Source organism: Rhinolophus hipposideros (genome assembly GCF_964194185.1).
Source record: "Rhinolophus hipposideros genome assembly, chromosome: 11".
Taxonomy (NCBI): domain Eukaryota; kingdom Metazoa; phylum Chordata; class Mammalia; order Chiroptera; family Rhinolophidae; genus Rhinolophus; species Rhinolophus hipposideros.
The window spans coordinates 3,239,368-3,311,456 of record NC_138057.1 but is presented as its reverse complement, the minus strand read 5'-3'; the positions used below and the strand labels follow the sequence as shown (position 1 = coordinate 3,311,456).

At 42.2% G+C, this 72,089-nt stretch overlaps 2 protein-coding genes across 3 annotated transcripts; one reads left to right on the top strand and one right to left on the bottom strand.

Annotated features, from left to right (window-relative positions):
* Positions 1-25,210: 25,210 nt before the first annotated feature.
* On the bottom strand, positions 25,211-49,840 carry DIRAS2 (DIRAS family GTPase 2). 2 transcript variants are annotated; one of them, XM_081067461.1, is made up of 2 exons: positions 49,716-49,840; positions 25,211-29,160 (listed from the first exon to the last, which is right to left on the bottom strand). In XM_081067461.1, the coding sequence occupies exon 2, from the start codon at positions 29,122-29,124 to the stop codon at positions 28,525-28,527; it is 600 nt and encodes a 199-aa protein (XP_080923587.1). In that variant the 5' UTR covers positions 29,125-29,160; positions 49,716-49,840; the 3' UTR covers positions 25,211-28,524. The 2 variants fall into 2 exon arrangements, with proteins under 2 accessions (XP_080923587.1, XP_080923586.1); XM_081067460.1 differs by lacking the exon at positions 49,716-49,840 and adding an exon at positions 49,404-49,549.
* LOC308505368 (uncharacterized protein) lies at positions 48,809-49,595 on the top strand (the record flags this gene model as incomplete). The annotated part of the gene is made up of 2 exons (XM_081067462.1): positions 48,809-48,891; positions 49,300-49,595. The coding sequence occupies exons 1-2, from the start codon at positions 48,834-48,836 to the stop codon at positions 49,593-49,595; spliced, it is 354 nt and encodes a 117-aa protein (XP_080923588.1). The 5' UTR covers positions 48,809-48,833.
* Positions 49,841-72,089: the final 22,249 nt, after the last annotated feature.

Sequence of the window (72,089 nt, the reverse complement as noted above, 5' to 3'; positions counted from 1 at the left end):
TGGGTCTTGTAGACAAAAACTGTGTACAAGCACCACGTATCACCAATATAATTCTCTTTTTTGAATCAAAATTTCTGTTTCTCTGTAGTTTATATCTGATCAGTTTCAAGTTTCAGTTCTTTCTTTTGGTTGTGGGGGGTGGAAGAGGAGGAAATACAATTATTATCTGATTTTGCCAGGGTTGCCATGACTGCCAACGATATTCATGTTTTCCTCTTGATAGTACATGATAAAGCAGGCATCATGTAAACAATTTCAAATGCCATCTAAAATTATGTTTCCCTGCAGAATTAGACAACTGGGAAGCTAAATATGTTTCTTTTCCTTCATATGATGTAGAATCCCTCTTCTTAAAAATGATCCTACCTCCAACTAAGTGTCATGGCAACAATGTCCAATATCTGGAATGTACTCTCAACTAGTAGTAAGAGTCCTTGGGTGCTGCTCCAGCATTGGCTGTTTCCTTGTGCCTCATTTAAAAACTACCTACTTCACCTTTCCCACCTTATCTGGTGTTTTTATGAACAGGGAATTAAAATTCCTTTCCTCTGTCTACCTCATAGGGGTATTCCTGCCTCCAAAACCTTGCTCAACACGACCACCTTCAGTGAGCTGCTCTGATGAGACTGTGACCCTCTGCCTTTGTCTAAATCCATAGCCATGTGGATGTTGCACAAAACTGAAAATAACTTGAACAAAATTAGCCGTCAATGTGTACCAAAATGGTAGGTGAGATCGGCTAGGCACACACCACCTTCCCGATGTGGAACATGGCCTCATTTACCACCGTCAGCAGACAGGTTTTTGCATCCTCTTTTGTAAGAGCTTATTCTCAGTAAAAGCTGTGACTCTACCAACAGAAGGGACGATTCCAGTCCCCTGTGTCATTTAACTGCATTTTGGTGGGAACCCTCAACCCAGCTAGAATACAGGATTGGTGGGCAGTCACTAGGGCTGTTTGCCAGCTCTTTTCTTCCTTCCTGGCTGCTTCCTAGGGAAATAGAAGAACTATATTTCCTGGCTCCCTTAAGTTTGGGTGGAAACTGGCTAATTCTGGCCAGTGAATTGTGGGCCGAAATAATGTGTGTCACTTTTATTCCAGTGCACCTAATTGCCCATCTCAAATCCTCCAGAGCTCTCTTTCCCTTGGTCACAGAACTCACAGCATTTCAGCTATGGCTACATTCACATCCTAGATCCTATCAGAAAGATGCCCAAGCTCGGGGACAGAGAACATGCAGTAGGTTGTAAAATGAACCTTGTTGTTTTAAGGCACTGAATTTCTGGGACTATCTGTTATCACCACGTAACATAGTCAGGAAATACAGTTTTTCAAAACTCAGTCATACTTATTTCCAGAACTATTTGCTGACACTAAGCAAAGAGTTGATTTAGTTCAGAGGAAGCCAGAAGAGGAAATGTATTCAAGTCACAGTCAATGGTGAGGAGAACTCTAAATCGTGGGTGAATGAGGTGGACTAGTCAGTGTCTGGAACAAAAATGCCTTGTGGCCTCGGGGCACTTGTGGGTCTAGTGATCCTCAGCTGGGGGCCCATTTCTTTCCTGGAAGGTGGAGTGGTGGAAGGGAATATCCTATCAGGATCAGAGATGGAATGATGCAGCCCGGGGCGGGGTGGGGGAGGGCGGGAGTTACAGGTGACTCCGCAATGCCACGCTGATCTCCCCCATTGCTTTTTTTCCCCATTTTTTAAAACTTTTAATTGTATTAAGTAAAGTAAGATTTATCTACATGACCCCAGAGAGATTAACGTCATCTTCTTTTCTTTAACCCGATTACCGTCATCCTCTTCTCCTTAATATTCATTCCTTTAAGTCTTTTTTTTTAAATCTCAGGAGAACTGACTCTGGGTGGTGAACACACAATGGGATTTATAGTTGATGTAATACAGAATTGTACACCTGAAATTATGTAATTTCATTAACAATTGTCACCCCAATAAATAAATTTAAACTAAAAAAAAATCTCCATGTAAAATTTGTTCCTTAGCCAATTAATTATATATTACAGTTCTTATAAAACTTTTTATTTGTTTATTTATTTATTTATTTATTTATTTATTTATTTATTTATTTATTTATTATTAGTTTCAGGTGCACAGAACAAAGTAATAGTTAGACGTTTATCATTTATATCCCTCACACAGGTGAAAATCCCCCTCCCCCCACACACTACCCCTCTGACATCACACACAGCCATTATATTTCCACTGTCTCTATTCCTAATGCTGTACTCCACTTCTTGTAAGTATAGACATACATCTATATATAAACTTGTAGTTGACATTCATTGTTGTTCAGCTTCAGTTTCAGGTGTACAGTGCAGTGATCAGGCATCTACATCATCCCTGAGGTGGTCTCCCTAATGGGACACGTGTCCATCGGATACCCTACAAAATCTTTACAACATTATTGATTACATTCTCCAACTTAACATTTGTAATCCCGTGGCAATCTTGTGGTTACTGACTGCTTTCTAATCCCCTCTTCTTCCCCTTTATCCCCACCCCGCCTCCCATCTAGCAACCCTCAGTTTTTCCTCTATGTCTCTGAAACTGTTTCTGATTAGTTCATTCACTTATTCTTTTCTTTAGATTCCACATATAAGTGAGATCATATAGTATTTGTCTTTCTCTGTCTGACTTATTTCACTTAACATAATGTTCTCTAGGTCCATCCATGTTGTTGCAAATGGTAAGATTTCTTTGCTTTTTACAGCTGTGTAATACTCCATTGTATAAATGTACCACGGTTTCTTAATCTAGTCATCTGCCGATGGGCATTTCAGTTGTTTCCATGACTTGTTTCCATGACTTGGCTATTGTGTATAGTACTGCAATAAACATAAGAGTGCATAAAGTTTTTTGAATTAAAGTTTTGGATTTCTCTGGATAGATACCTAGGAGTGGAATTGCTGGATCATAAGGTAGTTCTATTTTCAGATTTTTGAGATACTTCCATACTGTTTTCCATAGTGGCTGCACCAATCTGCAATCCCACCAACAGTGCACAAGCGTTCCCTTTTCTCCACATCCTCACCAGCACTTGTTGTTTGTTGATTTATTGATGATAGCCCTTTTGACTGGGGTGAGGTGGTACCTCGTTGTGGTTTTTATTTGCATTTCTCTGATGGTTAGTGAGGTTGAGCATTTTTTCATATGTCTGTTTGCCACCTATAGGTCCTTTTTAGAAAAATGTCTCTTCATGTCCTCTGCCCATTTTTTAATTGGGTTGTTTTTTTGGAGTTGAGTTGAGTGAGTTTTTTTTATAAATTTTTGATATTAACCCCATATAGGATATATCATTGGCAAATATCTTTTCCCATTCAGTAGGATCCCTTTTTGTTTTATTATTTCCTTTGCTGTGAAAAATCTTTTTATTTTGATGTAATCCCACATGTTTATTTTTTCTCTTATTTCCCTTGCGTGAGGGGATATATCAGTAAAAATCTTACTCTGGGTAATGTCTGTAAAGTTTCTTCCTATATTTTCTTCTAGGAATTTTATAGTTTCAGATCTCACATTTAAGTCTTTAAGCCTTTTTAAATTTGTTTTTGAATATGGTGTAAGGAGGTGGTCCAGCTTCATTTTTTTTATTTGTCTGCCCAGGTTTCCCAGCACCATTTATTGAATAGACTGTCTTTACCCCACCGTACATTCTTGTTTCCATTGTCATAGATTAAATGGCCATATAGTCATGGAATTATTCTGGGCTCTCTATTCTGTTCCATTGATCTATGTGTCGGTTTTCATGCCAGTACCATGCTATTTTGATTACTGTAGCCTTGTAGTATAATTTGATGTCAGGTATTGTTATACCTCCCACTTTGTTCATATTTCTCAAGATTGCTGAGGCTATCCGGGGTCTTTTATGGTTTCATATACATTTTAGGATTATATGTTCTATTTCTGTGAAAAACGTCATTGGTCGTTTGATAGGAATTGGGTTGAATATGTATATTGCCTTAGGCAGTATGGACATTTTAACTATGTTAATTCTTCCTACCTATGAACATGGTATGTGTTACCATTTATTTGTTTCTTCTTTCATTTCCTTCTTCAGTGTCTTATAATTTCCTGAGTACAGATCTTTTACTTCTTTGGTTAAATTTATTCCCAGGTTGTTATAGTCTTTGAAGCAATTGTAAATGGGATTGTTTTATTTAATTTCTCCTTCTGATGTTTTATTATTGGTATATACAAATGCAATTGATTTCTGAATATTAATTTTGTATCCTGATTCTTTACTAAATTCATCTGTCAGCTCTAATAGTTTCTTGGTGGAGTCTTTAGGGTTCTCTATATATAGTATCATGTCATCTGCATATAATGACAATTTTACTTCCTCCTTACCGATTTGGATGCATTTTTTTTTCTTTTTCTTGTCTAATTGCTGTGGCTAGAACTTCCAGCACTATGTTGAATAGAAGTGGAGAAAGTGGGCAACCTTGCCTTGTTCCTGATCTTAAGAGGAATGGTTTTAGCTTTTCCCCATTGAGTATGACGTTAGCTGTGGATTTATCATATATGGCCTTTATTATGTTGAGATGTGATCCCTCTATTCCCACTTTCTGAAGGGTTTTTATCATAAATGGCTGCTGGATTTTGTCAAATGCTTTTTCTGCTTCTATTGATAAAATCATGTGATTTTTATTTTTCATTTTGTTAATGTGGTGTATCATACTAATTGATTTGCGGATGTTGAACCACCCTTGAATACCAGGGATGAATCCCACTTGATCTTGGTGTATGCTCTTTTTAATTTATTGCTGAATTCTGTTTGCTAATATTTTGTTGAGGATTTTTGCATCTATGTTCATTAGAGATATCGGCCTGTAGTTTTCTTTTTTTGTGGTGTCTTTGTCTGATTTGGGGATCAGGGTGATAGTGGCCTCGTAAAAAGTGTTTGGGCGGCTTCCCTTCTTCTGGATTTTTTGGAAGAGCTTGAGGAGAATAGGTGATAATTCTTTTTTGAATGTTTTGTAAAATTCACCTGTAAAGCTATCTGGTCCAGGGCTTTTGTTTGTTGGGAGATTCTTGATTATTGATTCAATTCCCTCAGTGGTAATAAGTCTATTCAGGTTTTCTGTTTCTTCTTGAGTTAGCCTTGGAAGGTTGTATGCTCCTAGAAAATTGTCCATTTCTTCCAGATTGTCAAATTTGTTGGCATATAGTTGCTCATAGTAACTTCTTAATTTTTTTTGTATTTCTGTGGTGTCTGTTGTCACTTCTCCTCTTTCATTTCTGATTTTATTAATTTGGATCCTCTCTCTCTGTTTTTTTAATGAGTCTGGCTAAAGGTTTGTCAATTTTGTTTATCTTCTCTAAGAACCGACTCTTGGATTCATTCATCTTTTGTATTGTTTTTCTGGTTTCTATTTCATTTATTTCTGCTCTGATCTTTATTATCTCCTTCTTTGTACTCCCTTTGGGCTTATTTTGATGTTCTTTTTCCAGATCCCTTAAGTGTGAAGATAAACTGTTCATTAGTGATTTTTGTTGTTTTTTTAGGTTGGCCTGCAATGCTATAAATTTCCCTCTTAGGACTGCTTTTGCTGCATCCCATAGATTTTGAATCATCATGTTTTAATTTTCATTTCTCTAGAGATGTCTTTTGATTTCTTCCTTGATCATGGTTGACCCATGCAGTATTTAGTAACATGTTATTCAGCCTCCATGAATTGGTGTGTCTTCCAGTTTTTATGTTTTTTTTGTTTGTTTTTGTTGTTGTTGTTGTTGTTGTTGTTGTTGTAGTTCATTTCTAATTTCGTAGCACTGTAGTCAGAGAATACAATTGGTATGATTTCAATTTTCTTAAATTTATCAAGACTTGTTTTGCAGCCTAACATGTAGTCTGTCTTGGAAAATGTTCCATGTGAGCTTGAGAAGAACATGTAGTCTGCAGCTTTGGGGTGAAATGCTCTGAAAATATCAATTAAATCCAAGTGGTCCAATGTGTCATTTAAGGCCATTGTTTCCATATTGATTTTCTGACTGGAAGACGTGTCCCTTGTTGTCAGAGGTGTGTTGAAGTCCCCTACTATGATAGCGTTATTGTTTATCTTTGTCTTTATGTCAGTCAATATCTGTTTTCTATATTTATGTGCTCCTATGTTGGGTGCATAGATGTTTACTAGGGTTATATCCTCTTGTCAGATCGATCCCTGTATTATTATATAGTGCCCATCTTTGTCTTTTAATATATTCTTCATTTTAAAGTCTATTTTGTCAGATATAAGTATTGCAACTCCAGCTTTTTTCTCATTTCCATTTTCATGAAGTATCTTACTCCAACTCTTCACTTTCAGCCTGCATCTTTTGATCTGAGGTGAGTCTCTTGTATACAGCACATACAAGGGTGTTGCTTTCTTGTCCACTCAGGCCACCCTATGTCTTTTGATTGGACCATTTAATCTGTTTACATTTAAAGTGATTATTGATAGGTACATAGTTATTGCCATTTTTTAAATTTGTAGTTAGGTTGTTTTCATCTTTGTTCTGTTTACAGAAGTCCTTTTAATATTTCCTGCAAAGCTGGCTTGGTGGTAATAAATTCCTTTAGCTTATTTTTTCTGGGAAGCTCTTTATCTCTCCTTCAATTTTAAATGATAGCCTTGCTGGATAAAGCAATCTAGATTTAGGCCTTTCTTTTCCATCACTTTGAGCATCTCTTTCCATTCCCTACTTGCCTGCAATGTTTCTATATGAAAGTTATTTCATAGTCTTATAGGAGTTCCCTTGTATGTAATCCTCTGTCTTTCTCTTGCTGCTTTTAGGATTCTCTCTGTCTTTAAGCTTTGCCATTTTAACTATAATGTGTCTTGGTGTGGGCCTGTTTGGGTTTATCCTGGTTGGAACTCTGAATTTCCTGGGCTTGTATGTTGGTTTCCTTCATCAGGTAGGGAAGTTTTCAGACATTATTACCTCAAATATGTTCTCAATCCCTTGCTTCCTCTCTTTACCGTCTGGTACTCCTATGATGAGCAGGTTGTTGTGCTTGATGTTATCCCAGAGCTCTCTTAAACCATCTTCATTGTTTTTTTTTTTTTCTTTCTGTTGTTCTGTTTGGGTGATCTCTGCTAACTTGTCTTCTAAGTTGCTGATTTGATCCTCTGCTTCATCTAACCTGCTGTTAATTCCTTCTAGTGAATTCTTTATTTCAGTAAGTGTGTTCTTTGGTTCTAACTGGTTGTTCATTATGATTTCTCTATCCTTCTTTATGTCATCACTAAGCTCCTTAAACATTCTTATCATCAGTGTTCTGAACTCTGTTTCTAATAGGTTGGTTACCTCTATTTCATTTGGTTCCAATTCTGGAGGTTTCTTCTGTTCTTTTATTTGGGACATGTTTCTTTGTTTCCCCATTCTGGCTGACACTCTGTGTTTGCTTCAATGTATTAGGTAGATCCCCTAGGGTTCTTAGTTCTTGCTGGGTTATCTTATGTAGCATGTGTCCTTTATATTTGACTTCCACCACTTCCTTCTTCTCCTCTGTGTGTGCTCCAAAGGTGACTCTTGTGTTGTGTATATTGTCCTGTTAAAGTTGATCTTTAATTGATTTTAGCTTGTGAATAGGTGGGGTTGACTCCTAGGCTGTCTAGTTGTGATACTTGGCTCTGCCCACAGCAGGATGTTCTGCTGCGTGAGGGTTGACTACTTAAACTAGGTTTGGCCTCTATGGGCTCTTGTGCCTGCAGAGAATTCCTTCTGGGTGTATCACTTGTAGGTCAAACCCAGCAGTACTCTGGTTTGGTCTGGAGTTGGCCTCTAGATGTGTTGAATCTTGTGCCTCTTAAGCTGGGCCCTGGTAGGGCAATTTCAGAACAAAGCAAATCACCAAGCACAACAACAACAAAGAAAAAAAAAACAAATATATTCACATGTAAAAACAACCGATAACCCACACTCAACACAGGCAAAGATATCAAAGATATCAAAACAAAGCAAAACAAGAAAAGCAGCACCAGTCTTGGTTTAAGCCCACCAAGTAATCTCCAGGTTGTCTTCTGCTGTACCAAAGTGTCCTCTGTGTATTGTGCAGGCAGAGCAGGTCACCTGGTGCCCAGAGTGACTTTGCAACTCCAGATTTAGATGAGTGGGGCTAAAGAGTCTGGATTGTAGTTTCTATAAAGTCAGTGCAGTTTCTGCCCTTGCCTGAACATATGCACACTGAGAGTAGCACCACCAGCCCTGTGCCCAGTTCTCCTGAGTCTTAGGGCACTTCTTGCGTGTGAGTGTGTGTGTGTGTGTGTGTGTGTGTGTGTGTGTATGGTGTGTGTATATGTAGTGGGCGGGAGATTTCTGAACTGCTAAAAGCCCAGAGCTGTGTCTGCCACCTACTGCTGATCCCTGGATGTGTCTCCGTAGTTGTAATTGACCTGCCCTAGGCCGGCCAGAAATGGTCGGGGCTGGAGGTGGAGGAGTCTCTTCTCTCCCAGCCCAGCAAAAGTCACACTCTTCCCAGCCTCTTCCCTCGGTGAGAGCTGCATGCTGATCTTCCCAGAACCTGAGCACTAGGGCTCCTCTGTAATCTGACACTACTCATCAGTTCAGTTGAAGTCTCTGGAAAGGCTGAATAGGATTGGAAGAGAGGGGAGGGGCCCAGGTATGGAGTTTGTGTCCTTTGTCGGACGTAGGGCCCAGCTGGAGGTCTCAGCTGAAGTTACTGCCTCAAATGCTGGATATGCTGCCCCCTCGGCGGGAGAGATCAGCTATGGGACACAGGGAAAGAGCCCATCTCCTGGTTTTTGTGTTCTCTGTTCCATACTGGGATCCCCTTTGTCTCTGCAGACGTGGATGCCGGTGGCATCTCCAAAGCCGGCAATGCGGCTGTATCTCCACTCCGCTCCCTTCACTCTTCCCCTGCTCACCCAATTTGCCCACCTTCAAATAATCCTTGCACGAGTCTCTTAGCTGTTCTGCGTGATGAGCAGAGAGTCCTTTGATGGGTTATCGATATCCCGTTTGTGATAAGATCCGGAGGAGATCTCAAAAAGAGCGCCTCGCTGCCACCATTCCTATGATGTCACCTCCTCCCCCACTGTTTTTTTTGTGGAGACCCTCAATTCAGGTAGAATGAAAGACGGTATGTGGTCATTAGTTTCTCAAGGAATTGAATAAAAATATTCTAATGTTAAATTATATAGCAAAATCATAAATTATATAATAAAATCAGTTATCACCAAGGGACTGGTAAACTTTTCTCTCTGTCTTACATAGGCTGGGTTTTCCAATGTGCTAAACTCACCTCAGACTTTGCTTTAGATGAGAGAACATTTTCCTTTCTCCATCCCACTTACTGCAATGCTCTGCACATACTCAGTGTGGTGACAGATTAAAACCCAAGGCCAGAAGCACTGAACCACCCTTCTTACACTATGCTATTATTGTAAAAACATGAAAGACATTTCTATGCCACTGAAAGAACCTACCGTCCCCTTCACTGACTATGCCCCCCTTTTTGGTAGTTAATAGAACTTCCTGAGATTCTAATCAAAACCTTACAAGCAAAAGTTTTGCTTTTCCAAGTTTTCATGCTCTTAGTGAGACAGGTTAGTTAGCATGTTGCTAGATGGACTGCGGGTGGGGGTGGGGGGTCCCTGGTAGAATAAACAAAAAACAGCCATATCCTAAAACTCCACATTCTGGAATGTCTCCTTCACTCCAGGACAAAGACATGAGAATACGCCTTAAGGTTAATAAATTATCTCAGGTCCCTTCTGGCCGGACAAAGAGCAGATCTGATAGATAGGAATGGGTTAGTTCATTAATCCCTTCAGGATGGGCAAACAGGACAAATCTGATAGATGAATCCAATTAGAAGGCTCCAGCCCCCTTCCCCAAGCAGGCAAGGGAAGGTATAAAAATAAGAGTTTTTGCCTCAGTCACTGAGCACCTCCATTTGGGACCACCTCCTACTTGGGATCTCTGACCTTTTGCTTTCAAAAAACTATCTTTCGTTACTCTGCCTTTCCTGGGTCCATGTTTCCATTCTTTGGCTTCACGGAACATGATTCCGGCCCACACCCAGAAATTGTCGACAGATCCAACATAATTTATATCATTTGGGGACTCACAGAAAAATATTTCTACTTCATTAGAACGTTTCTCATTTCAGGTAGCATCCACGAGTCAAACTGTGATGGGGAGGTGGAGAGGGAAAATGGGAGGTAATTGTTGGCATAGCCGGCAGCCATTGCAGGATTACCTCATATGACATCAGGCCTTGAAATATCACTCGCCTCTATGATACCCTCAGTACCAAGGAAATTAATTTTATTGATCATTAGTGGGAAAGGGATGAAGGCCAAATGGCATCTGGTATGCTATGAAATAATGATTTTTGCAATGACTTGAACAGAAAAATGTGATGGAAGACCTGAACCACCACAGAGCAGTCTGCGGTAGGCACTTCATAATTACAGAACCAGGCAGTGGTGCTGCATTGTACTTAGAGCAGCCATTGAGAAAAAAAGAAATCTATTTTCTATTAAATTGATTATGCTAATTTGATTTTAATGATTGCATAGTTTTACTTTAAAATGTTGTGAAATTTGTTTTTGTTTTAAAGATGCATAAAAACCATAAGCTTAAGAAATTCAACTGAGTTCTGTATTATTACATTTTAAGTAACATTAAAATACAAATAGTGTAGATCAGCACCCAGAGGCTCACAAATGAATTTATTATTCATGTTAGGTAAGTGCTGCTTTAGAAGGAATAATTGAGACCTGGGGTAACTGCTAAGGGTAAGAGCATCATGGGATGAAGTTCAGAGGCAAGCTCCCTGCTGGGGTGGGGAGGGGTCCTGAATGGTTGGTAGAGACCTTCTGACAATGATGGTAAGAGAGCCAGGCTAGGAATGAGGACATTTTGTATGATGCAATCCCTTTTAGTTGCCCCAACTGTTCAGGATGTCTGAGAGACAAATACAGGTGCTCAGGGTAACCAGGTAGATAATAAAGGAAAAATGTGGGTGTGCTCCTTCTCCTCTCCTTCCAGGACACCAGTGTCACTGTGGGTGTCAGTGTATCTAGCTCCACCAGGAGCACTCTCATTTCCCTTGTGGCATGCTGGCTGTACAAGACAGAGCTGACAATGAAATATAAGTGCTGGTTATAAGGTGGGGCTTCCAGAAAACTCTTGTAGAGGGAGTTGACTCAGCATGCTGACTTTCCCCCTTGCCTTTCCTCCCGTTGGCTGCCTGGAATATGGTACAGTTATTGGTGCTGTAGCAGCCATCTTGTGAGTAACCAAGATAGAGACACCTAGAGAAACCCAAGGACCCCTAGGCTGCTTCCCTTCAAGATTCCTGATTACCTAAGAGAAAGATTCTGTTTAAACCATTGTCACTGGGGGCTTCTCTTATAAGCCCTTATAAGAGGACAGCCGGCCCATCATAGCCCTCTGCTGATGCTGTGTGAAGAGGGCAGGAACGTATCATGTAGACCCTGACCCACAGCAAGGTGGCCACTGGTCCCTTTCTGGACAGCCTGGCAGCTGGAGAAGGAGGCCTGGGAACATCAGGAGAGGCCACTGGGATCTACATCAAGAAAAGGGAGCAGTAAATTCCTCCCCCTCCCCCATCAAACCCTCTTCTCCAAAAACTCAAAGGGAAAAGGAAGGATAAAACTGGCTGTTTCAGATTACCTATATTTAGCACTTCCTGAAAGCAGCTATTTTGAGTTGTGTGTGAATGAAAGCAACAGCGAATTTTAAAAGAGGAGAGACTATGGAAGGAAGCAGTGCAAATTTAACCTAGAAGAAAAGAATTGTAGCAAAGTATATTCATATTACCATACCTTTTGTCTCAATTCTAGTTGATTAGTAGAAAGCATGGCCTTACAATTAGAAAAAGAACAAGAAAGACAGAGAAGTGCTACTCAGGATTGAAATCAAAGGAGTGAGATATCATCTCACACACCTGCTTTGGAACAGCTCTCACTGACTCAATCATCGCTGTGACATTCTGAGTATTTTCTATGTGACACTGTGCCACATGGCACTGTGCCAAGTCTTTTAACTCTTTGGTCTCAGTTAATCCTAAAAGATATCGTAAAAGATACCAGATATCGTTCCCAGTTACAGGTGAGGACCGTGGGGTGCCCATGTGCCCCCAATCACAAAACAGGGAGCAGCTACCCCTGTGTCTACACCAACTACAGCAGAAACAGCCCAACTCTAAAGACTCTACAAAGCTTGTTATAAATGTGATTGTAAAAATCTGAATTAAGAGAGTCTTCAATTAAGCAAGTGATCAGGTAATTTAATTTCCTTAGTACCAACCAAAAATATATTTCCATTAAAACATGCTTTCCCGAAGTATATAAGACACACTTTCTTGACTTAGTGAACTTGATTTAAATTTCTTTTGATAATTAAGTCACTGACAGTGCCTTGGCTGACTGTTCTGAAAATCACTTCTTACCATCTAATAGCACAAACATTTTAATTTTTTTTCAATCTTCTACTAATTAAGACTGGAAAGAATATCTCTGGGCATACAATTTTTTCTTTATATTTCAAATTAATTTCAGACATGAAAAAGTGGAATGTTAGGTCAACTGGGTTTAACATATTTTATAGTTCTTTTAATGCTTCCAAAATTGTTTCCAAAATACCACACCAGTTCTTACCATACTGTTTACAGCACTCAGCATTATAATTTTTTTTAATTTGTAAAATGTAATTGCTTATGATGAATTTAACAATAAATTGGTAACTGATGAGCTGGGAGACCAGTGAAGAAGGTTGTGGGTAAAAGGAGAGTAAAGATGGATAACTATTAACCAGGAGAGGAAGGAAGCACTCAAAGCAGACAAGAAATAAAATACTTCATCCATTGAAAGCAATGGATTGCTGGTAAATGCTTGACAGCCAGCTCTCCGAAAAAGAAAAAAAACAAAAGTCCTCATTTGCCATGTTTGCCAAGTGTGCATGTTCCTGCCATGGCCGACCTCAACTCACTGAACTTGGGGTTGGAAAAAATTGGCCCACTTGGCTCTTGTGATGCAGTAGGAGCTGGCCCCAGCACACCGCTAACTGTAAGGGAGCAAGAGGACCATCAGAAGAGGTAGCGAGGATGAGGCACCTTGTGTGTGCAGGCACCACCACCATCTTCCACAATGTGCTGTGTAAGGCCTGCCACCCACTGGTTCTGGACAATTATAGGGTCCCCTAAACCGAGTATGGGGTACCTGGGTGCCCTGCAGAGTCAAGAGATACATACGCCCCTTGACCATGGCACCAGTGAACAGACCCCATAGGGAAATTCCATCTGCACTGGGGAAACAATGTCCCCTATGATCCACCAGTGTCTTAACCTTTTCACAAGGCCTTGTTCAATCTGAGCAGATAAACGATGCCTTGAACCGTGCGTCGGATTTCTTATTGGTCATCTATTGCTGCCAAATAGGAAAATCCTAACTCAACATAATAATAGCTCATTATGGGTAATAGGAAGTAATCGATTATTCTGGCAAACAGTTCTAAGTACTAAGGTTGAAAATGGACCCAAAAATGAGGCGATATTTCTCAGTGGACCCTGTTTTCAGTGCTTTATCTGATTTTGGCTAACGAGCACATAATACTTAAAAGCCAAAGGTTAACAGTTTCAATGGGGAGATCACAGCAAATGGATTCTTAATATAGTCGCTTATTTCATTTGGCTTTAGAAAGTGTTTCTTCATGTTCTTTTTTCAGCATTTGGATATGGTTTTAAATTATTCATAGTATGACATTGCTTTATTTCTCTAACAAATTTAGAAAAACATGAAACATTGGGAAGGTGCTGATGATGGAGCCATTTTATCTTCTCATGAAATATTGATATTCTATCCATGAAAGAGATTGCCAGTGTATTAACCACATTTTCTACTTTCTATCTTTCTGATTATTTGACATCTGGGAACTTGCTGACTCTGGAGGGACTGTTCCTCCCAGAGCTAGATAATTAGTAGAGATAGTAAGCAACTCACCTAAGAGCATGCCTTTCATATGCAAACCAACCAATGCAGTTCCCAACCACCTCCTCTCTGGGGCCATCACACTCGGCACAGTATCCCGCCCTCCCCCCCAGTCACCCCATGGCTGGGTAAGTACCAGGCAAACTGGGACAGCCCCAGTGCCCCAGAGCCCACTGAAATTCCTCAAACTGGATAAACCTGAGCCTGCTTATCCTGCCTCACACTCATTCTTTCACACAGAAAACAAAATAAAGGTACCTGCTCACAGTTCCCCCCTCTCCCTCCATCTCTTGGTACTTCGCCGTGTGCCCCCATTTCCATGGCATGGCATGGCATGGCATGGCACACACCTCCTCTTAGAATCTACAAGTATAAAAAGCTATCTTTTCAATGGCAGTCATCTCCTGATCTCTTACCTGAACAATAATAAAACTTACATCTTAAAACAGTCAGTTGCGTTTCAATACTCATTGCCGCCCCCACCTTCCCAATAACAGAACACCAATTTCTAGATAAGTACATTGCCTCCCAGATAAAAAGAGTCTTTTCTGAGTCTCTTTGGTCACTAGCAGTGGCTATGAGAATCAGTTCTCAGTGAGGGGTCCACAGAAGAGCTGTGGAGTATGCAACATCCAATAATAAATAAAGAAATTTTAACCAAAAAACAACTGTGCTTTCTCTCTGAGAATATCTGTAATAAGCCTTGAAGTCTGGCCTTACAGGCCTCTGTGATGGTATGACTTCTGTCTCTTTCTGCTACAAAAAAACTACAAGCTGTGGTTTGTTCATTTTCTTTAACAACGTTTCATTAATTTCTTACTTAAAACCATTATTTTGCATTTGTCCTGTTAAGAAAAAAAAGGAGCTCTTGATTGGTTTACTAATGATGGTGAAAGTTGGATGAATTGATAAAGTCTCTGAAAGAACGATTCATTCACATGAGAAGTCCAAACCTTCGATGTCAAATCATCAGATATTTTTATCTTATTTCCCAAACACCTGTTTGTTTTGTTTTTGGTTTGAGGAGAGATTCTTGTCTTTGAAAATTATCATCTCACAGATTGACAGATTCCCGGTATGCAAAGAGATTCACAGTACTTTACAGCATTAAGTATAGTATTTTGCTACTATTTCATCTGAGTTAGACATACAAAGGGGCGGGAGGAGATGCAACTTAACAAACACCGGAAAGTTTGTACCACAAACATGAAAATGTGCAAGCCAAGATGAAAAGCTCCGTGTTAATAGAATACCAGCCTGGATGACACAACAGAAGTCCCAGTGGCTCTAGAACAGCTGCTGAGAAGTTGAGAACACAACTACTATATTCTCAATAGGACTCCTGTGAAAGGTAATTAGTTTCATAATTCACGTCTGTAAAATGTATAGGATTTTTTTTTAAAAAAAAGTATTTCTCTGTCTTTTTCTTGGAAACTATGAAACCCACCTACAAGCTACTCAGCTGACCACATCTTGAACCATACTGACTGACAAGGCAAAGGCAAGATGTCTGGAGTGCCTGAGGGTTGTCAGCCAGTTAGCCAACTTTCTTGTCTGATTTCTGTTGTCCGACTCATTTTTAGTTGGCACTCCTCAGCCTAAATTTGAGATTTCTTTTTTTAATAACCTGTTAAGTAGAGTGTTTGCAAGTCTGATTCTGGCATGTTCTTAAGAATTGCATCCTTGCTAGCACTGTATTTATTTGCATTGTGTATATATTTCGTTCATTTGTTATTTTAAGAGGAAAATGTTGACAAGAAGGAAATGCTAATCTTGGAGATTACAAACCAGGGATAATGTATTAGTCAAAATAAGGTAGATTATGTTGCCGTAACAAACAACCCCAAAAATCTCAATGGCTTAAAACAGCAAAGGTTTATTTCTCCCTCTGGCTATATATCCAGTGCAGCAGATCAGAGGAACTTCTGCTCCCATCTCACCTTTCCCCCATCTGAGATGCAGGTTGATGGAGCAACCACTGCCTGGAACATTGCTGTTTCCGTGGGAGAAGGGAAGGAACACTGGAGGGCTTCTTATGGTCAATGAAATGCTCTCTTCACTCACAACTCCTCTGTCCGAAATGGTCCAATTTCCCCCACAGCAAAGGTGACAGGAAGCACGACCTTACTCTGTGCCCACAGGGGACAGAATGCTCATGCTTGGAGCACTACACAGAATCCCACCATGAGTGTTTAGGTGGGGTATGCTGCTAATTCTAATGTGTTTACAGGGTACTTACTGGTCCAAAGTACAGTTCAGGTTGCCAAGAGTGTTCAACAATGAGTTCAGGTTAAATAGGATGGAACAAAATCAGGACACAGGCAAAACCATGCCAGCGTAATGAGACATGTTAGAGGCGTCATAAAGGACAGGAGAACAGGAATTCTTTTCATTTAAATGACCGGGGAGAAGTTGATTAGATGGCAACTCTTAGTTCATTAGTATAGGAAACTATTTTAATATGCAGGGATAGGATAGGAAGACAGAAAGAAAGGATTTCTGAGCAGAGGAAACAGCATGGCCAAAATCGTGCATTTTGACACACCAGCTTTATATCTGTATGTTGCCAGTTTTACAGTGACAATATCTTAGCCTGTTTCCTCATCCTCTGAGTTCCTATTATTTACCAATGGTTATCATATTGGGTGTTGGACATAATTTTATAGTATCTAATTCTGAGGGCTGTTTTATTATTATGGTTGAGTGAGTGTGTATGTGTGTGTGTGTGTACACTGAGTGCTAATGACCACTTGGTACTTTCAAGAGATAATTCCTGAAAGTAAAACTGTCCTTGTTATTAGACAGACAGCAAGAATATAATCTTGACATTTGATAGGAAGGCAATAAATCATTCATATCTACTTAATTTGCCTTTGTTGCCCCTAATTAAAAAATAAAGAAACTGCAGAGCTTTTATCTTACATTTATTATGATTGGACCTATCTCCACTTAGATATTTTATGCCCTTACAGAAGTTCAGAGGGAAGTTGTGGTTTCCTTGTTTTCTTACCCCAGGCTAAACCCCTCCACGTTGTTTGAGGAAGACGGAACTTAAGGAATTAAAAGAGTGAACTAATAAAAACAACAGTAATGATAATGATGGAGAAACTGACTTAAAATTGTGGCCTGAACGGAGAGAGAAGTCCCCAGCCTAAGCCCCAGCCCACTTCCTCATAACCCCCTCCAAGCCACACCCCGATTCAATCACCAGACAACACCTACCCCTAACTACCCCAACTCCAGGAAGTCCCCAACCTATAAAAACCTGCTTAAAACCTTGCTAGGCGCTCAGTATTTGGGAAAGATCCTGCTGAACCCGCCGGGGTAATGAAGTTGATCTTCCTAACTTTCTGAGTGCCGCTTGGGTTCTTTCTGGTCCTGGTATCCGTAACATTCTTGGTTCCCTGACCGGTGGCCCCTTGAACCACTGGTTTGGGCGAGAGCAGGTCTAGTGTGGCAGAAGAGCATAGACGGGGTAGGCACACCCTGCTAATTTCGGCAGGCCAGGGACCTGCGACCTCCTGCCTGCTCTGGCCAGTGACTCCCTGCTGGACACCCAGTAGAGAGAAAGGATGGACAGTCAACCAGGACATAAGACACGTAAGACCCCGGGGCCCGGACCTAGTTAGACCTGCCTAAGGGCAGAAGGGAAACCTGATCACCTCCTGCTGAGTCCCACTTCGGATTCCAGTTAGGGCCACTTTGGGGGAGGGTGTCTTTCCTTCCTGAATGAATGTGTGCGTGCTTGGTCCCGAACGGGATTCTGTGTGGATCCATGGCCTCTCGGCTACGGAGCCCGAGTGAGCCCCAACCTGCGTTTCATGGTAGCGTCTAACGGCATAATGGTGATTCACACTCTCTGAATGCGACCTGGCCCGGGGCTTATACAGGCACACCTTAGCCAAGACATATCCAAAGTTCCCACAAGGGACACGGCCAGGCGGACACCTAATTGAGACCCTTCCCTTGTCTACGCGACACCAAACATCATGGGAGGGAGTCACAGGAAGCTCACAGTTCTAGACTGCATGCTAAAGAATTTCAGGAAGGGTTTCGGAGGCGACCATGGGGTCAAAATGACACCCAGATGTCTCCACAATTTATGTGAACTGCAGTGGCCAAGTTTTGACGTGGGATGGCCCAGAAGGCACTCTTGACCTCCCCATGATTCGCCGAGTCTACATAGTTGTCATCGGGACCCCAGGACATCCAGACCAGTTCCCTTACATTGACTAGTGGTTGGAAATAGCCCGAACCTTTCCTCCTTGGGTACGGTTCTGCTCCAATAGTAAGGGACAGTCCAGGGACCTCGTTGCACAGAACCCACGAGGCTGCGCCCAGAAAGACATGGCTAAGGCCATTACCAGGGGGACCCCGACAAAGAGCCGCCACCACCTCCCTACACACCATGGCCAACAGCTGGTGCGGCCCCGCCGTTTCCAGACACTCCGCTTCCAGCCTCGGCCTCCCCGTGGTCCTAACCCAACCAGCTCGGAACCCAACTTCATAGGATTAGCGGGAATGAAGTCAGACTGAAGAGGACCGGGTTCATTCGAACTCAGCCCCCACGAGCCTACAGTTGACTTAGATGTAGGGGGCCAAACAGTAATTTTTATGGTAGATACCAGAGCAGAACACTCAGTAGTCACCACACTGGTGGCACCGCTCGAGGACCGCAGAGTCACCATAATGGGAGCCATCTCGGATCAAGCTAAGAACCAACCTTTCTGCCAGGCTCAGACTTGTAAATTAGGACACACCGTGTCGCACAAGTTCCTCTACTTATCAGACTGTCCACAACCGCTCCTGGGACGTGACCTTCTTACCAAGTTTGGGGCGCAAATCTCCTTCAAACCATCAGGCCAAGCCACCATGTCACTGCAGCCCCCATCAGAGGGACTTATTCTGTCTATCACCACCCCGAGGGAAGAAGAATGGAAGCTCTATAGGACCGGCAGTGTAGAACAGAACCCAGAAGCCTACAGGGCCAAATTCCTGGAGGTTTGGTCTGAAGATAACCCACCTGGCTAGCAAAACATAAGGCCCGAGTTTGGGTGGAACTGAGACCCAGAGCTCAACCCCAATAGCTGCACCAATACCCCATCTCCAGGGAAGCTTGGGCAGGGATTCAAAAGCACCTCGCCTGTCTCAGAGCAGCAAGGATACTCATATAGTGCCCGTTGCCATGAAATACACCCCTCCTGCAGGTAAGGAAGCCCAAAGGAGAATACCAGCCAGTACAAGATTTGAGAGTGGTAAACCAAGCCACAGTCTCCCTACAACCCGTGGTCCCAAATCCATATACTCTCCTCAGCCAGCTGCCCCGGGAGGCCGGATGGTTCACCTGCCTGGACCTGAGAGATGCATTCTTCTGCATTCGGTTGGTGCCCCAGAGCCAATCACTATTTGCCTTCAAATGGACTAAACCTGATACCGGCCAGCAGCTCCAGCTGACATAGACCTGGCTCCCACAGGGCTTCAAAAACTCCCCAATCCTCTTTGGGGAAGCACTAGCCTCAGATTTGGCCACCTTCCCTCGAGAAGGATACTGCTGCACTCTATTGCAATATGTGGATCATCTGCTCTTAGCCTGTGCCACCGAGACCCAGTGCCAAACTGCGACACGGGCACTCCTGTCCCACTTAGCCGAGACAGGGTATAGAGTCTCCTGGAAGAAAGCCCAGCTCTGCAGAGAACAAGTACAATACTTGGGCTTTGTCATCTCCAAAGGACAGCGGACCCTCAGCACTGAGTGGAAGAAAGTCATCACTTCCCTCCCTCGGCCCAGCAACTGGAGAGTGCTCCGTGAGTTCCTCGGGGCCGCTGGCTTCTGCCAGATCTGGATTCCTGGCTTTTCGGCAATAGCCCAGCACTTACATGAGGCTCTAACTGGTCAAGAAAAGGACCCCATGCTATGGACAGAACATTAAGAACACTCCTTCCAGCAGCTCAAGAACTCATTTGGACAGGCCCCAGCCCTCAGGTTAGCTGATACTGAGAGGTCATTCCACTTATTCATCCATGAAGGAGACAAAATAGCCTTAGGACTGCTGGCCCAAACAGTTGGACTATGGTTCCGTCCCATCACCTACCTCTCAAAGAAACTAGACCCGGTAGCAGTGGGTTGGCCATCATGCCTGCGGGCCCTAGCAACCACTGTGATCCTCATCAAAGAGACAGATAAACTCACCTTAGGCCAGAGTCTCTTGGTTAAAGTACCCCACTCGGTCACCACCTTAATGAACAGTCAAGGACCCCGATCGCTGTCGAATGCACAGCTGACTCAGTATCAGGGGCTACTCCTAGAAAACCCTCAGATCTCGTTAGAAACTGTGCACACCCTGAACCCAGCCACTTTCCTGCCAACCGAGGAAGGGGATCCAGAACATGACTATATAGAAGTTATCAACGAGGTCTATGCCACCAGACCCGACCTCCGGGAAGGCCCACATCCTAACCCGGACATTACTCTGTATACTGACGGCAGCAGCTTCCTGAGGGACAGAAAACGTCACACAGGGTATGCAGTAACTACCACAGATGAGGTACTTGAGGCAGGGGCACTTCCATCCGGATGGTCAGCCCAACGGGCAGAACTATGGGCACTAATAAGAGCCTTTACTCTACCTGAGGGCTGAAAAGTCAACATCTACACCAACTCTCGGTATGCCTTTGTAACTGTTCATATCCATGGGGCTATGTACAAGGAAAGAGGCCTTCTGACCGCAGAGGGAAAAACTGTTAAAAATAAACAAGAAATCCTTAAGCTCCTACAAGCCATTTGGCTTCCCCAGCAGGTTGCAGTTATCCATTGTCAGGGCCACCAGAGAGGCAGCGAGCCCTCAGCAGTGGGAACAGGCTCAACGACACCATGGCCAAATCAATGGCGATGGGAAAGCCCTAGTGAATTACTCTTAGTAGCTAACACTACCACCACGTCCCTCCCGCAGTACACAAAAGAAGAACTCATAAGGGCAACGTCAGAAGGGGCACCAGATTGCCACAAGGGTAGTGGCAACTGCCTGACAAAAGACTCTTCATTTCAGCCCTGCTAGGTCCTCAAGTAACCGCTGAATATCACGTTAACCCACTTAGGAAAAACTACTCTCAAGGGCCTCCTAGCCAAAAACTTCTACGTTAGCCGCTGTCAGCTCTTTGCAAGCACATTGGAGAACGCTGCCTCGCTTGTGCAAAGAACAATCTCAAGTCTGGCCCCAGCCCCATCCCTAGGATTCAGAGAAGCGGTGCCAGACCTTTTGAAGACCTCGAAGTCGACTTCACTGACATGGCAAACTGCTGTGGTACTAAGTACTTGCTGGTCCTGGTCTGTACCTTCTCGGGGGGGCGGGGGGCGAGTAGAAGCCTTCCCCACTCAGACTGAGAAGAGCTGTGAAGTAGCCAAGGTCCTCCTTAGGGAGATTATCCCCCGCTACGGGATTCCACTTGCTATCCACAGTGACAATGGGCCAGCTTTCATAGCGGAACTCCTCCAGATGGTGACCAGAGCCATGGGCATCAACTGGAGACTCCATACAGCATACCAACCACAAAGCTCAGGGAAAGTTGAACACATGAACCGTACCTTCAAGGAGACATTAGCTAAACTCCACCAGGAGACCTCTCTAGGGTGGGTGGACCTTCTACCACTAGCCATCCTTCAGGCGCTCTGTACCCCTGGCAAATCTGGATTCTCTCCCTTCGAAATTATGTTTGGGAGGCCCCCTCCCATACTAACCAGCCTCCTTGGTGACATTCACCAGCTGGGGTTCTCCAGCCTCCAAAACCAGATTGCCAAGTTAGGCAAGATTCTCACAGTACGTGCTTACATTCTGGAAAGGGCCCCCATTTCTCTCGGGGCCCTGGTACACCCCTTTACCTGGGGAGATCAAGTCTGGGTCAAAGATTGGAAGCACGAGCCCCTCCGACCCCGGTGGACAGGCCCTCACACTGTCATACTTCTTACTCCCTCGGCTCTTAAAGTTTCAGGCATTGCTCCGTGGATCCATCACACTCGAGTTAAAAGAGCCCAGCCGGAGGATGACACCTGGATTGCCCAACCTGAGCTGGCCCGTCCACTCCGTCTGACCCTCAAGAAACAACCCAGATGAGCCTCGCCGTCGTCTGCCCGGCCTCCGTCTTCGCTGTCATTGAACTCCTACTATTTCTAGCCTTTGCTGGTCCTCTTGGCTCCTACCCCTGGCCAGCCCACTCCTCATGATCCTCCTCCTTGCTACCATTAGGCCATGCATAGTTAACGCTGTATTACGTTTCATAGAGACCTCCGTCACCCGTCAGGCTACAGCCCAGATCCTTGCTCTACAGGGTTATCGTCCTCTTAGCCAATATGATGATCTCTAAGTTGTTACCACTTACGATCATCAACAGGGGGGACATGATGGGGGAATTGACCTAGAATGGTTCCCTGCTACGTGGAACTGGCCTAAAATGGTGGCTCTAGCAGAGAGAGAAGTCCCCAGCCTAAGCCCCAGCCCATTTCCTCATAACCCCCTCCAAGCCACACCCCAAGCCAATCACCAGACGACACCTACCCTTTCCCCAATTCAAGGAAGTCCCCAACCCGTAAAAACCTGCTCAAAATCTTGCTAGGGACTCAGTCTTTTGGGAAGGATCCTGCTGAACCCGCCAGCATAATAAAGCTGACCTTCCCAACTCTCTGCGTGCAGCTTGGGTTCTTTCCGGTCTTGGTATCCGTAACAATAACTATTACCATTATGATGGTAAATGTTATATTAAAATCTTGGAGACAGATGCCTGCCTCTCTGGGTCCACCAATGACTTGTGTTATGCTGCGGTGGGCAGAGGCCTATTTTAGCTGAAAAGAAGTAACGGAATTGGAAGGTGATTGAGAGCAATCCGGAATGAAAACAGGAAGGCATGAGAGGTCGTGGCGTGTTCTGGAGCAGCGCAGAGCAGTTGGCTTGGGTCATACGAATGCTGCAGGCACAGCCCTGGCTGCAGCCTGAGTGCTGCATGTGAGTCGGGCCATAGCAAGTCACAGAGCCAAGGACAGCATGTGCGCTGGGCCAAGATTGGGCCACGTAAGGATGGAACACTCCAAACAGGTTGGGGCTCAGGCTCAAGACTAGTGAGGTCATCCCACACTTTAGCTGGAGGAATCCCTCTGGGTGGTGCAGTGGGCAGAGCTCTATTGCTGGATTACACTTTTCTCTCCACACCTGTCTTGGGAGATATAATACATAGAGGAGGCCAAGACCTCACACCAATTTGACTGCCTGGAAAACACTCATTAAAGGGGAACTCCATTTAATAAGCAGTCCCTATCCCCAGAAGATTTAGGGCACTGGCAGGCATTCCGAATTAAACTTGGTTAACAGCACTGGTTGTCAAACTTTAGTCCACATTTCAGTTACCTGGGAAAGTTTAAACACCCTGAAGCCAAAGCCACATCCCAGACCTACTAAATCACAGTTTCTGGGGTGGGGCCTGGGTATCAATAGTTTTCAAAAGTCCTCTGGGTGATTCCAATGTGCAGCAAAACTGGAGTACAAATAGAGTATAGCCTTGTTACTCAAAGTGTGGTCCAAAGACCAGTCTCATTAGCATCACCTGGGAGCCCACTAGAAATGCAGATTTCCAGGCCCCATCCAGCCCTGACCTCTCAGGCTCTGCTGTATCACAAGGTCCCTCAAGTGCTTTATTTGCACATTAAAGCTTGATGAGTAGGGGACAGGATGCCCTTTAATGGGGCCTAATGGAGCGTGGTGATTGTAATTATCTCCATCAATGGAGAAACCCCTGAATAATGTAACAATAATGATCTGGGGGTGGGGACTCAGGCTGAGAGCAAGACCTGGAAAGCTGTTAAAGAAACTGAAATAAACTGAGTCCCTTGTTGTCCTGTATAGAATAATTTCCGCACTGCCAGACTTTCCAGAGTCCTGCATCATAGTCAGAGGTCTGTTTCCATTGAAAGTAGTTTAATCTGTGACAAGACAGCTCTGCTTTGTGCCTGTAGTTAACCCTCAGGCCCACCCAGGCCCGCAGACGTTAACAATCCTCATTGTGCAAAAGCACAGTGAGCTTTGGAAACTGCCCTCAGTCACCTAGCCTCAGGGGCCCAAGAAGGATTTTCCTTTGTTTATAGTTGGTTTTCCTGTGTGTGGACTTAAAAGTGGCCACATACTAAACCTGACAAGTTCAGGGGATGTCTGCATGGCAGGCCCTATAATCTCAGAGACTGAAATTAACCACAAAGGATGGTGTGAACATAAAAATTCCTAACTAAAAGCAGATTATAGCTGGAAGTCATCCTTGGCCTGTAGCTTCCTTGACAAAGGTCCATCTTTACCGTAAGTGAGCCTGTCTATTGTCTTTTTGCACCTAAGGTAACATGCCCTTGGAAAGTCAGTCATCACCTTTTCTGGACCCCTCAGGGCACAACCCACCACACCAGAGCAGGAAAGTACAGAATCCCTCATTGTTGTTCTTGTCCCAATTACCATCTCTATGTACTCACCAATGTAAAAGAAGTATCTGTCTTTCCATTCTCCCTTTCATCCAAACCCAGAGATTTCTCAGCTTTGCTTCCTCTCACCCCCTTAATCTACCACCAATGGATTTCATGTAACACTCCTTATGTCTCCTCCTCTTTTTCTAATGTATAAATAAGCTGCAAAACTGCCATTCTCCAGAGCATTTTCTCAATCCATTGAGATTTTGCTTCCCAGCAATTGTAGTCAGTTTGGCTCAAATAAACTCATAAAAATTTTCTACAGGTTTGGATGTTTATGTCGATATGTTACCAAGTCAGCTTATATTATAATTAGCATTGAGAAGGAGGGGTAAAGACCAAGGTTGTCAAGTAGAAACTACCCTCAGAAACGTGCTGGGGATTTTTCTAGGTCAATCCCTCTTAACAGCCTGGCCCTAGGCGGGGAGGCCAGGAAGAGAGGACAGTATTTAAAAAGGAGCTTTTCTTCATTCCTATTTTGAGCCAAGGAGTGCCCTGCCCCTGCTGCTTCCCTTGGCTGGAGCATCACGTCATCACAGTGACAGGGACCCGCTGGCAGAACCTTCCGGGAACACCTCCAGGCAGCTGCTGTTGCCAATCCCAGACCTGCACAAAGCCTCACAGTCTCCTCTCTGGTCCATAAGCACAGAGAAGCAGCTGCAGGAGAACTAGGTCAAGACCATCACAGACCGGCTGCACCCTGGAGAGTAAGAAACATCACCACCTTCCAGCCAGGGTGTCAGAACTGAAGATTTATTTTAATGTTTCATTATTTTCAGAACATCATTGGCAACTAGAAATCTGTATGCAAGGATGATTTTTATAACTGTAAATAATAGATAATTAAACTATAACAATACACCTTAAATATAAATATGCACATTGCGATCCCACATAGAAAAGTCATGCTCTATAAATACTCTGTCCATATATTGTCTTTGTGGGGTACTGAATTCCAGGATGGAGCTTTGAAGATTTCCATGTGTCCTATTAGTTACGGATATTTCCAGAGAGCTTATGTAGGAGCAACATACAAATTGGGGGGGAAAAGTGATCACAGAGCAACTTTTTAAAATATTTTAATAGTGTTTTTTCTCTGTTCTACAAAGAATGAGCATTTTGAATACTACAAATGGTGAACCAAATATACTAGCTTACAGATATGTACAATCTACTACTTTATACTTCAAAAATGCAGGAAGTTAAAATATATAACATATAATTTTGATCTGATGAACAAGTCAATATTGCTCTTGTGTTGGTCTCACTGTATTGCATGCATGCTCAGGGCATGCCCATGGCTTGTCACTGGATGGAGGAGGGCCTGGTGGGGACAGAAGGGAACTCATGGAGCCCCACGCTTATTCCCAGAGTGCCATCTTTAAAGCAATAGTTTGAGTTTTGTAACTTACTGTGCTGGGTCAAAACCTTCTGTGCCCATATGCAGTGTAGGACTCGTTCTCAAGAACCACAGTACATATTCAAGATGGGGCCATCCTGAATAATAAATGCTAAAATCATCTGATTCGGTGGAACTAACTCCTCAGCCCTGAGTCAATGGGGGAACTCCTGAAAGACTATTTCGAGATAATCATCAATACCATCAGTTCAGTTCACACAAAAATGACCTTAGAACAAAGACCCATGATTGAGGCATCAATACCCTTCCTGTGAACTCATAGGCAAAATACAGCAGAACGTGAGTCCTGCAGGAGATCAGATTTTCAATAATTACAAGTTTCTCATACTAATGAAGCTCTGAACACTTATAAATGTAGACACCGACTTGAGAGGGCAAAAAGCAACTCGGACTTGTATCAGTAGGAATGGGACGGTTGGCAGGGACAGCTCAGTCTTGGACCCTCATGGATATTACCGCATGTGGCATATATGACATTGTACTGTTAGCAAAGCACGCGTCCAAGATGTCTAAATCCCATTTTGGTCACGAAGTCCTGTTTCTTCTTCCACTTAACCCATAGCCAAATTAGAAATTGATAGCATCTCTCTGAGAATAGGAATAGAAAAAAGGTAGAGACAAGTTGAAAGACAAAAGTTCTAGAAAACCCACCAAGTAGATGTCACTGTGAAGGCTGTAGAGGAGCCATTTGGAACAGGATGAACCCACTGGAGGGTACATGCGTTAGGACTTGAGGGGACCTGGCGCCCAGGCCACTTCCACACCGTCCCTGCTCAGGTTTTGTTCTAAGAGGCCACGGTGGTGCAAAGCCCATGGACCAAATGATCCTCAAAGCACCTCCCACACACTACAGTCACCCCACGGGTGACTTATTAGACAAGCAGAGAGGATGAGACAAAACCAAGGAAATTTAACCAGTACGGGTTCATTTGGAATTTGTTGAGAGCATGGAGCTGCCCAGAGGCTGCTGCCTCAGCCCTGCTCAGGAGGAATAGGAAAGACACAGCAGAATGCAGGAGAGAAGACCCAGAGGGGGGTGTGCAAACATCCCACACTTCATACCTCTACCTGGGCTGGGGCTGCTGCCCACAGCCACAAGCTCCCTGCACAAGCCCGGGGGCTGCCAGCACTTAGCTTCCTCGCCTGCCAGGCGGGCAACAGGAAGAACTGAGAGAAGGAAGATCCTGGAATCGGGGCCAGCAAGCGCTGTGATGACTGGAACAAACAGGAGACGCACAGACTCTGTTAGTGGGAATTTTCGGGAAGCAGAGCCCAAGCAGACTGGAGGATGGCAGAGCAATTAAGCTGAGCGGGCTCTGCCCTGCCTGTCGCCACCACCACCCCATCTCCACCAGCAGGCAGGAACCAAGAATGGCTGTCATTTGGTCTGAAGGATTAAGGATACACACATGGTCATTAGGAGAAAAAGATAATTGTTTCCAGAGTGAACAGTGCATTGAACACCACTTAGGGTACATTTATAATGGATATTATAACATGCAAGATACTCTACTATTACTTGAACACATATTCCAGGAATATACTGTTATAGATAGGTCATCAAAACACAGTGAACAACTTCTGTTTCAAAATATTTCATTAAGGTGCAAAGTATGGCATTTACATGTCCGTGTCATTTAGAAAATGGATGTGCTTTTGGTCTTCAGATGGCCTTTGCCGGTTGTTACCCATCTGGATACAGATCGAGTTATTTAAAAGAAGAAAACAATCTTGGAGGAAAACAGCATTGTCTAAAAATAAATACTTTAATTGCTTTTATTTAAAATCTGAGGACTGGGAGAAGTGATAGCCCTCATGGGTCAGAGGAAGGAAATTGCACATGGAAAACCCTCCAAGTATAACACAGGAGCACTGTTGTGGTGGCTTAGTCATGTGACAGTACCTTTCCTCACACACTAAAGAATTTCTGACAGAGGAGCGCGCTCTTAGTGAACTCCTCCTCATATGTGAAAATAAATACTCTAACTGGTTAAACTGATACCTGTGAACCAGCTCTAGTGAGGTGCGTAGGACCCCTCAGGGAAGCAAGGCTTACAGGTCAGCTGGGAGTGGACAGTGAACATCCTCTGGGGGATGCCGTGTCATTTGATTGTAATTCAGTTCAACAACCATGAAATAGAGCAACTTCAGCCTGGTCTTCTCACCTCCTCCTGCCTCTCCCATCCCCCAAGGATGGCACTGACATCTGAGTGGAGGGACACGCCTGGTCTGGGGTGGCGCCTGAAGCTCCAAGTTCACATGCTTGGGCATGCATGCGGTGACAGTGACTGCTCTGAGCACACATTGCTTCCGTGGGTACCAGCCCCACCACCTCCTAATGGCACACAATGCTTTCAGGGACTGCTGACACCTCTCAGCCACCTGTGATCCCGAGCATGTTGGTTTTCATTTTAACCATCTAGCAGATTCCCTGATTCTGGAGAAGGGGGCATATTGTTGGTGGTGTGAAATGTCCTCTTAAGGACAAGAGGGCACATCTCGGTCAAAATGCAATATTTAATATGTGGGCATCTTACATGCTACCCTGACAACACGACGTTGGGTTTCACAAGGAAGGGGGAAGGAGAGGTGACAGGGGACACTCAGCTGCTCCTCCCACAGGAAGGGCATTCACATGATCACACATTTGCCCTTGAGCTTTTCTTTCCTTTTCTGCTGTTTGCTCTTTTTCCCGTCAATCTGTAGGCTCACAGTCCTGCGCTTCTCCAGGTTGAGCAGCTCCTGAAACAGCTCCTTCACGTTGTGGTTGAGCTTGGCCGAGGTCTCCATGAAGGCACACTTCCACTTGCGGGCCAAGGCTTCCGCCTCACTGCTCTCCACCTCGCGGTTCGGGCTCTCATCACACTTATTCCCCACCAGCATGATGGGGATACTCTCCACGTCCCCTTTGATCTCGCAGATTTGTTCGTAGATGGGTTTGAGCTCCTCCAAGGACTGCCGGCTGGTGATGGAGTACACCAGGATGAAGGCGTGCCCCTTGGAGATGGACAGCCGCTGCATGGCAGGGAACTGGTGGCTGCCCGTGGTGTCTGTTATCTGCAGCGTGCAGATGCTCTTGTCGCAGCTGATCACCTGCCGGTAGGTGTCTTCAACCGTGGGGATGTAGCTCTCCCGGAACGTGCCCTTCACAAACCTCAAGACCAGGGAGCTCTTGCCAACACCACCTGCCCCGAACACAGCCACCCGGTAGTCATTGCTCTGTTCCGGCATGTTGCTTGAGGGCTCCAACTGTCAACCAGAAAGCACCTAGCAAAAGACCCAGATGTTTGAGAGAATTAATTAAACAAATCTTAACTGTCTTTTACAGCTAAAAAAAAAAAATCTAAGTGATAAGGTTTGCTTTTACTCTCCTAACATTCCAATTCCATTTCAAAAATTCTGCCATGTTAAATCCAGTAGATGTACTCTCTCCTCACTTTCCAAAGGAGCCAACAATCTGCTCAGTGATCACTGAAGCTAGTCTCTTTCTCCTCATTGGACCATGACTCTGGTCATCTGTGCTCACACAGGCACCGTGTGCCTGGGGGAAAGAGGCTGAGCCAGCCCGAAGGATCAGAATCAAGGCAAGCCAATGGAGACGGCAATTAATCACCCCCAACACACACACACACACACACACAGACACACACACACACTCACAAAAAATCTTTATTGTTTTACTTGAAGTTCTATACACATCCAATACACTACTGATAATGTGTGTATTATTTTTTATTTTTTTACAAGTAGGGGGAAGGGGGAAACGGGGAGGAGAGGGATATTAATATTTATTCACTGCTTACATTAACTCATGAAATCCTCACTACTGTGCAGAATCGGTGTCATCATCCCTTTTGCGCAATGAAGAAATTGGAAATACAGAAGGAACTGGGGAATGCAATGTCCCCAACTTCGCACAGCCAGGGAAGTAAGGCTGAAATACAAACTAAAGTACTGCTGTGACCCCACCCATGCCGCAGACTGCACGGAGGGAGAATGGATCTCAGTAGCATGGGCACCACTCGGGCCGTGGGGTGGACGTCTCAATTAGCAGCAAGAGTTGACAGTTAACTAAGAAGCATGGAGAATCCTTTCATTGACCAAAATTAAAACAAATATAAGTGCTTTATTTCAGAATCATAAGGAGTCAACCATTACCAAGAGAGTAGTATCAACTACTATTAAGTCATAAAATGGAGTAGAATGGAGTTTGTCTTCATCACAAACATCATCCCAAATGTACTTTCCTCACATATAGATTATCAAATATCTTTCATCCTGTCCCTTCTTTGGTAAGGAAGGTCATATAACACACACACACACAAGTGGAAAATTAAGCAGCATCCAAATTTTCTTTTATCTGGTCTGAAAATTATATGGTAATGTGAAGCATGAAACCCACTTTCTCCGGGCAACCACTGTATCAACTTTCACTTTTCAAATCTTAGAGTAACTGAGGACCAAAAATAAAAGCCATTGCTCCACAAAGTCATTTTCAGAAGCTGGAAAAATTTTTTTAAACATAATTAGCAGTGGAAGGAAATGGGTGTGGGCGGTGAGTGTCTGCTGGCAAGGGGAATATCAGATCAAAGCTGAGGATCACACATCCCATCTTCTGATATCCCCTCTGATTTCACCATGTGCATGCGCCTACAAATCTGTTTAAACACTCAGCCATTCTTATGTGTGCTTTGGAATCCCAAACCTACCAAGAAACTGAAGCACCAATGCTAAAAGAGATATAAGAAAATGTCAGCAAGTTCATTAACAGTGAAAGAGGGCAAGAAAACCTGCTTAGGAGTTGGATCAGTCTATTAAATGCTCATGAGATCATTACGATCAAATCAATAGTAAACCATTGTGATAAATTGTTCTACGGTTTTAAAAATGCAGTGATCTATGGAATCTGGTGTGAAATTTCTCTCTGCACCCTCAGAATGAGGGTGTCTTTGTGCTTAGAAGACAGCGTCCTCACTCAGCCTTGCTTGTATTATGGTTCTTCAGCTCCAGATTGGAGTGCAAGTATTTGGCTGGAAGGGAATATGTCTTCACAAGCTCTATATCCCCAAATCTTAGAGTTCTTGACCTGCAGCTCACACTCATTCCTTGTTTGGTGAATATGTTCTCAGCCATGCTAAAGTGTCTCCATTATTAAACTGGCAACCAAGATACAGAAAACAAAAACTAAACATAAAAAAGAAGAATTCATAGCTACTATAATCCATTTGTCCAAGAAATAGCTATTGAACTTCCTCTCAAGGCCAGACTCTGGGCTCCGGCCAGCAAACAACTCTACGGAGGGCAGATCTAAGGCAGGGGCTTTGTTCTTGTGGAACTTGGGATCAAGTGGAGCAGGCAGACATCAAAAAGAGAACTTCACAGATATTTTAAAAGTTACATCACAGCAGTGCTATGAAAGAGAAGTCTAATGGAGCCTCTTCAACCTGGGAAAACAGGAACAACTTCCCCACGGAGGTGGCATGGCGGTGGGAACCTGAACGATGCACAGGAGCCCGGCAGGTGGAAGAGTGTGAAGTGCACTAGGAATCTATGAGACAGGTCTGGGGCAATAACTCCATACCGGTCCTCCACTCTAACAGTGTTTCCCCAAACTGCAAACTGTGTTCTTGGCGGTTACCCAATAAAAACTGACAGCATTAGAAGACGTTCAGTCATAGGAAAGGATACATTGTATGCCATTTGGTAGACGCTGTGGTAAAGTCATAAACAAAAGCAGGCGAAGAAGTGGGTGGAGCACCTCATTCTCTCTGGGGCCCTCAGGAAAAATTTCACAGACTGGGTGAAGATGGTGAAGCAATGAAAGGCATGTCAACCAGAAGAAAGGACCTCGTGGAGGGGAACAAGAGCAGGAATAGAGCCAATGTTCATGACATGGTGGAATTATCCATGTATAAATAGCACTTTCATAAATAAAAATCACCCAGGGAGAAGGCATGGAGCATGAGGGGAGAAGACCAAATGCCAAATCGGATATATACTAATAAGAGAACCGGGCATGTTATTACTTCAACTTTCTGCACTTGAGTCTCCTGAGCTAGAAAATGGAGATAAGAAATAAGACCACTTTCTTCACAGAGCTGCTGTGGGGATTTAGTGAGACAATACAATATCAGGCACTTAGCACAGTTGCCAGTGCAAAGGTCTCTGGCTATTTTCAGTGAGGACCAAGCAGAAAAGGGGGTCGCAGAGGAGCAGTAAGGATAGTGAGGAAAAACTGGAGAGAGATGACAAAATGCCAAGGGAGCAGAAAACGTCAAGAAGACCCTGAGGGGGTACACCTAAATCAGTGCTTAAAGGGAAATTGTAGCTGAAAACACCTACATTAAATGAGAACAAAGATCTCATATCAGTCACATAATCTTCCACCTTAATAGAGCAAAAGAGCAAACTAAACTCAAAGAAAAAAAATGAAAGAAAATTACATTACAGTGAAACTTACTGAAATAATGAATACAAAAAACAATAAAATAATGAATAGAAAAATCAATAAAACGAAAAAGTGGTTCTTTGAAAATATCAAAAAATTAACAAACTTTTTGTTAAACTGACCAAAAAATTAAATAAATAAACAAAATTTTAGGAGATTCAAATTACTAAAATCAGGCATGAAAGAGGAGATATCACTACTGAGTTTACAGAAATACAAAGAATTGTAAGGGACTCCTATGACCAAATATATGCCAACAAGTTACATGACTTAGATCAGACAGCTATAAACTATCAAAGCTGACTCAAAAAAATGAAAAATAAAAACTACGAATAGACCTATAACAAGTAAACATACTAAATCAGTAATCAAAAAACTGTGCACAGAAGAAAAAGCCTAGGTCCAATGGTTTCACTGGTAAATTCCAACAAACATGTAAAGAAGAATTAATACCAATTCTTCACAAACGCTTCCAAAAAAATGAATAGGAAAGAATGCTTCTCACTCTTTCAGAGTCCAATATTACCGATACCAACACTAGACAAAGATATCACAAGAAAACTACAGACCAGTATCTCATAAATATAGATACAAAAATTCTCAGCAAAATACTAGCAAATTAAATTCATCAATATATAAAAAGGACTATACATCAGAAGCAAGTGGGGTATATACCAGGAATGCAAAGTTGGTTTAACATCCAAAAATTAATATAACACACCATATCAAAAAACTAAACAAAAACCATAATAATTTTAGTAGATACAAAAAGGAAAATATGACAAAATTCAGCACTCAATCATGAAAAACAAACAAACAAAAAAATACCTTAAACCAGGAATAAAAGGGAACTTCCTCAGCCAGATAAAGGGCATATAATGAAAAACCCAGAACCAACATAATACTTAATGGTAAAAGACTGAATATTCTTTCCCTATGATCAGGAAAAAAGACAAGAGAATCCACTCTGACAGTTTTTTTTCAAAATTTTCCTGGAGGGTTAGCCAGGAGAATTAGGAAAGGAAATGAAATAAAAAGCATCTGTCTCTACAAAGGGAAAGGAAGAAATAAAACTATCTTGGTTGCAAATGCTGTGACCTTATATATACAACATCCTAAGGAATTCAATAAAAAATATTAAAACTAATAAACTGGTTCAGGAAAGTTTTAGAATACAACATCCATATAAAAATCAACTGTATTTCTACACATGTCCATTGAACAATCTAAATATAAAATTAAGAAACCAATTCCGTTTACAATATCACCAAATAATAAGATAGTTAGGGACGGCCAGATGGCTCAGTTGGTTAGAGTGCGAGTTCTGAACAACAGGGTTGCCGGTTCGATTCCCACATGAGCCACTAAGCTGCGCCCTCCTCAACTAGATTGAAGACAACGAGCTGCCGCTGAGCTTCTGGCGAGCGGCCAAATGGCTCAGTTGGTTAGAGTGCAAGCTCTGAACAACAAGGTTGCAGGTTCAATTCCTGGGATGGGATGGAATGATGAGCTGCGCCCCCCTGCAACTAAAGATTGAAAAATTAATATATTATAATTATAATATGTAATTATAATATAAAGATTGAAAAATTAATGTAACTGGACCTGAAGCTGAGCTGTGAAGGACAACGACCTGGAGCTGATGGGCCCTGGAGAAACACACTGTTCCCCAATATTCCCCAATAAAAAATTTAAAAAAAAAAGGAATAAATTTAACAAAGAAGTACAAAACTTACACTCTGAAAATTATGAAATATTGTTGAAAAAAATTTAGGACCTAAGAAAATGGAAAGGCATTTATGTTCATGTGTCAGAAAACTGGCAACACAGGTGGTCCTTAACATCATTTCATTCACTGTTCCTTTATTACAACATTGATGAAATGTAGGAACTTAACTCTTCTTTATATCAATGATCCTATGGTAAAATTGGTTTTGTCACATGTCCTCTGTCTCAGTTCCAAGAACCTACTGATGACATTGAGGGTTTTCTGTATTCCCCACATCACCTACAGATTCAATGCAATCCCTAAAAAAAACCCAATTGACTACTTCACAGAAATTGGCAAGCTGACCCAAAATTTGTTTGAAAATTCAAGAGGCTCAGAACAGTCAAAACAATGTTGAATAACTAAAAAAAAGGTTGGAGGACACATACTTTTTGACTTCAAACTCACTACAAAGCTACAATAATCAAGACAATGTGGGACCAGCACAGGACAGACATATAAATGAATGGAAAAATTCAGAATTCAAAAACAAACCATCACATTTACAGTCAATTGATTTTTGACAAGGGTGCCAAGAAATTTCAATGGAGAGAGAACAGTCTTCAACAAATGGTTCTGGGACAACTGGATACCCATATGCAAAAGAATGAAGTTGAAACCCTCTCTCACACCATATACAAAAATTAACTCAAAATGGGTCAAAAGCCTAAATGTAAGACTGAAAACTGTGAAACTCTTAGAAGAAAATATAAGCATACACTTTTTTCATCTTTGATTTGGCAGTCATTTCTTAAATATGATACCAAAAGCATGAGCGACAAGATTAAAAATAAGTACGTCTGACTTCATCAAAATTAAAAACTTCTGTGTATCCAAGGGCACTATTAAGAAAGTGAAAAGATAACCCACACAATGGGAGAATATTTTTGCCAATCACATATCTATCTGATAAGGAATTAATTCAAGAATATATAAAGAACTCCTATGGTTCAACAACAAAAGAAAATAAAATAATTTAAATAATTAAAAATATACATAATTAATCATTTTAAAAATTTTAAATAATTTTAAAAAGGGCAAGGATTTGAATATACATTTCTCCAAAGTAGCTATACAAACGGCCAACAAGCAAAAGAAAAGATGCTCAACATTACTAGGGAAACATTGGTAGGTAAGTATAAATGCAAACCACAAGGAAATACCACTTCACACCCATTAGATGGCTACAATAAAAACAAACAAATAAATGAAACCCAGAAAATAATGTGTTGGTTGCTAAAGATGTGAAGAAACTGGAAACGTTGTGCTTTCTTGGTCTAAAAGTAAAATGGTACAGCTGCTTCGAAAAACATTCTATCTCTTCTTCAGAAGGTTAAACACAGAATCACCATATGACCGAGCAATTTCCCTTCTAAGCATATACCCAAGAAATGAAAACACAGCCATAAAAAATTACATAGGACTGTTCATAGAAACATTATTCATAATAGCCAAAAAGTGGAAACAATCCAAATGTCCACCAACTAATAAATGGATAAGTAAAAGGTGGTATACCCCTATGATGAAATATTATTCAGCAATACAAAGATATGAAGTCCTGATACACATCAGTACTACAGCATGGATAAGCCTTGAAAACATTATGGTGAGTGGAAAATGCCAGTAACAAAAGACCACACATATTATATGGTTGCATTTATATGAAACGTGCAGAATTGAAAATCCATAAAGACAGAAAGTACATCTGTGGTTGCCTAGAGATGGGTACTGGGGGGACATGAGAAGTGACTGACAAGGTGCATAGGGTTTCCTTAGGGGTGATGAAAGCATTCTAAAACTGATTGCGGGGACAATGGCACAATCCTGTGGATTTGCTGGAAACTACTGAATTATATACTTTAACTGGGTGAATTATATTTCATAGAATTACCATATGATCTAACAATCCACTTCTAGATATATATCCAAAATAATTTAAACAGTATGTAATTGATATATAACTGAAATCATTGAGATATTTGTATACCCATGTTCATAGCAGCACTATTCACAATAGCCGAAAGGTGGAAGGAACCCAAGTGCCATCAATCTGAATAAACAAAATGTGGTATACACGCAATGGAACATTGTTCAGCTATAACAGGGAAGACAATTCTACGACATGGATGAACCTTGAGGACATTATGCTAAGTAAAACAAGCCGGTCACAAAAGGACAAACATGGTATGACTCCACTTATATAGGGTATGTACTTAAAATCATAGAGACAGAAAGCAGAATGGGGGTTGCCGGGGACTGGGGAGAGGGAATGGGGAGTTAGTGCTTAATGGGGACAGTTTCCGTTTTGCAAGGTGTCCCGGAGATGGAGGGTGGAGATGGTTGCACAATGGGTTGGATACTACTCATCTGTACACTTAAAAAATGGTTAGAAGGGTAATTTTAAGTTTTATATATTTTACCACAGTAAAAATATATGACTGTAAGTGAAAACATTTGAGCAACAGCAAAACCATGAATGAAGGATCACACTCATAATGTGAGCAGCACGGGCAGAGCAGGTGGCCCATCCTCTGTCACCCACATTATACAGCAAAAGCAGTAAGGGTGTAATCTGATCTGACAAGGCCCAAAGTATCCGATTTCCTGAGAAAGCCAATTAAAATGTGCATCTACCTCCTGGCCCTAATTTTATGTTGTATTATGGTAATGTGAAGCTTCACTAGTAGCCACAGCCTTTAAAACGAAATCTGCAGACTGAGCTGTCCAGTATGTTAGCCACTTGCCATCTGAAATGTAGCCAGATTGAATTAAGAAGTCCTGTGCTGGATTTGAATACTTATTATATAAAAGAATGTTAACTATCTCATTCATAATTTTGATATTGATTGCAAGTTCAAAAGATAATATTTCATATACATTGGATAAAATATTTAACTTCAACTGTGTCTTTTCACTTTTTTAAATGCACTTACTAGAAAATGCAAAATTACATATGTGGCTGACATTGTATACTGAGTTGTCTGCATTGTTCTAGAATATGAAAACAAAGCTCCATTTTTTAGCAAAGTTTAATAATACACCAGACTTGATCCAATATGTTACAAAATTTAACTAAACTTGATTTTTTTAATGTTCAGAATCCTCTTCTTATTAATAGTGAAAGGCAAAAAGCCACAAGCCATTGGAAAAAAGACTTATTTTGCTGCTGTGGTAAAATATATAAAATAATATACCAAAATGTGTAGTGACAAACTAAAATACCCTCCTTTCTCAGAACCCCATACGAAGATAAATAGAAAATAATGCTGAAGGTGTGAATAAACCATATTACGTAGGTTTCACAGGGGGAGAGATTGGCTAAAGAGTTGAGCAAAAGCACATACGTGTCACACACACTTCAGCACCTCTATTACTTGCTGGAATGATTCTCTTTCAATAATAAGATGCTTTGGCATACAGGCTCTTCTCTTGGTATTTCTTTATTTGTGTTTTCTCCTTATGCTCCACTGGAATATCAATGTGCTAAAGGCAGGGACCCTGTGGGATTCATCCACCAGCTCAGCAAGGCAGCCAACACAACGCCCACACAGCAGAAATACTGAACACACAAGGACCGATTATCTCTGCTGCCATAACACATTTTTGTGAGCCAACCAAGGAAAATTGTACCAGGGAAGATAAATGAACTCATTAAAGAAACAAAATGAAATTTTGAAAACTCTACAAAAATCTACATAACCACTCATAGGTTGGCAAGGTCAACTGAAATAAAAAAATATGAAAGGATATGTGGTAACTAACATTGCAGAGACAGAATCAGAGGCGCATAAATTTATTGCATCATTCATCAGTAGTTACAGCAAAGAAGTTGAAACCAAAAGTAGGCAGGAACTACTGGATATCATGCATTTGGATATTTTATTTATTTTTAGTGCATAAAAAAGACATTGAACATATAGTAGATTCCATACTTTATATGGAAATGATGAGCAACCACAAAAATATTTTCTACCACATGCTGGTTGACTAGTTATTTACAGCAAATAAAATATAAGTGTGGTAGAACTAAAGGGTTTAAGTCATATGTTTTTCTTTTATATAAGGAGCAATTGTTCTAAATTCATTATTATTTTCTGTGTGCCAAGTGCCTTTAGTAGTGTGCCATATAGCAGGTATTTCTCAAAAATAAGCAAACATCCTCCATCCCTATAATATAAGGGGTGACAGTTAAATATGAGCAGAGGACACAGTACCTGCTTTGGAAACACACCTGTCCTATGGAGAGAGCGTTTTAAAAAAAGATGTATACAAATGCTTCCACTAATACATGATTTTGCCAAAAGCAATACAAATGTGTCCCTAAAAAGCTTTCTTATCTGCACAATTAAAAATCTACAAATCAATTTTTTAAATGATTTTAAGGGTCTGCCAAATGAAGGATTTCTGTGTGTGGGGGGGGTGCTTTTGACAAAAGCAAATCAATGCAATATCTCTCAGTTATGTTTAGAGAATGTGTCATGGGCAGAGAGGTGACAGGAGGCCAGAGAAGCGCTCCCTGGAACGTTGCCATTTGAACAAAGATGTGCGAGAGGTGACTTGTGAAGTCTGGATTCATAGGGGAAGAGCTCCAGGCAGAGAGAAGGGCGGGTGCAAACAGATGCTAGCGTGACATGTTCTAGGAACATGGAAGATTCCAGAATGCAGGGAAGAAGAAAAGTAGATGAGGCCAGCAAAGGAATGGGCAGGGAACAGGCGAGTGGTGTAGAGGCAGCTTCTACTGTGAGAAGAACGAGAGATCACTGAGGGTTTGAGCAGCCATGTGACAGATCTGAGTCCGCCTGTGCCGGGACTTCCCGAGGACTCTGATGGGCAGGAGTGGAAGCAGGAGACCACTCAGGAGGATGAGGATGGTGGCAGGAGAGACGTGTCAGTGCCATTGCTCCTAATTAGCTCACCAGTAGACATCCCCACACCTCCTTCCTGGTCATGCTTCCCTTCTGCTAAACTGACCCTCTCAGTGGTGTCATCTGGTTCCACAACTTTGGATGTCATCCACATGCCAACACCTCCCAATGTATACCCACGGCCGGACGTCACTTCTAAACAGCAGACTCATGGCCCGCTCTCTCCTGGACATCGCCACTCACATGCCTTGGAGACAACACAACGACCACACATGCAAAAGTGAACTCCCCAAGTGACCCTAAACTGTTCCCCTCCTTCATTTCAGTCCATGGCAACATTTTCCTTCCAGGTGTCTAGGCCTCAGAGCCCTCCTGAACCCCTCTTGTTCTCTTGCACCTTACATCCAACCCATCAGCAAAGTGTATCAGGGATATCTTCAGAACACATCCAGACCTAACCGAGAATCAACTCCCCCACTGTTCCCGTGTTCTCCAAACGACTGTCACCTGTTACCTGGATCCCTGCAGCAGCCTACCTGGTCAGTTTGCTTCAGGCTTTGAGCAACTGTAATGAACTCCCACCCCGGCACCAGATAACATCACTCATGTGCTCAAAACCCTTCACCTCCCTGAAAGTAACCGCTAAAGGGCTCTGCCCCCATCTGCACCTGCACCCCTACTTCCTACTGTTTTTCCCCCTCACTCACTACATTCCAGCCACATTTGTCTCCTCAGCATCACTCTCCCGCTCCGGGGCCTTTGCGTTGGCTGTTCCCTCTACCTGTACCATTCTTCCTCCCACATTCCACAGGCCTATGTTCAAATATCACCTTGTCAATGAGAATTCTCCTGACCACCCCATCTGAATTTATAATGCCAACCTCAAACCTGACAATCTGTAACTTTTTCCTGCTTTATGTTTTTCCATAGCACAAATCCCTTTCTGACATACTATGTAATTTACTTTAAAATTTGTATTTAATTCCACTATTACAAGCTCTATTAGGGCTTTTATCTGCTTTGTTTACTGGTGTCTCCCCAGTGCTTGAACTCTGCCTAGCCCCTAGGAAGTGCGCAATAAGAATCTTCTCAGTGCGTGATGAATCTGTATGTTACTTATAATGAACAGATTGGGAGGGCCAGGCTAACCGACTTGCGTGAGAGACCTTGGGTGTCACCTCCACTTGGCCGTGTATCTGTGGTCCTCCTGTACACTTTGGTGGGCTGAGTGGGACCTCAGACGTGGCTTCCAGGCTGCAGCAATAAGTGTCAGTGTGGATTGTGCCACTATTTCAAGTGGCAGTGCTGCGGCTGCTACTGACATCCCGTCCATGGAGCTCTGATGTGGGTTAGTATTAACAAAGCTAGAGCAAGACCACATGTAGGCCCCGTGGAGGGAGAGCTCTCTAAGTATCAGAAGCAAGGTGGCATGACCACCCCAGTCAGCAAGGGAAAAAGCAATGAGGTGAGGCTGGAAAGGTGGTCATGGCCAAGACCACAGGGCTCTCAGAGGGCAACGTGCAGTTGCCCTCCAATGGGAGGGGTCTGACTTCAATGTGGAAAGTGGATAAGAATTCTATCATAACAAATTGAGCCCAAAATGAGCAGCTTAGACTAGAGGGATAGCAAGGACAGTGGAAAATCAATTGGTGATGGTCGGTAGGGGAAGGAGTTAAGATGTGGAGAGAGAGTCAAGTATCAGAGAAAACTCTAAAGGTTTCCAACTGGTAGAACTGAAGAAAAGACAAGAAATCATTTACTAAGAGAATGTCGGACAAAGGTCAGGCTTTCGGGGGAAATCACAAGGTTGATTTTTCTGCACACCAAGTTCCGAGTGTCTCTGGACAGTCAAGGACTCACATCAGGTGGGCAGGCGGATATGCTGCGTCCAGGGCCAGCTGATGTACCTGGGATCAGAATGCACAGGTGGGAGTCATCAGAGTCGAGGCGGCTGGAAGCTGAATGTCTGGATGAGGTGGCGTGTGAGAACAAAATGTGGAGGACTTGGGCATGGCCTCAGGACACTCCAGATGTTCATGTTTGGAAAGGCGGTAGATCTGCACAGCACTGAAAGAAGGGGTGACCTTAGGGCAGAAGCCACTGCACTGAAGGGCTCTGTTATAGAAACCAAAGAAAGTAAGGACTTCAAACAGTAGAGAGGGCTCACCCAGTGAACTGGTGCCAGGAAGTGAAGCAGGTACAGTGAGAACTGGAAAGCACCCTTCGTTGGGAAGTAGTGGAAGTCACCAGAAAGGGAACCTAGCCAGAGACATTTTGATGGCACCAGGGATGGAGGCTAGATTGCATAAGCTGAGGAGTCAGCATGAGATGCAGAAATTGCTGCAGGCAGCTTAGAAATAGTTTCTGAGACTTTGGTTGTGGATTGCAGGGAAGGTTATGAATCAGTGTCTGAGTGGGACCCAGTTTTGATTTTTTAAAAAAAGGTTCTTTTTCATTTTAAAATACAGAGACATGAACATATATAAACACGTTAATGGGAAGATAGCAACTGAATTTAAAATGTAAGTTCTGGGAGCAGTTCACTAAGAAGTTGAGCAAGCATGCCGCAATGCCATGAGGCTGTGGTCAGAGAGGGGGACGCTCCACTGTCCCTTTGGGAGTGGTGGACTTTGCGGTGCCGACGACACCCTGTGTGCCTGTGACTGGGAGTTGGAGCTATAGAGGAGTGGAGGAAGAAGATTCAGATGGATGGCGTCTGAACATAGGTCAAGGAGGAAGACAATCAGGGGCCCACGCCCTTGATGAGCAAAGAAGAACATCCAGGAGGTCAAAAGCTGATGAAGTGAGGACAGGAGACGTAATACGGGCAGGAGCTGGGAACAGTAATCAATGACTATTTATTTGTGTCTGCTTTACGGTCACCAGGCAAGTCAGTAAAACATGCTATAAAAGGCACTAGCTACTGATGTGTCCAGAATCCGATGGCAGATACATCAGACAGTCCTTAGTATCACCCATCTTCAGCAGGCTTCCCGGCAAGGCCAGGGTCCCCAGAGTCATTACATAGGTAGGTAGCTCAAGACCAGAATGACAAAAACATCAAGCAGGGAATAGTCTTACATCCTTAAAACTGCATGAATTCAGTTACAGAGTCAGGACTGCCTGTGGGGAGATGAGCTCAGTCAAGGAACAGGGGAAAGTGCTGGTAAAAGAAGGAACAGGCATTAAACCAGACACGAAACAGGCAGTCCTGTAGGGCTGACTCAGAGAGGAAGATGTAAGGGGAAAATCAATATTTTATGATTAATTGGAGAGTATGTGTACCGGGTAAATTAGAAAAGGCTAGTGCTGAAAGCCAGCATTCCATCCAGAAGCAAAGCGCAACTATGAGACAGCAGGCTTTGTGCCAGGCTGCAAAGCGGAAGAAGAAATCTGAGACAGTGAGAGAGAGGAATGTGAGACTCTGATCAGATAGCAACCGCAAAAACAGCCCAGCAATCCTGACCATCCAACAAGTACTGAGAGGTTCTATATACAAGCTGGGCCTTCAAAACACCTTTGATTTAGGTAGAAGTAGCCCCATTTTACAGATAAGGGAACTGACATGAGAACACATGTTGCTCAGCTTGAAGGGTCATAATCTGCATTTCAACTCAGGTTTAGCAAACCCAGTAATGCATTCAAGCCAATGCAAATTAGTAACAACTGAACAAGGAAGGAGCTCTGGATTCTAAAATTCTAAAAAATTTCTACAGGAGCTCTGGATTCTAAAAAAAAAACGTTTTTTACACTAACATGTAATATTGCCAGCCAAGCAATTTTCAGAGCGGTCTCATATTTATTTAAAAACTGTAATAATGATGTGAGGCAACTAATAATGGATAACTGTGTATATTTTCTGACTCATCAAAAAAGTTACAGATGCTTTATAAAAGGTGCACATCAAAAGCTGAACTCTGAGCAACCATACCAAGTGGTTAATACAGCAAACATCTGTAGGAAAACCCAGGTTATACTGACTCCATGGAATATTTAAACGAGCACTTTAACTTAGTCCTAATGCTAGGGGCAAAAGTGTCCTGATAAGGCTGAACAAAAAAGGCGCAGGCCACAGGGCACAGGAATCGGTAGAAACTGAGATTTTACTGGTCTTTGCAGATCTTAAAAGGCAGTGAGAGGAAATGAAAATGTTTAGGATTCATATACCATTCAATGCTGAGTTAAAATAAAGACTCACTGTTCCTAATGAGCACACATTCCTAATCAGCACAGCTCCTAATTAGTACAAGTCCTACAACTAAGGTCTAGGTTGCACTGGCTGTGTCCGGGTTATAGGACAAGATCCAAGGCCCCAAACATGGCCTGTGTCTCCGTAAAGGAAGTGGGACAACATTAATGGAATTTGGATTTGTCCTAAAAGACACAGATGGATAATCTTGTGAAAGACAATTCTCATAATGTCCATGTAAAAATGAAAATAGTATAAAACAATTACCAGTGCAAAAATCAACCATATTGCCTATACTTTTCCAATTTATTAACTTGACCGAGCTCATTTTTTTTTCACATAAACTCACAGCAGCAGTTAGCTCAACATTATTTGTTTCAATGATCAAAAACAGTCAAGGGCACAAATGAGATGGGAAAGGAGGGTGGGTAGTGAAACATTTAGCATGTGAGTTACCGGTTGAGGGGTATCAGGTGGCAACCAGAGGTTATCTAGTTGACAGGGCTAGATTTCCATTGACAGCTAATTAGCGCGAGACAGGAAGACACACAGGAGCGTGACATCAGTGTTTCACGCAGATCTGTCCATATGACTCCATGCAGAGCCACACTGAGCTTTGCAACAGCTACACAGGACTCCCTGAGCGGTGGTCCATCACTTGTCAACCAGTTTCGCACTGACTGCTTTCTTTGCTCAATGAATAGCATGAAACATCAATAACTCATCACTGTTTTGACTCAATATATAGGAGACTCTCCTATACGGGAACTGTTGGCTCAAAGGGTTTGTGCATTTGAAAGTTGGTAGAGATTGTCAGTAGCTCTCCAAAATTACCACCAACTTGCCCCACCGTGGCGTATGAGCGAGCTAGTTCCTCACAGCTTGCACAGTCCAGTGTCATCAAACTCTGGTCCTCTCCTATGGAACAAGAAGTCTGTTTCTCATTACTGACTTGATTGCATTTACCTCACCTGTATGACACGGAGCATCTTTTCTTGTGAAAAGTAATCGGTGTCTTTGAGACCTGTGTGTTCCTGCCCTCTGCCCAGTTTTCTGTTTGTTTACAACAGAAGTTATCCTGTATTAACTACAACAGGTACTTATCCTGTATTAAGGCAGTGGTTCTCCAACTATGCTCAGAAGACAGCACACGATCCCCTTCACTTGAGGACCTTGCTGGAAATGCTCTGAATCAGAGTCTCCGGGGTTGAACCCAGCAATCACAGGGTTTACAAGTCCAGCAGGTGATTTGGATGCTCACAAAATTTGAGACCCATTGTATTAAGGAAATTAGACCTCATCTGAAATATGTTGCAGCTATTTTTTCCCAGCTGTTATTTGTCCTTTCATGTTTTCTGTTTCTTCTTTTTGTTTTTTCTGGACAGAAACTTAAAATTTCTGTGCAGCCAAATTTAACAAACTTTTCCTCTTTAGTATCCCAGTTTTGGATTATCCTTAGAAAATCTTTCCCTACTGTGACATCATTGCATTTCTCCTGTATTTATATTTGAATTCTTTATGTTTAAATATTTGCTACAATAGCCTGATTTATTTCTGCCTCTTGAATATGTTGGTATATTTAGAGGAATTTAAACTAACATTGAAAAGAATGGAAGGACAAAGAAGAAATGCATAGAGTGTAATCTGTACATCTATCTGAGATAATAAAAAATATGCAAACACTTTGTTGTCATACGAGTATCCAGGGAAATTTAGGTTCTTTTCAAACTCTAGGTTACCCAGTCGTTTCCATCATTCAACCTTTCCAAACTCCTCTGTGCTTGCAAACTCTTGCATGAACCTTACCAACACAGTTCTGTCAGCTTTACATCTTGTGCTCCCCTCCCATTCATTCTGTATTCAAGAACCCAGTGACATCCAAAGAGGCCCAAAAGAGAAGCACAATTCTTCTTTGTCGGGAACTATTCCATACACATCTTTCTTTAAATCTCAGAGACTATTTCATAGGCAAGGAGGTAATGCGACAACCCAATGACCTCATGAGTGTATGTGCAGTTGGAGGTGGGTGGGCTTAGCTGGGTGGTAGAGTCGGGAAGGTGAGTCCAAGTTTGTACAAAAGGGCAAATGCCACTGAGCTGGATTTTTAATGGGACAGAGGGCTGAGAGAACTTGTTTTGCTCTAGATACTGATAATTGTTCCTTTGCTCCGTATCATCTGAAGATAAACTACAAAATCAAAGGTCACAGATATGCTCCAATCGAGCAATTGGAGCGAAAATATAGGACAGGAAGGAAAGCTTCCCCTCCATGGGCTCGTCTATCTGAGCTCTGGTGAATATCTGGACCCCAGATTCAGAAGTTAAGGGAGGAAAGGGAGAAAGAGGAGGGACGGAGGGAGTTAACTGTGGGAAGGCCTAATGGAAAGTTCCTGTGTTTTCTTAGTTTCTCAGGAAAACGATCAGTTAGTTCCCAAACATTAACCAGCTTTAGAAAAATACTGGACAAACTCTTTTCATACAAAGTGTTATTCTCCTCAAATCCCCTGCCATGACTTCCAGGACAGAGGGCTAAGTGATGGAAACAGTGCTAGCCCCTTCAGCATTCATTGATCACGGAGGTTATCGAAGGACTGGGTGAAGAAATTCACATCTTTCCATTAAGGTCATTCATTTCTTGTTTTAAGGAGTCAGTATTCATGGATCAATCAATTACAAAGCCTTACCTTTCACCAAATTGTATTTGATGCTGTGAAATTCATAGATACAAATATCAAAAATACAAAAATACACAAAACAGTGAAGGATAATACTAAAAGATCTGCAAAGCATATTCAATCACACAGTGAACACCAGCTCACTAGTTATTGATTGTTTATTGATTTTTACAATGGGTTTGCTGTGACATACCCAGTAAACGAATGTAGACATGAAAATAGAATGATCTCTAGTGGGATAAGGGGTCTCAGTTGCTGCAGTCTGTAATCAGAGACTGGACTGAAACAAACTAGTTTCAGGTACAAAATGGGTACAAATGGGTACAAAATGGCAATGCCCACCACTAGGTCAGCTCCCTCTGTTTCTGCTATTGTAGAACTCGAGGCTACATGTGGGTTGAATCCACAAGTCTATTCACTGGTTATTTTTTATAGAATCAGGGGATGTATTGAACCCAACCCTCTTATTCTACTGATAAAGAAGTAAATAACAGGTACAAGATTACATAACTAGAGAGGTTTTATAGCAATTTGAGATACTTTGTATATTTATTTTTGATAGTGTTTAATTAAACTAATTAAACACTAATTGGCTCCTAACAGTTCAGCTTTTAAATTGTTTTGTCAAAGGGGTAACAATCTGTAGCTATGCTGACCAATCCACCAGCCACTAGCTACGTGGGCTCTTAAAATATCGCTGATCCAAACTGAGATAGTCTGTAAGTGTAATACGTAGCATAAAAAATTGTAAAATATCTTACTAGCATTTTGTATTGATTACATCTTTAAATGGTTATTTTTGATATATTGGGTTAAAGAAAACATTAAAATTAACTTTACTTGTTTAGTTTTACTTTTCTAATGTGTGTATGAGGACATTTTAAATTATGCATGTTGCTCACACATTTTATTCCTATTGGACAGTACTGATTTATGGGAAAACACTTAACTGCACTAAGGAGAGAGCTACAAGGACTCTTTCTTTCCTGAATCTGCCAGTGGCAAGAGCAAAGGAGAGGAGAATGAGAGGGCATTTGTTCTGAGTTCTTAATGGATCAAGGAAGAGAGAATTGCAAGCCACATGATACAATAAACCTCAAACATTATTCAAAATCGAATAATTTTAAGTCAATCCTTACATGTGTGCCTGTGTAAATTTACATTGTTAAGGAACATTAGCAATTGTGACATGACAATCATCATCTTCCCTTTTAAGTAAAAGCAGCTATTTTCCAAGAAAAATCATAACTAAAAACAAGGAATGTTCTAGAAATCAGTTCTGCCTTTAAAGAGACATCTGTTCATTGTAAATACCCAAACCAGATAGATAGATAGAGAGAGAGATATAGATAGATAGATAGATAGATAGATAGATAGATAGATAAATAGAAAGATAGACAGACAGATGATAGATAGATGATAGATAGATAGATAGATAGATAGATAGATAGATAGATAGATAGATAGACAGACAGACGGATGGAAGATCCAGTCCATCAGGTAAGTGAGAATGGGACACAGTGGTTATCTGAATTGAAAGTTACAAGTCAGTACCAAGCCCTTTTTAACTTAAAACAGCTGGCAAGCCACTATCTCACCCCAGACTACCAAATGTTCCTCTTTGTAACAAAGAAATTCTTTACAGTGCAAAAATTTACTTCATTTATTTATTTTGGGGAAAATGATAATTTTTGTCTAAATCAATAGGTTAACATATCAACTATGGCCACAAAAATTAGAAGAATGAACAATATGTTTTATTATCACAGATGTACTCTCATTTTGATAAAAGAACCACCATTATTTTTCAAAGGTTTTCATTTTTCAGTAAGATATGCAAGTATTAGAGCAGAGACAGTATCCACCCCGGAAACAATACATTTCTAATGGGTGAAGTCATGTGTGGTGTATAGAATATGCACAACACGAAATTAATAAGAAGTATGATCTTCCCATGGAGAGGCGGCATCCCAGAGTGCCGAGAAAGCTAGATTGCTAGACACAAGTGGAAAGGAATCTCACAACTTGGAATTCAGTTCAAGTGTTTTCTGCATCTCTTCTTAGGAACGACGCTATGACGCTATTAAAGCTCCAACAAGCAAAGATTCTGGAGGCTTCTACAATAACCATGCACATAAATTGCCATCTGAACAGATAACTGAGTACTAGACAGCACTGCTGTGCCCTGCTATGCCCTGTTACAGATGGCGATCACTTCTTTCTGTCCCCTTCTTTCTCTGTGTTCACCGGGACCATCACGCCTATTCCCAAATTAAATGGTGTGTTAAATGGGATGAAAATGTTTCCAGCTTTCTATCTTCTATTTCTGTAAGATGTGCTGTGGGTCTTCCTGTGCCTCAACCCACACAACCTCCTTCATTTCCACATAGAATTGCTGAAATTTGCAATTTCAAGCAACAACCAAAGAAAAAAATAGTAATCCCCCACAAATCTGTTAAATTTATTCTCATTTTATTCTCCTCCTTTCTCTCCTTCCCACTCCACCTCTTCAAATCCAAATGCTACTGGAAAGGAAGTGCACTTGGACTGATCTGAAAGGTAAAATGCTCCAGTCTTTCATTGTTTCCTAGAAAACCTTCCTAAAAGAGAATATTTTTAAAGTTTTATACTTCAAAGCAGAAAAGATATCATGTGCTAACATCAGCTTCTCATATGGAAGAGGGTCATTCAAAAGATAACAGGGGCAAACATAAAGAATGAATTCCCAAAGAAGGCAAGCTGTGTGACTGCACAGTGGGGAGAAAAGGAAACCCATCTGGAGGTTGTATGTCATCCTTCAATGGATGGAACCCAGGATTCACAGAGCCTCCCATTTAAAATCTCCCAAACCCCACAGAAGTGAATTGGAGTTTTAAAGGGGAAAGACAGCATTTCTCAAGGGAGGACTCCGGCAGGTTCCCGCGCGGCAAGAAGCCAGCCTGGGCGCCTTGAGCAGTCGTTGTCATCGTACGGGAACCACAACCTAACAGCTAAGGATGGGATGCGGTGCCTTTCCTATATTCTGCTCTTACAAGGAAACAGGAAGGAACCCATGTAGGTACCGTGAAACGCATTCTTTAGAAAGGCAATTAAAATATTTAGCCAAGTCTCAGCCAAACCCACGGAAGGCTGCGGTCTAGCAGGAAAACACGCTGAACAAAACGGCAGCCTCTAATGTGCTTTGCATTTTTCTCACTTTGGACCACATCTTTGTAGGACTTTGATAAATCCATTAAATCATCTTGCATTTTAATAGAAACACCTGCACCACAGAATTTTCTAAAACACTAACTTCTGTTTTGGAAGGAAGCCCAAATAACGTCTAAGATACGGATTTAAAAAAAAAAAAAAAAGCATTTGTTTTACACGAGGGTATCAGATGCTCACCCTCCTTGGTACAGAAATGCTCCTGCTTTTCCCCTCGCTAACCCCAGTATTGTTATTGCTGACTCGCCCTCCCAGATAGAGGCGATCCCTTTACACGGGTCCGCACCCAAGAATGCCCAGGCCACCAGTGCCCCGATGCGGACGCAGCCAAGCCGCAGCGAAGGAGCGAAGTCTGTTACCTGCGGAAGAACACAAGCGCCCCGAGCCTCTCCCCAGCTCGCCTCGCGCAGGACCGGGCAGCGCAGCCGGTGCGGATGCGGGCTCCTCCCGGGCAGGCGGGGCGCGCGCTCCTTCCCGCCGCCGTGACGCCGCCGTCAGCCGCTCTCCCGCCCGCGCCGGCTCGCCCGCCGAGCGCCCCGCGCGCTCCCTAGAGCCCCGCGCCCGCGGTGCAGCGGCGCCAGGGTGCGCCTGGCATCCCCGGAGCCCCTGTGCACGCCGCGCCGCCCGCGCCCTGCGGCCCCGCGCGCCCCACACCCCTGACCACCGCACACCTGCGGCCCCGCGCTCCCGGCCGTGCTCCTCCGCCTCCCTCGGTAATCGCTGACTCGGGAGCGCTGCCAAACGCCTGCTGCAGCGGCGGCTGCTCCAGCCTCAATGGCGCCGGCGGGCCTCCAAAGAGCTGGTCGGTGCCACCTACTGCATGCTTCTGGGATAGGTGGACAGCATTGGCATTGTTTGAGATTTCAATGAATTAAAATAATTTCATTGAAAACGCAGATTTTTTGTTTGTTTTAGATCATTCACATGACCAGCTGTAATTATTACTTACTCCATAAGCGTTTCTTTTTAATGTACAGATACTGAATTAAAAACCTACTCATTTAGAAGACGGGCGAAATGGAGCCATTCCCGATAGCCAACCCCACAGTGCAGACTAATGCTTTCAACTTGACAGGCTCCTATGACAAAACCATCATTGGCAATCTGGGGCTAGAATTGTCTTTTCACTGAGTAGTTTCACATGAGCGTTTCAGGAAAAGAACTAGGTTTATTTTCTGACATTGATAAGCAATTTTGTCAAAGAAGTAGTGATCAAAAACAGATGAATAAGCAAGAAATAAGATTTATGGCTAACAATTCTGTCCCAGCATTTTAAAAATGCTTGCCTGTAACATTGATCCGCACTTTTTTTTTAATTTATTGGGGTGACAATTGTAAGTGAAATTACATAGATTTCAGGTGTACAATTCTGTATTACATCATCTATAAATCCCATTGTGTGTTCACCACCCAGAGTCAGTTCTCCTTCCATCACCATATATTTGACCCCCCTTACCCTCATCTCCCACCCCCCACCCCCCTTACTCTCTGGTAACCACTAAACTATTGTCTGTGTCTATGAGTTCTTGTTTCTCATTTGTTTGTCTTGTTCTTTTGTTGTTTTTGGTTTATATACCACATATCAGTGAAATCATAGGGTTCTCTGCTTTTTCTGTCTGACTTATTTCACTTAGCATTATACTCTCAAGATCCATCCATGTTGTCACAAATGTTCCTATATCATCTTTTCTTACCGCCAGATAGTATTCCAGTGTGTATATATACCACAACTTCTTTATCCATTCATCTATCTAAGAAAATTTTGGTTATTTCCATGTCTTGGCCACCGTAAACAAAGCTACAATGAACATTGGAGCACACGTGTCTTTATGTATAAATGTATTCAAATTTTTTGAGTAGAAACCCAGGAGAGGGATTGCTGGGTCATTTGGTAATACTATTCATAATTTTTTGAGGAACCTCCACACTGCCTTCCATAACTGCTGCACCAGTCTGCATTCCCACCAACAGTGGATGAGGGTTCCTTTTTCTCCACAGCCTCTCCAACAATTGTGACTATTTGTCTTGTTGATGACAGCCATTCTGACTGGGGTGAGGTGATATCTCATTGTGGTTTTTATTTGCATTTCTCTGATGATTAGTGATGTTGAGCATTTTTTCATATGTCTATTTGCCATTTGTATGTCGTCTTTGGAGAAATGTCTCTTCAGGTCCTCTGCCCATTTTTCAATTGGGTTGTTTGTTTTTGGTTGTAGAGTTTCATGAGTTCCTTGTATATTTTGGATATTAGCCCCTTATCGGAGGCAATGTTTGCAAAAATATTCTCCCATTCAGTTGGTTGCCTCTTTATTTTGTTGATGGTTTCTTTTTCTGTGCAGAAGCTTTTAAGCTTCATATAGTCCCATTTGTTTATTTTAGCTTTTACTTCCATTGCCTTTGGAGTCAAATTCATAAAATGCTCTTTGAACCCAACGTGCATAAGTTTAGTACCTATGTTTTCTTCAATGCAGTTTATTGTGTCAGGTCTTATGCTTAAGTCTTGGATCCATTTTGAATTAATTTTGGTACATGGTGACAGATAGCAGTCCAGTTTCATTCTTTTGCACGTGGCTATCCAATTCTCCCAGCACCATTTATTGAAGAAGCTGTCTTTCCTCCATTGTGTGTTTTTAGCTTCTTTGTCAAAAATTATCTGTCCATATTTATGTGGTTTTATTTCTGGGGTCTCAATTCTATTCCATTGGTCTATGTGTCTGTTTTTCTGCCAATACAATGCTGTTTTGATTATTGTAGCCCTGTAGTACAAGCTAAAGTCAGGCAGTGTGATACCTCCAGCGTTGTTCTTTTTTCTTAAGATTGCTTTGGCTAGTCAGGGTCTTTTGTGGTTCCAAACAAATCTGATGATTTTTTGTTCTATTTCTTTAAAAAATGCCACTGGGCATATAAATCCTTCACATCCTTGGTTAAGTTTATTCCTAGGTATTTTATTCTTTTTGGTGCAATTGCAAAGGGAATTGTTTTTTTTTGTATTTCTTTTTCTGAGATTTCATTGTTAGTATATAGGAATGCAATGGACTTTTGTACGTTGATTTTGTAGCCAGCAACTTTACTGTATTTGTTGATCGTTTCTAATAGCTTTTTGGTGGAGTCTTTAGGGTTTTCTATATATAGCATCATGTCATCTGCAAAGAGTGATAATTTCACTTCTTCATTCCCAATTTGGATGCCTTTTATTTCTTTCTCTTGCCTGATGGCTCTGGCAAGGGCTTCCAACACTATGTTGAAACTCAGAGGTGATAGGGGACAGCCCTGTCGTGTTCCTGAACGTAGAGCAAACGGCTTCAGTTTTCACCATTAATTATGAGATTAGCTGAGGGCTTGTCATAGATGGCCTATATTATGTTAAGGTAGTTTTTTTCTATACCTATTTTATTGAGTGTTTTAATCATAAATGGATTGTGTATCTTGTCAAATGCTTTTTCTGCATCAATTGATATAATCATATGATTTTTGTCTTTTATTTGTTTATGTGATGTATCACATTGATGGATTTGCGGATGTTGAACCATCCTTGTGCCCTGGGGATGAACCCCACTTGGTCGTGATGAATAATCTTTTTAATGCATTGTTTTATTCGATTTGCTAGAATGTTGTTTAGGAGTTTTGCATCAGTATTCATCAGAGATATTGGTCTGTAGTTTTCTTTTTTTGTGTTGTCCTTAACAGGTTTTGGTATCAGGGTAATGTTGGCCTCATAAAATGAGCCAGGGAGTACTGTATCTTCTTCAATTTTTTGGAAGAGTTTGAGGAGGATTGGAATTAGATCCTTTTTGAAGGTTTCGTAGAATTCACTAGTGAAGCCATCTGGTCCCGGACTTTTGCTTTTGGGAAGGTTTTGGATGACGGATTCAATTTCGTTACTGGTGATCGGTCTGTTTAGATTTTCCAGTTCTTCATGGTTCAGACTTGGAAGGCTATATATTTCTAAGAACTTGTCCATTTCTTCTAGGTTATTGAATTTGGTGGCATATAGTCCTTCATAGTATTCTTGGATGATCCTTTGTATTTCTGTGGTGTCCGTGATAACTTCCCCTTTTTCATTTCTGATTCTGTTAATTAGTGTCTTCTCTCTTTTTATCTTAGTGAGTATAGCCAGGGTTTGTTGATTTTGTTAATCTTTTCAAAGAACCAGCTCTTTGTCACATTAATTTTTTCTATTGTCTTTTTGTTCTCTATTTCATTTAGTTCTGCTCTGATTTTTGTTATTTCCTTTCTTCTGCTGAACTTGGGTTTCACTTGTTCTTCTTTTTCTAGTTCTTTAAGGTGTAACATGAGGTTATTTGTTTGGGATTTTTCTTGTGTCTTGAGACAGGCCTGAAATGATATAAATTTCCCTCTTAAAACTGCTTTCGCGGCATCCCAAACATTTTGGTAGGATGTATTTTCATTGTCATTTGTTCCTATGTATCTTTTGATCTCTCCTCTAATTTATTCTTTGACCCAGTCGTTCTTTAAAAGTATGTTGTTTAATCTCCATGTATTTGTGTTTTTTCCTGCTTTGATCCATACATTTAAACTACACGTTTGAGGAAGATTTCTCCCCTGTATTAACTCATTCTTTTTTTAATACTACCAAATTTTCTAAGAGAGTTACACAATATTTTTAATTTAAATTTTATTTAGCTGATAGAATACCATTTACTTGTTCTGAAACTGTTTTGAATTTCTGCATAATTTCAAACAGCGTAATCGTTTGATGTTCATTTCTAAAGGTAATGTCTGCCCTGTTCTTCACAGGAAATGTGTGTTTTTTAACTTCTACATTAAGATTTATAATTATAGTGAAGAATGTTTATTTTGCTCACTAGTTTATACTAATTCTGACTTTGAAACTATGGTCATTGGAATATGAAAAGAATATACCATTATTGTGAGTTATTTAAGGCAAATCTACATTGGCAAATCTACCTGTATTTTAATGATGCTGGAAAGCGGGGTAGTCACTCCATCCCAGTCTTCTCTACATTTCCAGTGACTGGATGGTCGTTAGGAAAGCTGTCCCAGAGGAGGGTCCAGGTACATTGTGGAAGGTGACACTGCCTGCCACCATTTCTGGAATCTGAAAGGACCAATAATACTAATAAATCAGGATGTTGTTTCCTATGACAACCCAAAATGTAGGCTATCGGGTTAAAAGATAAAATGGAGGCTGAAGTCTAAAGAGAGAAGGGTGAAAAGATTTAAAGAGCTGAAAATATTGGAGGCAAAAAGTCCAGATCTAGCAGGAAGCAAGAATCCGGAGCTGCTGGAAAGCACCAGTTCAATTCTGCAAATTCCACATTGCAGGAGAATCCTGCATTTTGCCACATGCGATTATACTATGTGTTCTGAGAAAGTGAGGAACAGGCCCCAGAGACCTCATTTCAACAGGAGCAACACACTTAAAATGATATCCTTGGCCTCTCTATCACTCTCTCACAAGTCCTGACTTTTCATCCGCCAGAAGTTGCAGATTGCTCTCAGAACTTCAGCCTCAGAATCAGATTTAATAAGATCCCCAGGAGATGTCTAGGCCTGTTGGAGGTGAGAAGCTCTAGCTCAGTGTCTTCTCAAACTCTAGCTGCCTCAGAATCACCTGGAGGGCTTGTTAAACACAGCCCGCTGGGCCACACCCCAGATTTTCTGATTCAGCAGGGCTGGAGCTGGGTCCCAAAATGTGTGATTCTACCAGATTCCCTGGTCATGCTGAGGCTGCTTGGAGCAGGGAACCACTGCGCTCAGCCATCCAGGCAGTGCAGAGAGACTGAGGACAACTGGTAATGTACTCAGGGAGGAAAAACATACCATAGCATTCCTCTGTTTTCTAAAGCAAATTGAAATTGGCTCAGCCAATCCAGTGTCCCTCATTCTGAGGAAACCTTGTCCTTCTCACAGACTCACACATATGCCCCAGGGGGAGCCATAAAAGGAGCCTTTTGGGCTGGGTTCCCACTTTGCTCTCATGACCTAGGATTCTGAAAGCTTTCATTTGGCCTCTATGCAAATTAGAAAAAGGACCCCTCTTTTTGGTTGACACATCACTCCCCTCCCTCCCCCTCAAGACAGTGCATGGCTTGAGGGGCAGAGGACCCTCTGTGCAAAGAACTTTCCCAGGGCAGGTGCAGGCCACTGCATGTTGCTACAAGCTCCGTGAGTGGGGAACCCGCTGAACCCTAACCCCACTCTCGCCCTCTGCTGGTCACGTTTGTACATTATTCATCTGCACAACCAAACACTTCAAGGCCTCTCCTTTCCTAGCCGGGCATGGCCCATATGAGAGCTGGCAGCTGCTTCTGGGACCTGGGTCCACAGAGGGTCAGACACCATCAAAGGAGAGGCAGAGCCAGCTTCTAACCTTGGGGCAGGAGCTGAGGGATAAGGCAGGATGTGCCCTACTGGCTGCTGAGCAAGTAGACATCATGAAAAGACGCACTTTGGACTGTGTTGCTTACGCCTCATTATCTCCTTTTCATGCTATTTTCTCTAAGATAGTGGTTTTGGGCACCAGTCATTTTGGCATCATCTGGGATGTTGTTAGAAATGCACATTTCAGCCCCACACTGGACTTGCTGAATCAGAAACTCAAGGTAGACCCAGCAGTCCATGTTTCAGCAAATAACCCAGGTGGTGCCAATGATGCAGAGCAGAGCTTGAAACCCATTGTACTAGAGTTTGCTTTCTAGCACGTTTTAAACAAATGATGTGTCAACATATGTCCTTAAAATTGGTGAAAGGGTTGTCTTGATAGAATGTGCCCCCGGGAACAGGGAACCCCACCCCAGATGTTTCTGGTTCTGCACCTTCGTACTTTTCTATGCAGCCATTCCTTCTAAGATTTTACCACATAATGGCAGGGTCAGGACTCCAGTACCCAGAGGACACCCCATTTCCCAGCAATCTTGTCAGCAGTCAGGATGTCCACCTCCAGGGCTGGCCATGACCCTCTTCTTCCCGCCTCTATCTTCTCCCCCATGGCGTCACTCCAGCCAAATCCCTAAATGGGTCAGATCTTCCAAACTGAGATCTCCAATCTGAAATGCAAGAACATTTCACATTTACTTGGAGAAAAAAAAGCCCAAGCCCAAGAACAAAAAAATCTTCCTACAAAAGAGAAGAAGAAAATGCAGTATTTCTTTGGTTATTGACCTCAATAACCAAAGTATTTCTTTGGTTATTGACCCCAAAATGAGAGCTCTGAAGCTGGGTTGGCCCTTCAGAGATATCCCATGTGGAGAGCCGCCCCTGGATTAACCACTTCAGGTGCGCCGTCTCCCCAGCCCTTTGGAGGGCAGTTCCCAGGAAGGGAGTCAGCTGAATGCCTTCAGCAGCAACACTGCAGCCACTGGGGCCACAAGGCTTCAGTCCCAACTGAGCCATTGGTAGTGCCCGCGGCACCCACTTCAGTAGCTGAGGATGATTTGTAGAGAGTGGTATCAATTTGTTGTGAGTGAAGCATCTCAGAGGCAGGTCTTTCTGCAGACAATGAAAGTTATGTTATTCGTTGGATCTTGATCCTGTATTTTGAGCAGGCTGTGCCTCTCCCCTCCCTCCCTTCCCTCAATATCACGTGTGCCCCACTAAAGATGGGCATCACGCTTGCTATCCAGTCTTAATCTTCTCAGCTTACCCGGGCTACAGTGATGCTAAAGCTGACATCTGTTTTCTATAATCTCAGAGAGTTTCTCATTCCTGCCTTATCTAAGCTTGACCTAGTTCTCTTGCCCTACTAAAATATTAACGAACACAGACAGATGTTTATCTCCAGAAAAGGCAAGTCTGTGCACTCTTACTGCTCTGAACATCCCTGGATGCAGCCCATCAGACCACTCCTTCTCTCCTTCCCAAACCTACCACTGTATCCTCTGCAACACTTGTGCTGTATTCATCACGTTCCTCTAAATCCTAAACTGCTTTGTGGAAATCTCTGCCACCCTTTTGTCCTAATAAAAGCTGACTTTTCTGCACTCCCTGCTTCTCTTAAAGCATCTCAAGCAGAGACTGTTTTTCTTCTCATGCCCCATTCTCTCCTTGATCCCAATGCATAGTCTCTTCTGAGCCATAACTTCCCCTCTGGCTGCAAAATCTTCCTCCTTTTGGATTGTACCACCCTGTTATTAGTCTTGCCATCCTTTGGGTCATTGGCTATCTACCATCCCTTGGGTCTGGTGATCTTCCTCTTTACCTGGATATAGTGCCACCTGACATAGTCACCCTTATTTCCATGGTTTCCTTGTTCCCAGTGACTTTTTTCCCTCTATCACATTCCATCCATCCCCACCAATGACCACATCCTGCTTCGTGCCATCATGACAAATTGTAGGATAACAGGTTGTCAAGCAACCCTTTTTCCAGCCATTCACAGCCACACCTCCTCCTTAGCAAGCCAGTTTCTCCCCGTGCTCAGAATCACCTTCCTTCTAAGCATCTGCCCCTTCAAAGTCCCTTTTCCCTTTTCTGTCTGCATAATATGGAGCAGGAATGTGTTTTCTGTCCCTCCCACTTGGTGAAGAATCAAAAAGTTTGAAGGTATCATCAGCTTCTGAGCTGATGAGACTGAGCTTCTAAGAGGTTTCCTTTCATCTATGCTTGTATCTCCAGTCTGTTCCCCGAAGCAGCCAGGAGGAGTGGAGCCTGGAGTGGCACTGCCTGGAGTGGCACCGCCTGGAGTGGCACAGCCTGGAGTGGCATAGCCTGGAGTGGCACTGCCTGGAGTGGCACCGCCTGGAGTGGCATAGCCTGGATGGCATCCTAGAGTTTTCAGAATCCAGCCTAACCTCGATGTGGGCTCACAGGCTCTCATGACCTGGTTGCTTGCTACGTCTTCCACTTCCTTTAATGCCCTCTTCCCTCTGCTCACAGGTGCCAGCCAACCTGGCCTTACTTCAGTTCTCTACACCCACCAAGGTCTTCCTCGCATCAAGTCTGCTGCACACGCTGTCATCAGCTCTGTGAGCTCATCTGGCCATGGCCATTTCACTATATTCTTTGCCTCAAATCTACTGTTAAATATACTACCCACAGAGAGGTCTTCCTTGACCAGCCTGCATAAAGCTGTATCACTTCCCACTATGGGTTGAATTGTGTCCCCCAAAAAAGATATGTAAAGTATTAACTCCCAGTGACTCAAAAATGTGACCTTATTAGAAAATAGGGCTGCTGCAGAAATAACTGGTTAAGATGACATCGTACTGGAGTAGAATGGGCCCTTACTTGAATACGACTGGTGTCCTTCTCAGAAGAGGAGGAGAGATGCAGGGGGAAGACAGCTGGATGGAGGTGGAGGTTGAAGTGACACGTCTACAAGTCAAGGAATGCCCAGATTTACCAGCAGATACCTGAAGCTAGAAGAGGCAAGAAAGGTTTCTCCCCAGGCTTTCTGAGCGAGCATGGCCCGACAACAATGGGAAGCCTCCACAGCTGTCAGTTCTAGCCTCCAGAATTCCAGATGCAAAACGGTGAGACCAATTTCTTTTTCTGTAAGCCTCCCAGCCTGAGGTATTTTGTTATGGCAGTCCCAGAAAACTAATACACCTCCTGTCATCCAGGCCCCGATTCTGCTTTCTTTATGCTTTAGACCACAATTCATCTCCATCTTCTGTTTAGTAGTTGCATAGTTTTCATGGATTTTCTTGTGAAAATCTCTCCCTTTCCTTTTTTTCTGATTATTTGTGGAAACTCAATCCCTTGGGGGACCATGGATCCCAGTTTTGAAAACCCTGCTGCTTGACACCAGAAGGACCCATGGAGCGAGGATCCCACTTTGTGGGCACAGACTCTGAGGCGTCAACAGCACGCGTGGGAGCCCGATGTGTGCTTTGGTCCCCATGTTTGTGGGACACTCATCCATTTGCCTTGAATTATCATTCACTAGCTCAGACAGTCTTACATTTAAACCTGTCTTGCAAGCTTATCATTTTAAAAGAGCACTTGGCAGAGAGCCATTCCAAAAGGCAGTCCACAGGGATGGCTGTGTGGGTAGGGCAGACGAAGAACTGCCAGAAGACACATGAATCCTAGAGATTCACTGTTAAATGTTCTATATGTTTGCATTTGCACACGTGGGCTATTGTCATCTGTTTTATTCAAGTGAGACTGTCTCTCAGATACAAAATTATTTTCTTCTTTCCCTGTTTTTTTAAAAATAGACCTGTTTGTCAACTGAATTTATTTCTTCCTTTCTCAGAAATATTTTGGTTTTTCTGCCTTTCAGGGTTAATTCTGTAGTTTTTCAACCCCATCATCTCTTCTTTAAGGGAGGTATATTTCCACTTCTAACATTCTATAATATAACTTTAAAAATATCTATGATGATAATTAATATCATATGAGATTTAATGCCATATAATATATGACTTACAATAAGCAGCTATAATTAAAAACACTGAGCATCAAGAAAATATCAGGAGAGAAATATGCAGGATTGATACTCTGTCTTCCCTTTTGGCGGTTTTACTTTCATCTAACCATGAAAAATTCCAACTTGACTTAATATAGCAAAAAATAGGGAAAGAAATCTTCAGTTCACCAATCATTTTTGCTGCAATAACTAAGTTCCAGCTGCCGTCAACACAGGAATACAGAACAAAGGAATGATAAATGGCTGTGACTGCAGAGCTGTGTTCTTTCATAAGGATGGTCTCCACAAGTCTCTCAATCTTGCATGCAGGAGAGGTTCTTAAAGAACAAAGAAGTAATGCAGGGTGCCAGAAGACATTTATTTAAATGTCACTTATACACTGGGTAATGAGAATTGAAGGAGTTCCATTGGAGATAATAAACCAATTTTTGTGAGAGAACATGAAGCAATTAATTATTCAAGGGCAATAACTTCTTCATTTTCACAGACCACGTGTACACTTGGCTGCATAAATAAGAAACAGGCTGCACATTACATTCACAAATACCTTCTTAAATAAGAAACCAGCTGTAGTTCAACTCAGGAACTCTGAATTTGAGTGTCAGGGATTCTCGACAGACTTTTCTAGGCGCAAGGACTGCCTCTGGGCAAAGCAGGGCCCCACTTCTCTCACTATTAGATGGTGGTAGCTGCACAAACAGACTGTGGTTCCAGCAAAGTCTGGCTGGGTGACAAACAATAAGCAGAGGTGGACCCCTCAGGTTCAGCAAGCCTCCCACCAGAGTGATCACAGGCTTGCTTTCAATTATTCCCCTTAGGAAAACCTTGCTGGAAGGAAGATTGTTGGAATTGAACTTGGTAATAATTCACCTTCACTGTTGCTGTATCCTCCCAGGTCTGCTGGGATCTGGGGGAAAAGAGTCATTAGTTTTTGGAGAAGCACAGTGGTATAGTAAAAATACTGCCAAACTTTCAGAAGCAAATGACATCAAGCATATTCTGCTTTGGCAGTTGTACCTGCCATTTACCTTCTTCAGGGCTTAATTTCCTGAAGAGTTATACTAGATGATTTCTAAGTTCTCTTTTAGTTCCAAAAGGTTTTAGGGTTTTTGAATGATGTAGATAAAATATAAGAGTTCTTTTAAGTTCAACATCACAGAATAGGATGCCTTGGCACACATACACATATACAAGGTCGGACCATTACATTCATGAACTCATCCTAGAAAAAAAGTGCTGCCTACCTCATTGCTGAATATTTCTATGGTCAATTAGAAGTCCTCCCCTTGGGAAGCTGTGCATCAAGGCCAGCGCCCAGCCCACCCTTCAAAGCACTTTTGGAACTCTTTTTCTGGAATGGCCATCAGAGCTGTTGTCGTATTACCCTTGATGTCCTGAATGTCATCAAAATGTCTCCCTTTCAATATTTCCTTGCTCTTCGGGTAAAGAAACTGCAGGAAAAGAAGGACCTCCAAGAAAATTTACAGTGAAGTGTTTGGCAGAAACTTTTATAGACCTCAATAAACTCTTTTAAAAGTTTGAAACCATGGACTCTCAACACCAAAAGGTTTTCATTAATAGAGAGGAATGAGCATGGTGGCTTATCTAATTATAAGCAAATCTGTGATGAAAAAGAGAAACAAACAAAGCAAACCACCAGGGACATGTTTCTGAAAGGAGTGCACCTCCTCCAGAAGAGCCTCAGCGTATACTTCAGGAGGTATCCCAGGAGGAGGTACTGTTATCACAGGAGACGACACCTCCTTGCGTGTTATTTCCCCTGAGGACCTCGCAGTGGGACGAGGGTGGAGGTGGAGACAGTGATATCGATGAGCCTCACCCTGTGTAGGCCTGGGCTGATAATAGGTTTGTGTCTTAGCTTTTAACAAAAAAGTTTGAAAAGTAAAAAAAATAATAATAATTTTAATAGAAAAAACTTATAGAATCAGGGTATAAAGAAAGAAAATATTTTTGTACAGTTGTACAATGTGTTTGTGTTTTAAGCTACGTGTTTTTACAAGAGCCAAAAGTTAAAAACCTTACAAAGTTACAGTAAGCTAAGGTTAATTTATTACTAAAGAATAACACGTTCTAAATAAATGTAGTGTAGCCTAAGTATACAATAATTATAAGGTTTACAGTAGTGGACAGTATGTCCTAGGTCTTCACATTCACTCCCAACTCATTCACTGACTGACGCACAGCAACTTCCAGTTCTGCAAGCTCCATCCATAGCACGTGCCCTATACAGGTGGACCATTGTTTATCTTTTATACCATATTTTTACTGTACCTTTTACATGTTTAGATATGTTTAGATACACAAATACACACCATTGTGTTACAATTACCTACAGTATTCAGTAAAGTAACATGCTGTACAGGTTTGTAGCCTCGGAGCAATAGGCTGGACCATACACCTAAGTGTGTGGTAGGCTGTACTGTCTAGTTTTGTGTGAGTGCACTCTATGATGTTTGCACAATGACAAAATCACCTGACAGCACATTTCTCAGAATGCATCCCCATCATTAAGCAATGTGTGACTGTATAAGGAATTGGCTCTTGTGATTATAGAAGGTAACAAGTCCCAAGATATGCACTTGGCAGGTTGAGGACTCAGGAGACCCTAAAATAAGTTTCTCTCTATGGTAACTCCCAGAGTCAAGGAGTATGAAGAATGAGTGTGGAGAGGAGAAGCCTACACCAAAACAATTGACGAAAAAAGAAAAAAAAAATCTTTGCGTAAGGATTGAAAAGATCAGCTTTCTCTGTGCTGAAGTGGAGCGGTGAGCCAAACCCCAGAATGAAAGCAAAGAAGTAATCACTAAAGAAATGGAATGGTTTTCCTGGCAGGGAATTGAGGTCAGAGTCGGTGCCCAGAGTAGGCTGCTCCTGGCCTGGGCACCTCGGGAAGAGGTTCTGCTTCTGCGGTTCTCTCCACGCCCCATAAAGTGAAGCCCAGTGTTTAGCTTGCCCTGCCCGCGATCAGAGTCATGGCCAGCTCCTTTGTCCATGAGGCAGAGGAGAACCACAGGCAGTACTGGATTGATTGGCCAAAGCTTCCATTAAAAAACGGTGTCTTCATAAAAAAACACTAGTGGTCAACCCAGGCGCACTAGACACTGGAGGATATGCTACTGTGTTGTTTATCCTCCAAAGAGGTGAAACACAATCACCTGTGTGAGGCGTAACCCCGTTGACCTCTATCCAAGGCAACTCTGGACGCTCCTGTTACCTCAAAGGATAAGATCTGTAATAACATGTTAGGTCTGGGGCCTTCAGGCATTCGTAGAAAAAAAAAAAGACCATGACCTCACATTTTAATGAGATTCCACTTATTTTTCAGTCTACCGTGAGATGAGAGCTGACAATCCTGGTACAAGCACAGTCATCTACTTTTGCTTTTACTTCAGTCCAATCTCCTTTCCATACTCCCCTTCATCACAGAGATCATTTCCTTTTCTGCCACTAAGGCTTTTGGCTCCATTTTACCTTTTCCATCAATCCACATCATTCTCATTCTTTAGAGAACTTTTTCCAGGATGCCAGTTCTGACCATGCCAGCTCTTGTGTTCCCAGCAGTCCTCGCCATCTCTTCCACTTTTCACAGCATTCAACTGTCCCAGATGTCCTTCCTTAGGACACAAAAGTCTTCCCGTGCCACCTGGACAACCCGATTCTCAGGGAAAGGGAGATGCCTCAGAATGTATTGTGTCCTTCCCACTCTGTCTACTTCCGCAGTCACGATGGTGTTCCAGCCCAGAGCACAGAACTCACTTTAGGTTATGGCCAGTTCACTGTCATGGCCAGTTTGTGCAGAGCCCTGTCCCTGTACGTGGAATGGAAATGCCCAGCATCTGTTTTTCTGTTCTTGTATGTCTGCTGGCTCAGAGGTAACCACTCTCCTGAATTTGCTGTTTATAATTTTCCCTCTTTTCTTTTTATCTAGTATAAATGATCATTGTACTGTGTATATTCTTCTGCAACTTTTTTTTCTCACCACTGTATTTGTGAGATTTCATCAGCAATGATCTGTAGAAAATTCATTTTGACTTCTGAGTAATATACCTCTTAATATTTAGAGTGTTTCTATTTATTATTGCTTTTTGCTATTTCAAACAATGACTGTGTGAACACTTTTATACATGCCACCTTGTAACTGAGTGTGGGAATCTAGGCACATCCCACTTGAAATTTCTTCAACTTCACTTAAGAGTGCCAAGTTGTGCTCCAAAATGGTGGCACTGATTCAGGGCCATTCTCCATGACCTCTCTGACACCTAGGGTCTTGGACTTTTTATTTGTTTTCAGTCTGATAACTGAGAAATAGTATCTAGTTATTTAAATTCTCATTTCATTGATTACCAGTGAGGCGAATGTTATTTGCACATTTTGCTTCTTTTTTAAAAATCTTATTCATCTTCGAAATGATGAATTCAATGCTAAATTTTTACTTAGTGCATTAAAAATAATTTCTTCCAGGATGTCTTTTTATTTTTATATTAATTTTTAACAAACAGAAACTTTAAATTTTAATGTAGCTGAATTGATTTTTTCCTTTATGTTTTTTATTCCTTTCTGTGCCTTTTTAATGAAATTCTACATTCTTCTGTTAACCTCCTGTATTTGTGTGTGTGTGTAAGCAACTGAAAATTTTGCATTGCATATTTTAGTTGATAATCCCTGTGGAACTTATTTTTATGTATTTTTATGGAGATGTCAGTTGGGATCCAAATGTACTTTTTTCCTACATAAGTAAACAATTGTTCTGGTACTATCTGTTTATTTGTAGGACCACCACTTTCATTTATCAAGTTTCTGTATAGGTTTGTAAAGTCTATTTCTAGATACTTTATGTTGTTTCAAGTCAAATTATTATTTCCTAAAGTAAAATCTCACTGTACTAATTAAAATAATATTATAGTTAGTCCTAATATCTAGCAGGGCAAAGAAACCCTTGAATTTTAACCCCCAAATTGTCTGGGGACTTCTTGGCTCTTTGCTTTTCCTTACCAATCTCAGAATCTCTCTTTTCTGCCCATGCAAGTTGTCAGGACTTTGTGAACTTGGATTGAATTTATGGTTGAATTTTTGGGAAAATCAACTTCTGATAGTAAATCTTTCTACCTTTGGATATGGTATGTTTATTGCTCAAATGATTTATATCTTCTGAAATGTCTTTTAATAAAGTTTTATAGTTTTCTTTGCAGAGGTTTCTCAGTACTTATAGTTTTAATTGCTATCATAAATGGCAACTTCTTTTAAAGTTTACGCAGTTGCTTATATATAAGAGTACATTTAATCTCTATTTACTGAATTTTATATTTAGCCAATTTGTTAAACTCTCCTTTCATTCTGATATTATGTCTACAGATTCTTTTGGTTTTCCTATATAGACAACTTTTATATATATAACAAAATACAATTTTGTTTACTATTCTCCAATTATTTTAGTTAGCTTTCTTTTCAGGCTAGGATCTTAAATAAATTGAAGAGTTTAGTCGATTAACATTAATTGTGATTATATTATTTTAATTTCCTATGTTTAGATACCATAACTATGTATGTCTTAATTTATTTTAAATTTATTGAGACTTTCTAATGATCCAAACTACAGTTTACCTTGCTAAACATTCTGTGTCTACTTTATTAAAATGTGTAGTTCGAATAGAATATTCTAGAAATCCAATTACGTCAAGCCAGTTGATAGTGTTATTGCAGTCTTTCATATGCTTATTGATTTTCGTGTCTAACTGTTCTATCAACTATTGATGGATGAGTGTTAAAATCTGCGACTATAACTGTGGATTTGTCTATTCTCATTGCAGTTTATTAATTATTGATTACATATTTTGAAACTTTCATTTTAGATGCATAAATGTTTAACGTTGTTATGCCCCTTTGAAAAATTAACACCTTTATCATCATGAAATGACCCTCTTTGTTTATGGCAATATTTTTCATCTCAAATCTATTTGTATATTAATACAAGGATGGACAATTAAGTTCGCGAACTCATCCTATTGCTGAACATCACTATGGTCACCTTCGAAGAACTCTCCTTGGAAAGCTATCCACCAATGCCAGCACCTAGTCCACCCTTCAAAGCAATTTTGGAACTCTTTTTCTAGAATGGCCATCAGAGCTTTCGTCATATTACCCTTGATGTCCTGCATGTCATCAAAATATCTTCCTTTCAATATTTCCTTTATCTTCAGGTAAAGAAAGAAGTCATTGGGGGCCAGATCAGGTGAGTAAGGAGGGTGTTCAGTACAGTTATTTGTTTACTGGCTAAAAACTCCCTCAGAGACAGTGCCGTGTGAGCTGGTGCATTGTGATGCAAGCGCCATGAACTGTTGGTGAAAAGTTCAGGTCGTCTAACTTTTTCACGCAGCCTTTGCAGCACTTCCAATTAGTAAACTTGGTTAACTGTGTGTCCATTTGGTACAAATTCATAAGGAATAATCACTCTGATATCAAAAATGGTTAGCAACATCGTCTCAGCAAGTTCTAGAACTTAATTGTCAGACGTCGTCTAGCTGCTCTTTCTTTTAGTCAATGTTAACATAGTACATGTCTCTACAAAGGATGTGTGTGTATATATTTATTCATAATTTAATTATATATTCAAAACAAAATATGCATATAATTAGCTGTGAGATTATATAGTATGTATGGAATTATAATTAAAGTATAATTACAGAGTGAAATGTATTTTAATTATTTTTATATTGAGTATGTTTTTAGACTGATTTCAAATACATTATTGACAATTTTTTAAAAAGCAAACGGCTATTTTTTAAAAAAGCAAAGGGCTATTTCTGAAAAGTATGTTTTCTCTTAACTGTTTTACACATATACACACACACATATTTATTTTGACTTTTAAACTGAGGAACATACATAATTATCTCTCATGAAAATAGTCATAAAGAAGGTGAAGAAATTAAAAAGTTTAATAAATGGTGCTCCTGGTCTGCAGAGTCTCCCTTGTTCTACTATTGTTTCACCATCAAAGGCCAGTTACTATCTGTACCTATCAAAGGCAGTTAGGGAGGAAGTCAGAGAGAGACTGCTGGGAAAACTAGGATTTTAATTTGATGATCTACAATTTACATCTGAAGTCTTATTGGTCTTTGTGATGTAGGTGATGTTGGAAGTTTTAAAAAGAGGATAGTTTATTAGAGGCAGAATAAGAGGTTGCAGCTCCCGAGCAGAGGGAGTCCCAAATGGGGGGGGTGCCCCATGACTGAGGCAAAAGCTCTTACTTTTATACTTTCCCTTGCCTGCTTGAGGAAGGGGAGCTGTTATAAGAAGGGAACTGTTTGAAGAAGGGGACTGGTGCCTTCTAATGAAATTTGTCTACCAGGTTTGTTCTGCTTGCCCATCCTAAAGGAATTAGCAAAGTAACCCACTCTTATCTATCAGATCTGCTCCTTTTGTCAGGCCAAAATGAATTTTATGATTAACCTCAAAGTCTTGTTACATTATGTCCTGGAGCGAAGGAGTGATTTCAAAACCTGAAGTTTTAAGATATGGCTGTCTTTTTTTATTCCACCAGGGACCTCCCTGTGTACCTAGGGACTTACTAGCTATCCTATATCGTTTGCATTGTTCCTAGTGCAACTTCTCTTTAGTGGAGGCTCACTCTTGACCTCATTTGCTAGATTTGAGGGGGCCGGCTGGGGAGAGCCAGTTCCTGACACGGGTTCTCTCATTCCCTAAGAACACACGTGGGAAGAGCTTCCCCTTCAATGAAAACTCCTCTTCTAAAGATAGATCACATTTGAAGAAGTCAGGGAGACAGGTTAGTGGAATTCTGCTTCAAGACTCTGCCCCAGGCAAACAGGAATAGAGGAAGGGGTTGTTAATTATTGAAAAGACTGGTAAAGGCCGAAAAGATTGAATAAAGTATGTTTTCATCCCAAGCTCAGCTTACCTCTTGAACAAGTGTGAATCTCTTCACGTTTGAACGGAGGCTGACAGGTTGTACCAGAGCATCCTGTGTAAGCCCACAGCGCCCAGACTTCTATTTTCAAAACGTGATTTTTCCTGCAACAGTTTCTACTGCAACCACATTTGAGTAGGGTTTTGAGCCCGAGAGGAAAAGCAAGTGGGTCTGCTTCTCAGAAGGTATGTCCTTGATGCTGTAGGAGGGAATCAAGAGGGTGGAGAACCCCCATTTCTGGAGTACAGCACTACGTCTCGGGTGTGACCTGGGGGAGCCCGGGCAAGAAGGCTTAAGGATGTGCGCCAGGGGCACCCTCTGTGTTTGGGAATCCTCTGCCAAGGCCCACGGCCCGCCATGGGGCACCAGTGGGTAAGTGTAGCAACTGGCTGCAAGTGGTGGGAGGAGCCAAGTGGAAGGAAGCTCTTGCTTTCTGTGATCTCCTTAATTCTCTACACCAACAGCATTCTCAACAACTTCTATCGATACCCATGTAGCTGGGACATGGGCCCTCACAGACTGTGATGTCACTTTACCTCATTTGTTCTCCTGCTATGAACATACTGGGCTCGGTAGATTCTGGTAGGCTCTCTGACCATACATATTTATTAATTTGTATAGAACTTTCTTGTAGCACGAAGGGTTTATATATAAAGGATAGTTCATGGAGAGAGGGAACATGGGAAAGTTCTGTTTTTGAGGTATCAAGTCCTCTTTTGTGTCAGGACAGCCCTGACAGATTAGAGAATTCTTGTATATAAATTATTGTGTCTGCCGTGACACACTCACTGTCGATTTATTCAGTCCTCATAAAATGCTTGAGCAATTATAATTTTGTTTGCATTTAAAAGGTTAAAAAAAGAGAAAAAGTCTAAGGCTTGGGTAGATAAAGACCTTCCACATCACAGCATATAAGTGTCCAAGTGTCCCTGGATCTCAGATCTGTCTCATCTCCCTCTCCCCATCCCCACCCACTTCTCCCTCTCCACCCTCCATTCCTTTTAGCGGACATGTTTGAGCTCCTGCTATGTGCAAGGATCTATACTGGATTTTTCACACAAACCATAACTTGTGTCAAGCATAACTTCAGGTCACCTGCTGTTACTTACATGATCCCTCCTGGTGTGCTGAGATGGCATTCTAGTGTTCCCAGGCCTTGTAACGGCCTTGGCTGCCTTTGGGAGACCATGCAAATCCTGCAGGTTGGACAGGCAATGGAATGGATGTGTCAGGAAAGTCTGAGAATAAACACCAAATCTTTGTCTAGAAATCTATTTAGGAAATTGGTCAACAGTTTCAGGTTGATTTTCCGCTTTATTCCTCGGAGGAGAGTAAAAGTGCTCAGCATAGAATACCTTGATGTAGGCATCTCAGAAACCTGCAAATGGGTGGGAATTCCAGCAGCAGATTCTCCAGTAGGAAGGATGGTTAGGAAAGGAAGCAGGAAGTGGGACTGACAAAGAAGGTGGAGGTGTATGTAGTTGCCTGAAGGCCGCCATGTTTCCTACCTGTCTTTGTTTACATCTCCTGAAGCAATGTAATTGTTTATATTCCCCCACCCTTCTACTCCCTGCTCCATGCTCCAAAGACTGGCCTGCATAGGCTGCTTCAGCAGTTTCCCTTGGCCTGTGGCATCTGTGTTCAGCAATGCGGAGCCCTGGCAAGACATCAGAGGGAATGAGAGAAGGTGGTCTGCACTTTTATTCTCCTGGTGCCCTTCCTGTGTTGTCACAGGAAGGGCTTCAAGCTGGAAGGCCACAGCTCTGTCAAGATGTGACTCTCTCAAGGTGAGAGTCTCCATGTGACTCTCTCTTTTTGGGTTCTGGTCTGCTCCCTCTATTGGGGTGTCAATGGCCCCACAATTGCTTGCCCTACTATTCCCTTAGGGTTTCTCTACTTCCTGCCTGCCTTTTGCAAATAATCCCTTTATTAAGCTCTCCTCAAATTATCAAATTTAAGGGGTGTCATCTCTTTACTACTGGGACCCCAACTATTGTAGGCTGTGCTCCATCTTTGCTTTCCTCTGTGCCTTTCTCCATGCCCTCATCTCATAATTTCTAATTATATACCCAATTCTTGTACAACACTGAGCTCACACACACCAAGTGAGTGGAAAGTCTGGAAAATAATTGTGAGAAGGTGACAAGTTCTAGTGGGAAACAGTGGGCTTGAGAATCTGGGAAACCTAAGTTAAAACTACAGATCTGCGATGATTAGCCATGTGTCTGGCCCGAGTTACTGGTCCTCTGGTCCTCTGCATTTCTCAGGCCACTCGTGTGTTCTCCCCTCTGCTACAGACAACGTGAATTTCCTGGAGGCACGACTCTTCATGTTTGGGGCGTGGTGGAGCTGACCGACCCCCAAGGGAAGGTGGGGAAAGGCATGTGACCGGGCCTGTCCGAGCATTGAGTCACTCTGGAGAAAACCATCAGGCTGTGCCTGCTTTGGAATGTGGCCAGATCAGAAAAGCCGAGAGAGAGAGAGAGAGAGAGAGAGAGAGAGAGAGAGAGAGAGAGAGAGAGAGAGAGAGAGAAAGACAGGGAGAAAGAAAAAAGAAGAAGAGCAGGAGTGAGTGAGAGGGGGAGAGAAGGAGACAAGTCCCAACCTCATCAGGTCCTTTCCTAAAAGCCAGATGTCCCTGCACTCTGCAGCCATGAGCCCACAATTGCTCCGTGTTAAACTGCCCTTAGTTAGGTATGTGCAATCTGCAGGCAGAACGGCTCGAGAGACAGAAATACCACCTCCAAGGACTCATCAGTCTTCTAGGAGATAGTCCACGTGCACGTGATAGCTGGGCAAAATGTCATTTCAATTTTTAAGTCAGCTCTTGGCGTGTGCTAGGCAAGGCGGTAGAGGAGTGTGGATGCAAACACTCAAGGATTTGGGAACATATTTGAATATTAGCTTAAAAGGCAACTCTTATGGCAGAGACCCATGTTAAATCAAAGACGTCTATTCTCCCCTTCTGGAAAACTTGGAGAGTTTACCTCATGCCATTTTTAAGCAGAATGAAAAACAAATAATTAGCACTGATTTTAATGTTCTGGTAGTTGGTGTTCACTACTCCTCGGGTAAAATTTGCTCCATTTTAAGGTTTATCTCAGGAAACCAAACTGCAATTTCTATAGAAAAAAACCAGAAGCACAGCTCTTGAACCCCGGGGCGATGACTCATAGGCCTAGTTCATCTGCTGCTGGGTATTGGATTCACTTTGGTGGATTAAAGAAAACTCTTTTATAAACTTTACTTTTAAAAAGGCTAAGTCCCCAAGTTTAGATTTGTCATGTGTAAAGTGAGGAGCTTGGGTCACATGACCCCAAAGTTCCCTCCAGTGTAGGCATTTGGGAGTTTGGAGTCACACCACAGATGTGGGCCAATATGCAAAACATTGCGTATTGCCTTTTCTGTCCACATTAAGTCCAGTGAAAGTGGGTCCTGGAGAGATGTCCATATCAGCACGTTTGGCGAAGCCGCAATGTGTTTCCCTGTACTGAGCACCTTATATTTGCATAAGAAATAGTCCCTATCAGCTGGGAGCGAATGGGAGTTGTTCTTTAATGGGTACGGAGTTGCACTTTGGGAAATTGAAGACAGATCTAGAGGTGGATGGTGGTGATGGTGGCACACCACCATCAAAGCAAATGTCCCTAATACTACTGAGCTGTACACTTCAAAATAGTCCAAATGGTAATTTTTTTATTATTAGTTTCAGGTGTACAAAACAATGTAATAATTAGACGTTTGTCATGTATACACCTCACAAAGTGATAGCCCCCCACCCCTAATCTACCAAATGGTAAATTTTAAGTTACGTAAATTTTACCACACACAAAAAATTGACCGTCCCTTAACCCACACCCCAAATAAATAGTCCTTGTCCTCAAAGAGTTCATGCTTTAGAGAAGTGGCCAGAAATGGTACTCACCTGTGAGGCAGGATGGGCCGCGAAATGCTCTTTAACCAAGGTATAGATGAAATTCTCTTAAAACAACTGTCCTGGCTGGGGATCTGGGAAGACCATGGTGCAGCAACCGGCAGAAGGAACGAGGACGAGCCATCTCGCATGCACTTAACTCCACCAGTCCCAGTGCTAATGCAGCACTAACTGGCAGATACAGCTCAGGAAGGCTGAGTCAGGCCCCTCGGATCTTTACTTCCAGGTAATAGGTCGGGTTGCACATGAAAGATATATTTCTGGAGATTGACTTCGTATGGCAGTTCATTCGTCCGGGCATTTAGTGGAGGTTCCTGACTGTCCAGTGGTTTCGCTGGCTCTTTTTCATATCGGCTCCCATTTGTAGGTAACTCCATGATTAGGTGATTAATATTTACATAGGAACAAACTTGGCGCTTTAAAGTATTGATCTGGTGATATGTTTCTGCATAAAGTGCACATTCCATGTACTAAAATGACACTCAATCATCTAGAATAGGAGTAGTTCGTGTTGATCATTTGATTTTTCAATAAGTTTGTAACATTTATGTAGGCATTCGACATCTTTAGAGTTATTTGGAATAGATAATTAACTTACACTTGGAGGTTCTCCACCTCTTCCATTTATCTGTTCATTCTATCCATTTCTTATTCCGCTCCTTAGCATATTTTCCCCTAGATATACACGACTAAGCCTTTACCTCCTTCAAGTCTTTGCTCAAATGTCACTTCAGTGAGACCCATCTTGGATCTGGTTTAAAGGTTCAACCTCTTCCCCCATGTATTGTCCTACAGATTTCCACTGC

What these genes read in the sequence shown, in the direction of transcription:
- DIRAS2 (XM_081067461.1), bottom strand. Translation starts at nt 29,124, where the DNA reads ATGCCGGAACAGAGCAATGACTACCGGGTGGCTGTGTTCGGGGCAGGT.